This window comes from Phyllobates terribilis, unplaced genomic scaffold, assembly GCF_046119375.1.
Source record: "Phyllobates terribilis strain yellow unplaced genomic scaffold, ASM4611937v1 Scaffold_1__5_contigs__length_1240528914, whole genome shotgun sequence".
In the NCBI taxonomy this organism is placed as follows: Eukaryota; Metazoa; Chordata; class Amphibia; order Anura; family Dendrobatidae; genus Phyllobates; species Phyllobates terribilis.
This window is the reverse complement of record NW_027362761.1, coordinates 416655954-416728042: the sequence shown is the minus strand read 5'-3', so window position 1 is coordinate 416728042 and position 72089 is coordinate 416655954. Positions and strand designations below refer to the sequence as shown.

General features: G+C 44.2%; 1 protein-coding gene across 1 annotated transcript; it reads right to left on the bottom strand.

The window, feature by feature from the left end:
• Positions 1–14071: 14071 nt before the first annotated feature.
• On the bottom strand, positions 14072–69546 carry TICAM2 (TIR domain containing adaptor molecule 2). The gene is made up of 2 exons (XM_073677100.1): positions 69404–69546; positions 14072–16058 (listed from the first exon to the last, which is right to left on the bottom strand). Exon 2 carries the CDS (start codon positions 16030–16032, stop codon positions 15403–15405), a length of 630 nt encoding a protein of 209 aa, XP_073533201.1. The 5' UTR covers positions 16033–16058; positions 69404–69546; the 3' UTR covers positions 14072–15402.
• Between the last annotated feature and the right edge of the window lie 2543 nt (positions 69547–72089).

The window sequence follows — 72089 nt, the reverse complement described above, 5'->3', positions numbered from 1 at the left end:
GGCCCAGATCCAAAACTTGATAAATATGTGTAGGAGATCAGAATCCACCGAAACCTCCAGTTGTATGAAGATTCACACACATGCTTGACCACCTCCTCAACTTCTCAACTCGCCATCTCCATAAACACTGGTACCAGGAAAAGCTGGCCTTCCCAAGTAAGTAGTGCAGGTTCTGCAGTGTTCATTATCTCTACAATAGGTAGTGCTTTAGATTCTCTGCAAGCTATGCACACATTTTCACACGTAACTGAGGTATGTAACTATACTATAATTATGACTTATTAAAGGATGCATATTTAGTAGCACACACTTAATTTAACTAGTTTATTGTATATGGCTCCTGGCTCCACCTTTCTTGTTAGTCATTCAATATTGCAAAATAAGCTACTTTGCGTGTGTTACGTATGTTTGTGACTTAATTCTTAAGTAATAGGGTGGAACATGATTAATGTAATAGACTACAAAAGAAACATGTAACAAATCCAGCTTGGCTACATACCGTATACTGTATATACACATATGTGTTTCTGAATACAAATAAATAAATATTTATTATATATAGTGTTTTTTTGACTTTTCAAAGATATGTGATAAAGGACTTTGTGCATGACCTGTAAAATGCAGAAGTGTTAAGGTTGCTATAAGGCCAGTCCAGATACTTTTGAAGAGGGAAGCTGTACAATATTTTTAGCAGTCCAGAAATAGTCCTAGGCTCCAGCTTGGGCTGGGTATACCTAGTGCAAGCGTGGTGAGCAAAGCAGAAAAACAAAACACTAACTGCCAAGCAACCAGATGAACATGAGCTGAACGTTTGGAGCAGTGACAAACACAGCAGATTAACCAGGATAGATATTGCCAAGACTCTACAGACATGGCAGGTTACATTTTCTATAATGAACAAATGAATGTAATGACACTGCTCCTATTAAGTTTGTCTATTCCGCCTTCTCAGGATACTCCTACTTACCACTCATAAAGAAAGCTACATGCCATCAACACACAGCATTGTGTAGACACTACAGTAATTATTATCATTTTCACTAATTTCTTCCTTCCCTGTCCTGAACTGGCTGCTAAACATTACAATGAAACACAAAATTGCCCTCAATGAAGTAGCAACATGGGTGTGCCGAACATCTAGGAGAAAATTAAATACATCAGCAGATTTCTTCCACTGTAAGTTCATGATTAAATCTAGTCAGTCATGTTGTTAACTAGCCACATTAACTCCCTGACTGTCCTGTTCCAGTCTCTGCACTGTTTGCCCATTTACTTTAAAATTACAATTTAAAGCTATCAGTCTTAGGCTAAGTGCCCACAATGCAGAAATGCTCCGGATTTTTCCTGAGCGTTTCTGCATCTCCCTGGCAGAAAAAACGTATGCTTATTTTATATGCGTTTTTTTCAGCCAGGGACAAGCGTTTGTGAAGCGTTTTGCACATGCGATTTCCATGCGGGATGTCAAGCGCTTTTCCAAGCGATTTTAGCATCACTTGGAAAAGTGCTTGACAACTTGGTTACACTATATAAATCCATGCAACCAGCATGGATTTATATAGTGTGACCAAGTTAATAGTTAAAAAAAAAGAATAAAATGATAAAAAAAAACATTATACTCACCTTCTGATGGCACCCCGGTTTACTTCTCCGGTCTCCCCGGTGGTGTAAAAGGACCTTCCATGACGTCATTTAGTCATGTGGTAGGTCACGCGACCGCCAATGTCAGAGGTTGCCTGATCAGTCACATGACTAAATGACGTCATGTAAGCTCCTTTTACACCACCGTGAGCCACCGGGGAGCCTGGACGCACTGTACAGGAGACCGGGGGCCAACAGAAGGTGAGTATAATGTTTTTTTTTATTTTAAATTCTTTTTTTTTTTACAGGTACTATGGTACCCAGGTCTGGATGAGAGTCTCCTCTTCTCCAGACCCGAGTACCATCCGCACAGTGAATCACTTAATATCCGCATGTGCACATCTAGTCATGCGGATATTAAGCGATTCAATGCAAGTCAATGGCGGCAATTACGCTGCGTGTCCGCAAAATTAATGGACATGCTGCGGATTTTTCCGCAATGATAATCTGCAGCGGAAATTTGCACAGCATGTGCACAGCACATGTGGATTATCATTGGGGAACACTGCAGACCTTCTACCAAGCGTTTTTTAAGCGATTTTGCAGCTGAATTGCCGCTGCGGAAATGCTTAAAAAACGCATAGTGGGCACACAGCCTTACAAAGCTTTTCACATTGCTACATATCTTCTCCTTCATTGCTGTCTACTACCCTACTTGAGTCTTTGTTTTTCCCGTGATCTAAATCTAATATCCTCCACAAACCTGACCTTTCACTCTCAACTTCAGGAATTTTCTTGTGTGTCACCAATTCTTTGGAATCTGGACAATCAGATTGAGTCCCAGAATACAGTTTTATGTGTGGCCTAAAACACATTTTGATCCTAGGATAGGTCATCAATATCAGATCGGTGAGTGACTCACACTTGGCACCCTGACTCATCAGCTGTTTTCAGCTCTGTAAGCAATGAACATAGCTGGAACAGCACAGCTCCATTCATTGTGTAGAAGCAGTGCTCCCTACAGTACCTGTACTACACAGTGAACGAAGTTGCACTGAAGCTGATAGGTGCAGGTGCTAGGTGTTAGAACCTCACCGATCTGATGTTGATAACCTATTCTACATACTATTATTATACATACATATTGTACATACAGGTCTTCAAACCCTTTAATTATTTTAGATTGGCTAGTCAAAGACCAGTTGACAATCAGTGGTATGACTTGAAGACTACTGTACACCAACCCATGTAACATGAAGAAGTTGGAGCTGTTTTGCCTGGTAAAATGGGCAAAAATCCAAGTGTCTAGACATGCAAAGCTAATTCCAGACAGCCAACAAAAGATTTGCATCTGTATTTGCAGTAAAAGATGTCTCCGCAAAGTATTGACTTTCCTGCAAGTGATAAGAAAACCATCAAGTCAATCTCCCAACCCCCCCAGAGTGGTGGAGTGCTGAAAAAAGGAACAAAAAAGTATTGCATTATTTTGACAGAGGAAGTTTCAGCATTTATAATCAGTGTTTTTTTTAACCTATGTTGGATAAAAAGGGGTTTCTTTTCTTGAACAGTGAAGAAGGAAGGAAAAGTGCAGACGTGCATTTATTAAGCATGGTGTGTGCAAATACAAGTGGCTAATTTAATGGCACCTTTAAAACTTTACATAAAGTGACCAGAGATCCATCACTGATTATGGGTGGTCAGGACCTACTTACTGATGGTGTACATACAGTACAGACCAAAAGTTTGGACACACCTTCTCATCTAAAGATTTTTCTGTATTTTCATGACTTTGAAAATTGTACATTCACACTGAAGGCATCAAAACTATGAATTAACACACGTGGAATTATATAGTTAACAAAAAAGTGTGAAACAACTGAAAATATGTCTTATATTCCAGGTTCTTCAAAGTAGCCACCTTTTGCTTTGATGACTGCTTTGCACACTCTTGGCATTCTCTTGATGAGCTTCAAGAGGTAGTCACCGAAAATGGTTTTCACTTCACAGGTTTGCCCTGTCAGGTTTAATAAGTGGGATTTCTTGCCTTATAAATGGGGTAGGGACCATCAGTTGTGTTGTGCAGAAGTCAGGTGGATACACAGCTGATAGTCCTACTGAATAGACTGTTAGCTGCTTTTTTCTTGCCATAATACAAATTCTAAGTAAAGAAAAACGAGTGGCCATCATTACTTTAAGAAGTGAAGGTCAGTCAGTCCGAAAAATTGGGCATACTTTGAAAGTGTCCCCAAGTGCAGTTGCAAAAACCATCAAGTGCTACAAAGAAACTGGCTTACATGAGGACCGCCCTAGGAAAGGAAGACCAAGAGTCACCTCTGCTTCTGAGGATAAGTTTATCCGAGTCACCAGCCTCAGAAATCGCAGGTTAACAGCAGCTCAGATTAGAGACCAGGTCAATGCCACACAGAGTTCTAGCAGCAGACACATCTCTACAACAACTGTTAAGAGGAGACTTTGTGCAGCAGGACTTCATGGTAAAATAGCTGCTAGGGAACCACTGCTAAAGGGAGGCAACAAGCAGAAGAGACATGTTTGGGCTAAATAACACAAGGAATGGACATTAGACCAGTGGAAATCTGTGCTTTGGTCTGATGAGTCCAAATCTGAGATCTTTGGTTTCAACCACCGTGTCTTTGTGCGACGCAGAAAAGGTGAACGGATAGACCTGGTTCCTACCGTGAAGCATGGAGGAGGAGGTGTGATGGTGTGGGGGTGCTTTGCTGGTGACACTGTTAGGGATTTATTCAAAATTGAAGGCATACTGAGCCAGCATGGCTACCACAGCATCTTGCAGCAGCATGCTATTCCATCCGGTTTGCGTTTAGTTGGACCATAATTTATTTTTCAACAGGACAATGACCCCAAACACACTTCCCGGCTGTGTAAGGGCTATTTGACCAAGATTGAGAGTGATGGGGTGCTACGCCAGATGACTTGGCCTCCACAGTCACCAGACCTGAACCCAATCGAGATGGTTTGGGGTGAGCTGGACCGCAGAGTGAAGGCAAAAGGGCCAACAAGTGCTAAGCATCTCTGGGAACTCCTTCAAGATTGTTGGAAGACCATTTCCGGTGACTACCTCTTGAAGCTCATCAAGAGAATGCCAAAAGTGTGCAAAGCAGTCATCAAAGCAAAAGGTGGCAACTTTGAAGAACCTAGAATATAAGACATATTTTCAGTTGTTTCACACTTTTTTGTTAACTATATAATTCCACGTGTGTTAATTCATAGTTTTGATGCCTTCAGTGTGAATGTACAATTTTCATAGTCATGAAAAGTGTGAATGTACAATTTTCATAGTCATGAAAATACAGAAAAATCTTTAAATGAGGTGTGTCCAAACTTTTGGTCTGTACTGTATATATAATATATATATATATATATATATATATATATATATATATATATATATATACAGTACAGACCAAAAGTTTGGACACACCTTCTCATTTAAAGATTTTTCTGTTTTTTCATGACTATGAAAATTGTACATTCACACTGAAGGCATCAAAACTATGAATTAATACATGTGGAATTATATACTTAACAAAAAAGTGTGAAATAACTGAACATATGTCTTATATTCTAGGTTCTTCAAAGTAGCCACCTTTTGCTTTGATGACTGCTTTGCACACTCTTGGCATTCTCTTGATAAGCTTCAAGTGGTAGTCACCGGAAATGGTCTTCCAACAATCTTGAAGGAGTTCCAGAGATGCTTAGCACTTGTTGGTCCTTTTGCCTTCACTCTGCGGTCCAGCTCACCCCAAACCATCTCGATTGGGTCAGGGCTGGTGACTGTGGAGGCCAGGCCATCTGGCGTAGCACCCCATCACTCCCCCTCTTGGTCAAATAGCCCTTACACAGCCTGGAGGTGTGTTTGGGGTCATTGTCCTGTTGAAAAATAAATGATGGTCCAACTAAACACAAACCGGATGGAATAGCATGCCGCTGCAAGATGCTGTGGTAGCCATGCTGGTTCAGTATGCCTTCAATTTTGAATAAATTGCCAACAGTGTCACCAGCAAAGCACCCCCACACCATCACACCTCCTCCTCCATGCTTCACGGTGGGAACCAGGCATGTAGACTCCATCCGTTCACCTTTTCTGCGTCGCACAAAGACACGGTGGTTGGAACCAAAGATCTCAAATTTGGACTCATCAGACCAAAGCACAGATTTCCACAGGTCTAATGTCCATTCCTTGTGTTCTTTAGCCCAAACAAGTCTCTTCTGCTTGTTGCCTGTCCTTACCAGTGATTTCCTAGCAGCTATTTTACCATGAAGGCCTGCTGCACAAAGTCTTCTGTTAACAGTTGTTGAAGAGATGTGTCTGCTGCTAGATCTCTGTGTGGCATTGACCTGGTCTCTAATCTGAGCTGCTGTTAACCTGCGATTTCTGAGGCTGGTGACTTGGATAAACTTATCCTCAGAAGCAGAGGTGATTCTTGGTCTTCCTTTCCTGGGGCGGTCCTCATGTGAGCCAGTTTCTTTGTAGCGCTTGATGGTTTTTGCAACTGCACTTGGGGACACTTTCAAAGTTTTCCCAATTTTTCGCACTGACTGACCTTCATTTCTTAAAGTAATGATGGCCACTCGTTTTTCTTTACTTAGCTGCTTTTTTCTTGCCATAATACAAATTCTAACAGTCTATTCAGTAGGACTATCAGCTGTGTATCCACCTGACTTCTGCACAACACAACTGATGGTCCCAACCCCATTTATAAGGCAAGAAATCCCACTTATTAAACCTGACAGGGCACAACCGTGAAGTGAAAACCATTTCCGGTGACTACCTCTTGAAGCTCATCAAGAGAATGCCAAGAGTGTGCACAGCAGTCATCAAAGCAAAAGGTGGCTACTTTGAAGAACCTAGAATATAAGACATATTTTCAGTTGTTTCACACTTTTTTGTTAAGTATATAATTCCACATGTGTTAATTCATAGTTTTGATGCCTTCAGTGTGAATGTACAATTTTCATAGTCATGAAAATACTGAAAAATCTTTAAATGAGAAGGTGTGTCCAAACTTTTGGTCTGTACTGTATATATATATATAGTACAATGCCGAAGATTTCACTTCTTACATTACATGAGCGATATCTATTGTAAATTCTACAAAAGCTCAGAAACCGGCAAATCGCTCCATACAGGATACTGGTCCCTATGTAACGCTCCATACAGGATACTGTCCCCAATATAACGCTCCATACAGAATACTGGCCCCCATATAATGCTCCATGCAGGCTGTTTCCCCCACATAATGCCCCACGCTGGCGGTTCCTCCCTTATAATACCCCATGCAGGCTGCCCCCCCCTTATAATGCCCCATGCAGGATGTCACCCCCCCCTTATAATGTCCCATGCAGGATGTCACCCTTCCTTATAATGCCCCTTGCAGGATGTCACCCTCCCTTTTAATGCCTCATGCATGATGTCACACCCCCCCTCCCTTATAATGCCCCATGCAGGATGTCACCCCCCCTTATAATGCCCCATGCAGGATGTCACCCCCCCCTTATAATGCCCCATGCAGGATGTCACTCCTCCCTCATATAATGACCCATGCAGGATGTCACTCCCCCCCCGCCCCTTTTAATGCCCCATGCAGGATGTCACACACACACACCCTCCCTTATAATGCACCATGCAGGATGTCACTTACACAACCCCCCACCATATAATGCCCCGTGCCTCCATACATTAAAAAAAAATAAATAAAAAAAAATACTCACCTCACTCCTCCTCACCTGCTGCCGCTGCTCTGGACTCCAGTGTCGCCGGCGTCTTCCCGCTCTGCGCTGTGATGGCTCAGGAGAGAGCATGGTGTTGAGACTTCACCGCGCCCTCTGACCTGAGACGTCACAGTGCAGCAGCCGCGGAAGACACCGGAGCTGCTGCGGGGGCACGCGGAGAGGTAAGTATTGTTTCGCTGGCTGCCGGAGCCCTGAGCAAGCGGGGGGGAGTGGGCGCTGACACCGCTCTCCTCCACTCACGGGTCCCATAGCGCGGCGGGGTGCCTGACGGCGACGGGGCCCCCCCGCCTGCTCAGGGCCCCGGCACTTGCCCGGGTGCTGACGCCGGCCCTAGCTACTGCCGTCTGCAGTATCTTCCTAGCAAGGTTTGCATCTGCTGAGGCAAAAGTGTGTACCCTGTAAAACGTAGAAAAACTATGCACCAATGTCAGAGTAGCTGCTTTACAAAGCTGCAAAGCCAATGCCTTAGGATGAAACGGCCAGGAAGCCGCACCGCCTGACTAGAGTGCGCCCTTCCCCTAAATGAGGCCACACTGGCCTTAGCTTTATAAGCCTGGGTTATAGCTGTCTTGACCCAGCGGGCAATGGTCGCTTTAGAAGAGGGCCCTGTGGCATAACAAATAAGGAATCAGAATGCCTAAATGAGGCAGTGGCTGATAAATATTACCTTACGGCTCTAACAACATCCAACCTGTGCAAAGCCTCCTTAATAGGATGAGATGGTGCCGTACGAAAGAAAGGTAAAACAATATTTTCATTAAGGTGAAAACTCGAAACCACCTTCAGGACAAAAGACGGAACTGGCCTCTACACTACTTTATCCTGAGGACGAGTAAGATAAGGGATGTGACAAGACAGAGCCACAAGCGCCAAGACCCTCCTAATGGAAGTGATGGCTATAAGGAAAGCTACAGTGCTGCTGTCACTCTGGGTGAGGGGAGAACCCAGCGTATAATGACAGGAAAAGGGAAGGGTGTCCTACAAGTAGGGAAAGGGGGATTAGAGACCCCTAAACAGCTCAAACAACAAACCCTGACTCACCTATGGACCCAGGGCCGGTTTTAGACAAAGTGGGGCCCTAGGCAAAAGTTTAAAGTGGGGCCCCAAATGCTGACCTATCGCACCATCACACAGAAACATTTCGGTTGTATTTACATGCGCCGAGTTCAGGCCGTTAAACGAGCGCAATCGACAATATTGAAGATGTTTGACGCTTGTTTCCCAGCCTCTTTACACCGGCTGAGGAAGAATGATGGGGACAGAACGATCACTAATAGATCAAACTGTCCCCATACACACAGTATCATGTTTTCAGCAGCATAACTGCAGTTTTCACCAGGCAATGTGCTGCTGAGAACAACGATTTGTGTTCTGGTATAAACAATCTAATCACTCGATGAATAGGCAGCATTGTGCTTGTTTAGTATAATGCACCCCATAGTCCTCCATATAATATAAAACACTCCTCATAGTCCTCCATACAGTATAATGCACCCCCCCATAGTCCTCCATACAGTATAATGCACCCACCATAGTCCTCCATACAGAATAATGGGCCCACATAGTCCTCCATATAGTAAAAAGGTGCCACAGTCCTCCAAACAGAATAATGCACTACCCATAGTCCTCCATACAGTATAATGCAGCCCCCATATAGTACATACAGTATAATACACAGCCTTTAGTCCTTGATAGAGTATAGTGCAGCCCCCATAGAGTATAATGCAGATCCATATAATAAAATGTAGCCCCATATAGTATAATGCATGCCCATATAATATAATGTAGCCCCCATATAGTATATTGCAGCCCCCCATCTAGTATAATGCATGCACATATAATGCAGCCCCCATATAGTATAATGCATGCACATATAATGCAGCCCCCATATAGTATAATGCATGCCCATATAATATAATGTAGCCCCCATATAGAATATTGCAGCCCCCCATCTAGTATAATGCATGCCCATATAATATAATGTAGTCCCCATATAGTATAATGAAGCCCCATATGCCCCACAGATATTATAATTCAGGCCCACAGTCCTGCAGTATTGTGGTCACTATTTACTCACTGATGTAAAAAATAAATAAATACTTACCTCTCCTCGTTCCTCTGGTCTCTGCAGTGCATCTCAGCAGCTCCTCTGCCCGGCGCGCGATGAGATGACTTTATCGCGCCGCTGCATCAGTGGCAGAGAGGGAATGAGGGGTGAGGGATCATCACATGACGCTCTCTCTTCCATAAATGCTTTCAACTGTACCGGCATCTACCGATGCAGTTGAATACGCGATGCAGGGGAGGGGGGCGGCGCGTGCTGGCATCGGCCCCCGCTGACTCGTGGGCCCCGTAGCTGCCGCGTGGTGTTTTGCTATTAGCGGCACACTACTAGCTGGGGGCCCCTGTGAAAGTGGGGGCCCTAGGCAGATGCTGACCAAAAAGCTAGGCCCTAGGTAGGGAGTGCAAGGGGTGAGTACTAGTCAGCCCCACTGCAAACTAAAGTACACACAAGGGAAACAAACAAGGGAATACACTTCGCTTAAAGATGAAACCGGGGAAAATAAGGCAACACTCCACAAGGGAATGCCAAGAAAATTCTAGCCGACTACTAGAATTCCAAGCCTGAAGAGATATGAACACTCTATCACCAGCAACTCTCTGGAGAAACTGAGTGTATTTAAGGATACAGCAACCGTGTGGTCGTGTGGTAATTAACATCTGAAGGTGAGGATTCCCGCTGGGTCCTAGAGAGAGGGATCATGAAAGGATCAGGAAGATGTTGGTAAGGCCAAACTTAGCGACCTTCTACAGCCATACCCCGTATGACTGTCTGTCAAACCTGACACACCCTTGCCAGCGGCTCACCATTATTGTCACCCCTTCTCTTTTTTCATAGACTGTACAATATCTTCAGAAATACATGGTAATGTACCAAAGTTATATCCCCAGGATTTTTTAATTAGTGGTCCAAAGTAAAACAACAATAAAACATTGTTTTCCAACTTCCATGTTGCAATTTCAAAGAAAACAGAATAAACAGCATGTGCAGCATTGAGGCATTGAGCGATGACTGAAGCCAAGCCTCTATGACTGAAAGCCAGGCTGCCAGGAGGAATAAAGTTTACTTCCTCCTGGCAGAGGGGCTCTGAGTATGTCATGACTTTGTTTGGGGATTCTATCCGGTGATCTGTTGCAGTGTGGTCGGTTACCCTATCTGCTGAGCTATTGCCTTTTTTTCCCTGTCCAAATGCTGATGCTTTCTATTGTCTTTGTTTTCCCTCCTTGGCTTGCTCCTCTCCAGGTGTTTTCTTATTTTTCAATTTTGGTTGGCCCTATCACATTCTAGGTGGGGTTTTATATATTCATCCTTCACTGCACTTCCTTGCTGGCTATACTGTTAGGTGGATTTGTGCCAGTCCTTCAGTTACAGGATTTTCCCTGCTAGGCAAGCACTGTTTGTATTCCTGCTGAGTGTCTGTTGGTCTACCTTCCCAGCACCTTTTCCTTTGACCATAGTTAGGGTTCTGAGAGGTTATTTTTGATTAATTTATTTTTAGTTCTCCTTAAATTTTCCTCTCTCTCCTTTATAAACATGCTTTAAGTTTTCTCACCCTGGGTCTTAGTGTCCATCCGCACACTTTCCTCTCCCTTTGTTAGCAGTGTGTACCTCCCCTCTGGTTCCACAGGAGGTATGAGAAACCCCTCAACTGCCTTTTAGGGAGTCAGTTCCGAGGTAGTGTTTTTAGTTGTGCGGCTAGGGATTGTCTAGTCTGTACAGGGACCAGTAGGGTGGTAGTGCGGCTTCTCTCTCTAATAGGTCTTCTTTATTCCTGTTACATGTATGTGAGCGCGTCACGTTCATAACACAGTGCAGGCGTCGTGCAGGTTCAGAATGCTATTAACCTGCAGATTAACCCCATATCTACTGGTTAATAGCATTTTTTTTACATGACAGGTACCCTTTAATCAGTTCAATAGCAGGCCATTTACCCCTGTTCCTGACCGGGCACATTTTTTGCAGTTTAAAGAGCTTTAAAAAAAATTCTTGTTCAGACGCTCAAATAATTTTTCCTTCTTTTTTTCCTGATCAGTGGGACGTAATGTTTGTTATTGTCACACTCTTTATTTTCTCACTGATATTGCCAAAAAAAATAATGAAAACATGTCTGTTTTTCACATTTTTTTTATTACCACAAAAGACCACTAAAATACATATTAAATTAAATACATTTCCATAACAAATATTTTTATTTTATTGGGCACATTTTCTTTCCAACAGGGGTCAGGATTAGTAATAGCGATTTGAATTGGCAGCGGATTTTTAATTTTTTTTTAATTCCCATAAGGTCATAAGAAAACTTTTTGGAGGGCATTTCAACATTTAAAATACTTTTTTTAATTTTGCCTGATTTCCCCTGTAACTGGGGTGGGTATATTAGCCCCAGCTACAGGAAGTATTCAGGCTTCTGGCTGAATAACAAAGCTGACTGGGTCTACTAGGACCCAGCAGCTTTTGCTCCCTCCCAACACCCACAGATTACATAACCACATGGCATGAAGGAGAAAGTACAGCTAGCGCTTCGTATTACTGTAAGCACAGAATACCAGCCTGGATGTTTATCAGCAATAGGCTGTCCAAAAGTAGTTAAACAGTAACCTTCGTTTTAATTTTTACTTCATAAAGAACTTAGAGACAGGTAGTTTCTAAGTGCCTGCCTGTTGTGCCCAGTGCCGATATATCTGCCAGCTCAGAGTGGTCACAGTCTGCTTCTGCCAATGATTTTGCTGCTTCGAGTGACGTCGCATCAACAGAGCAGTTGCTTCTCTTCCCCTCTGCTCTGTTTACAGGCCATGACTGTCCATGCGATGCTGATTGACAGCCGGCTGCACAACTTCAACAGTCACGCCCTGTCAACAAAGCGGCCCAGAAGAAGAGCTGCTCTGTTGATGGGAAGCAGCAGAATGGCCGGCAAGAGTGGTCTGTGATTGCTCTGAGTAGGTGCTGGACAGAAGAGGCAGATAGTCGCTACCTGCCTGTCAGTTCTTATCCACGTAAGAAAAAAATTAAAATAGCTCTGGATATCCCCTTTAAAGCATCTACCTTAAATGTGGGGTAATTTTGTTACATGTCATGTTAAGCACTTATATAGCAGTGATCGTTCCAATCCCCAATCTTTAGTTTATAAGCATTTTGCATTAAACATTAATACCCAAGCTAGTTATCTCAATGTGGATGAAGGGATGAGGTCCAGGGAGATTGAGAGTTATTTTAATGATGTTAAAATGTAAACTAATAAAATTTATTATAGTACTTTAATTCTGAATACTACCATGTTGGCCTAATTTCAGACCCCTTTCTCTTGGTCCTGGTACCTCCACTTCTGTGTTTGTTCCAGCACAGGCAGTAAGCTTCCTCCCTTTCTGTGTTGATGACAGACTTAAAGGGACTGTCTGCCAGGCTTTGTTCATTAGCTGTAACAGAGAAGGGGGTTGGCTGAACTACTAAGCTGAGCCTGGCAGCAAGCCCGCATTAAGCACGTCACCAATGCAGAAAGAGGGGTGAAGCTCTCTGCCTGGGTTGGAACTAACACAGAAGTGGAGATTCCAGGTCTAAGAGAGGGGATCTGAAATTAGGCCAATGGGGAAATATTTAAAATCGAAGTACAATAATAATTTTTATTATTTTACATTTTTTGGACCAACTAAATAACTTTTTATTTCTTAGGACAGCCCTTTTATTTTAATGAACATTGTAGACTGCTTTAAGTGCCATGTTGCTTAAAAAAAAGAGTTTAGTTTTAAAGGGAGTGTCCAACTTTTGGGACAATTTTTTTACTTAACTGCATGTATTGTGGGCATAAATTAATTTTTGCAGTTGAGTTTCATTAAAAATGTTTCAGCTTTTTTTCTATATCATCTGTGTTGCACCGTCTATTGCTGCAGAATTAAAGTAGAATGTGCCGGGAAACAAAGAGCCTGGAAATGCCGAACAGTGCAACATATTTAAGTCTCAATTGCAAAAATGATTTTTAGCCCCAAATATAAGAATTTAAGTAAAAAAAAATGTCCCCAAACATGGACAGTTCTTTTAAAGGGAATGTTTCACTCCCTGGGACGTATATAACCTACTAATATGGGCATACAGGTGATAGAAATGTTAAGCTAGTCCTACCTGTATGCCTCATATTAGCGGTCTTGTTGTTCAGAAATCTTATTTTATTTCTTTATGCTAATGATTTCTTCCAGGCACCGGGGCGTAGGGGGCCTGGAAGAAATCAATGCCTCCTGTCTTCATTATAATACCAAACCCCTCCCATGCACTGCACAGTGCCCTATGACGTGCAGTTGTAGTGCTGGAATCCCGCACCTGCGCACTCTACTCCATCCACAATCCTTATCTTTTCCTCCCTTCTATGGGCAGTGTATGCAGGGATCTTATGCGCAGGGGCTGATGACTCACTGCGACTTCCGCTTTAGTGACTTCTGGCGTGAGCGACGATAAGGTGCTCTACCCACTTCCTCTCTGCACAGTCATCGCTAGGAACCATGTGTATATATGTTTAAATACGTGTGTGTGTATGTGTATATATATATATATATATATATATATATATATATAATACACATACACACGTATTTAATTATTTATACATATATACACATGGTTCCTAGCTATGACTATGCAGGGAGGAAGTAGGTAGAGCACCTTATCGTCGCTCACGCCAGAAGTCACTAAAGCGGAAGTCGCAGTGAGTCATCAGCCCCTGCGAATAAGATCCCTGCATATATCTCTGTATACATGTATACAATTCTCAATGATTTTGTGAGGACCACTTGGTCAGCAAAAATTCAGAACATGTGGACAGCCCCATAGACTGTATTAGGTACGAGTTCTGTGAAAAAATTGGACTGCATTTACATGCCATTTGTTGTGCTGTCAATTTTTCAATTTTTCTTGGCCTGTTTGTTATGAGAATGTTGTGAAATTTCCATCAGTTTTTTTTTTTTTTATCGGAGAAAAATCGATGAAATTCTGATGGTAAAATCTGACACTGACCAAACTCTGGCACACTAAAAAAATCCCCACTGGTGCGAGAAAATCGCTTGCGTCTCAAGGAGCACTAAGGCATGAGTGCCCACGATGCGTTTTTTAAGCTTTTCCGCAGCGGCAGAAACGCTTAAAAAACGCATGGTAGAAGGCCTGCCATGATCCCCAATGATAATTCGCATGTGCTGTGCACATGCTGCGGAAATTTCCGCTGTGGAAAAAAACGCAGCACTACCAATTATTTTGCGGAAGTGCTGCGTTTTCGCCATTGACTTGCATTAGATCACATGGATTACACATCACTGTATATGCAGATGCGCATTCCATGCGTTCCAATGTGCGGATGGTACCCAGGTCTAGGGGAGAGGAGACTCTCCTCCGGTCCCGGGTACCATAGAAAACTGTAAAAAAAAAAAGAAGAATAAAATAAAAAATAAATATATACTTGCCTTCTGGCGGCCCCCGCTGCACTCCTCCTTGCTTGCCGGCAGTTTGCGATGGACTGAAGGACCTGAGCTGACGTCATGGTCATGTGACGGGTCACGCGATGCTGATGTTGGCAGGTCCTTCAGTGTACCGCTGCCGGCAGCCGGGACGGTGAAGCAAGACTGCAGGGGCCATCAGAGGGTAAGTATATATTTATTTTTTTATTTTTTTACATTCTCTCGGGTCACACTATATAAATCCATGGCGTTTGCATGGATTTATATAGTGTGACCAAGTTGACAAGCACTTTCCAAGTGATGCTAAAATCGCTTGGAAAGCGCATGACAACCCGCATGCGGAAATGCAAGTGATGAACGCTTCACATCTGCATGTCCCTGGCAGGAAAACACATGTACAATCCGCATACGTTTTTTCTGCCAGGGAGATGCAGAATGTGCCCATGATGCATTTCTGCATCGTGGGCACATAGCCTAAGGCTAACTTGTAGAACACTGTTGCAATATTCTCATCATATTGAACTATTGAGTCTGATACTATTCACAGGCTTAGATGTTTCATATCTTCCTCTCAGCCTTCCATATGTCATATTGTTTCTTGTATAGGCTATCCTGGAAGGTTTTCTCTACTTGCTTTGGGAATTCAGGGTTCCCTTCTTCTAATGCATTAATGAGTTTCAGTGCAAATGGTGTCTTCTCTCTTGGAAGGTAATTGTTTCTCGGTCTCACAGGAATCACAGAATTATATTTATGGTGCATGTGAATAGAGTTGATTAACGTTGCATGAGACTGAAATTCACACCAGGTTTCTCTCAGGAAGTTTCCAGTTAGTAATAAAATAGTCCAAGCGGATCCATTCACTGCATTGTCAAGGTTTGTGAGAATTTGTTGTCCTGCAGGCATTTCTGCAAATATGATTCCCGGTTTGATGTTATATTTGTCTTGTAGAATGTTCTTCAATCGTATTGCCTCTAATTCATCAGTCTCGGCATGTAAGATGACAAACTTATAAAATATATCCCCATCTCTTGCCTTATTGATCTCATAGGTGGAAGCTGACTTCTCCTTTTGACAGCTCTTACTAAGTGAATTTGAGGGATTACATTCTTCTGTGACGATTCGCTTTTCCTCATTCTCAGTATCTGACCTCTGATTTCCACATTTACTTTTTCCTGCTGTGGCGTACATTTTTAGTTTCAATATCAAGTGGAGTTCTGAATGAAAAACAAAAATTACAGTATTGACAAATTTGTTTTAGTATTAAATAGATAACAACTTCTTATATATTGGAAAGTATTTATTTATTTAACAGGGTTTTCCAGTTTCAGAAAACTCCTGTCCCCAGGTGCAGTTTGTTTATGCTTTTGTTACTCTCCCCAGGTCCAACACTGAGTCTCTGCCACTGTTGCCAGTGTCAGTTATGGTCTGCAGGGCTGACATGTCATTTGTGCTGCAGGCAATCACTGACGTCAGCGGCTACTGCTGTCTACTCAGGCAGAGCCACTGAGCTCACTTATTGGCTGCTGCTCTGGCAGTGTGACATTAGCCCAGCAGACAAACTTTTATAGTATCGGCAGAGACTCAGCGCTGGACCCAGGGAAGTCAGTTAGCTAAAAAAAATTTTTAAAACAAACTATGCCAGTGGACAGGGGTTTTTTGAAATCGGAAAATTCTTCAATTAGCATTAGATAATCAAAAAAAGATTTTGACCTACAGAAGTTTTTAACGATCTGATTTATTCTAGAAACAGCACCTTGTATGTCTGTGTCTGGAATTGCAACTCAATGCTATTCAAGTGAAAGGTGCTGAAATGTAATACTAAGGATGGCTCATGGATAGATGTGGCAATGTTTATGGAAAAACAACCAATCCATTTTACTGATCCTGGAAACCCGTTTTATGGGTTATCCAACCAGTAAAAAGTTGTTTTTGTTTTTTATTTGGAATGTTCTAAAATAAGAAAATAAAAATTGCTCACCTTTTTTTAACCCCCTTGCCCTGATTCTGCCTTTTAAGTCTCCTGCCTGTCTCTATTTCTGTTTTTGAGGAAATCTATCAAGTCTTTAGACCCCAAAATTTTTGAGGATTGGTATCTTAAAGGACTTGTCCACTACTTAGACAACTCCATCTTAAATGCCAGAATTCCCTCAAATAAAATAAGAAAAGCTTATACTCCCCTTCCACACTGGCTCAGTTCCAGCAATGTCTGTGCTGGGACTTCTGACGCGTGTGTGACATCGTTGTGTCATGTGAGCACTGCAGCCAATCAGAGGCCACTGATCGTCTGCTGCTCATCAATATTCCATAAGTGCGTATGTCTGCTCTGATAAGATAGTAAAGGCAGAAGCCAGTTACTGGTCCCTCCTCAGTCCTCCACCTATATTTATTTCTATTTAAGCCAAGAACATGTAACTGCAGTGACCAGCTACAGCCAGTCATTGGATGCAAAAGTCGTACTTCCCAGCAGCAGAAAATAGAGGCTGATGGGGCTGCAGAAGCTTTGGAACCAGATTAAGATGGAATCAGTGAGGCGAGGATGGATATTTTTGTTATTTTAGAACATTCTAACATTCTAAGTTGTAAATTTAATTTCTACTGGGTGGATAACCCTTTTAAAACACAACTCGCCCAACAATGTCTCTTTCCTTTGATCTCTGATGTAACCTTTTAAAGATACAGTCCTGCTCATCATTATTCGCACCCATGAAGTTTAAGTACATAATGTGGAATCTCCTGTGTGAGGCAGTGACCGGGATCATATACAAGGGATGTTATATATCCCCAGGATGTGTACAGAGACATATTAAATCCATTGGAGTGCATTGCAGTCACAAACTCACCTGCGGCTGCAATGCAGGAATGAAGGTGAGCACTGACCTGGTCAGGCTATCTGGCTAAGGCAGATTAAGTAAAACCTGGCAGGGCCTTCATTTCTTGGGGGAGGCTACAGGAGGCAGTGGGGCGGCCTCCTCCCTCCAACCTGGGTTTTCCAGTGGCTCTTGCCACAGGTCCTTTGAAAGCCCTGCATTAAGGATTAGTGTTGTTCAGTATTGCGACCTGCTAGGAACATAGCAGGAAAGTTTGGCGGGCCTGTAAACAGCTGAACCCATGACTGGGAAGGCTCTGCACCCGTCAGGCTCTGAGCGGCCCAGCGCGGCCGTTGCCCACAGCAACCGTTGTTTAAGGACTCACGTTAACCCGGCTGCGAACCGGAGCACTTTGCTGTTTACCCGTGAGTTGCTGAATAAAGCTGTTTATGTTGAACTTGCTGGGGTCACTGCCTCAGTTACTGCATGGTGTGAACACCGCCGCCTTACAGCTTGGTGGAGAATGCAGGCAGTGTGACTGAGGCATACCCCCACCGGCAGCTGCCTGACCACAATCTGGCCTGCCACCTTTCAGCCCCACCCCATGGACAAAAATGAAGGAGCTGTTAAAGCAGCTGGTACTCACCCAGCAGCAGCAGCTGCAGTCTCAGCGGCAACAGCAGGAGCGGGATCAGCAGCATAATCAGCAGCAGCTATTGTACCAGAAGCAGCAAAAAACAAATGAACTGTTGCTGCAACAGATTGCTGCCCTGCGGGAGACACCGACGGCACCAGCCCCGGAACGTCGAGAGGCCCGGGACAAGGTTCGCTCAGCGTTGAGGAAGATGGGACCGGAGGACGATGTGGAAGCCTTCCTGACCATTTATGAGCACACAGCAGAGCGGGAAAACCTACCAGCCGGCCAGTGGGCAGAAGTGGTGGCTCCGTTTCTGGTTGGCGATGCCCAAAAGGCCTACTTCGACCTCAGTCGGGAGGATGCCCAGGACTACCAGAGGATCAAATGTGAGATCCTTGCACGACTGGGGGTCAATACATACAGTACAGACCAAAAGTTTGGACACACCTTCTCATTTAAAGATTTTTCTATATTTTCATGACTATGAAAATTGTACATTCACACTGAAGGCATCAAAACTATGAATTAACACATGTGGAATTATATACTTAACAAAAAAGTGTGAAACAACTGAAAATATGTCTTATATTCTAGATTCTTCAAAGTAGCCACCTTTTGCTTTGATGACTGCTTTGCACACTCTTGGCATTCTCTTGATGAGCTTCATGTTACAACTCTCCTGTTAGGTTTTTTTTAGTTTGCTGGTCACATGACCAGTTTTGCCTATTTAATCCGGCTCCGCCCTCCTGGCATTGCTGGACTTCATTTGTATTTACCACTGTTGAGCTAGCTTGGTGCTCTGTTGCCGTTCTCTGTTAGTTTTGCTAGGTCTTCTGACCTCTTTACTTTTTGTTGTGTGTTTGTCTTTGACTGCTACGATTTCTGCTAGGAGGTGTCCAACTTTTCCCAGTCCCTAGTTCTTGTAGGGATTCCTCCCTCACATCTATAGGTCTTCGTACAGATTAGCCGAGGACTTTAGCGGGTCTGATCGCAGGATCAGGTTCCCCGTTACATCGTAGGGATCTAGTTTAGTTCTATTGTAGGGACAGATCTCCTGTCTTTCCTTAGTCTCTGTAGCAGATCATAACAGTAAGTCCAGCCTTAAAAAAAAAAAAAAAAAAATTTCTCTAAGGAAAGACCTCCAGTTTTCCATCATGGTCTCGGTGCAAGATTTGGCTCAACGCTTGCAGGGACTCTCTCTGGAGGTGGCCAAGCTCCAACAACACGTGAGTAGCTGTTCTGGAGCGCATTTTGTGGAACCAAAGGTACGTCTGCCTGATCTATTTTTTGGCGAACAACAAGATTTTTTTTCTTTTAAAAATGCTTGTCTATTATATTTTCGTTTGAGACCCGGATCCTCTGGTGATGAATCACAGCGCATAGGGTTCATAATGTCACTTTTGCGCAAAGATCCTCAGGGATGGGCCTTCTCTCTCCAACCTAGTGATCCGTGCTTTAGATCAGTGGATAGTTTTTTTTCTGCTTTGGGTTTATTGTACGATGATCCTGATCGTGTCTCATCTGCTGAGTCTGAATTAAGACGTTTGAGGCAGGGATCAGGTAATGTGGAAAAATATTGTTCTCACTTCCGTCGGTGGTCTGCCCAGGTGGGGTGGAACGATTCAGCTTTGAAAAGCTTGTTTCTTGCAGGACTAGGTGAAAGGGTTAAGGATTTACTGATTGCTTATCCCACACCTGGAAACTTGCAGGAGGCAATGCAATTAGCTATACCGGTGGACAGGAGACTGCGTGCAAGGGTTAATGAGAGCAAATCCTCTGCTATGTCAGCTTCGAGTCCTGAGAGGTTCAGTGCTGACAATGGTGAGCCGATGGAAATTGGGGCAATGACACCCCGCTCTCAGGAAAAAGACCGCCGACTTTCTGAAGGCTTGTGTTTCTATTGCGGAAATTCTGGTCATTTTATTAAGAGCTGTGTGCTTCGTTTGAAGAAAGAAAAAAAAATGGTCAGTCATGCCCGTATTGCCTGTTTAAATTCTAAGGGAGTATTCCTATCTGCCACTACTGCTGCTCAGGATGAATTAATTGAATTTCAGGTATTTGTGGATTGTGGATCTACTCTGAATGTGATTGATGGGGGATTCTTGGAAAAACTTAGATTAGAACCTAAAACTTTGTCATCCCCTATTGCTGTGGTTTCTGTCGATGGCTCTCCCTTGAAGAGTGTTACTCACAAGGTCTGTGAATTTCCCCTCACTATTAATGGTATTCATCAAGAGAATTTGGATTTGGTCGTATTGGATAATTTGCCTTCTCCAGTAATATTGGGGTTACCCTGGTTAAAATTGCACAATCCTGTACTGGATTGGTCTACCAATGAAATTAAGTCCTGGAGCCCTAAGTGTTATGACAAGTGTTGTAACGGGCGCATTGCTGCTGTGGATAGAGGGGAATTGCCTGTACCTATTCAGGATTTTTGGAGAGTTTTTTCTGAGGAGGAGTCGCAGGTTTTGCCTCCCCATAGAGACTATGATTGTACCATTGAATTTGTCCCTGGAGCGACTCTTCCTAAGAGTCGTTTATTTAATCTTACTATTCCTGAGAGAAAGGCTTTGGAGGAATACATACAGACAAGCTTGGCTGCTGGTCACATTAGGCCTTCCAAGTCTCCTGTGGCTGTTGGATTTTTTTTCGTAAAAAAAAAAGATGGCGGTTTACGTCCTTGTCTGGACTTTCGTGAGATTAATAAAATTACTGTACGCAATCCTTACCCACTGCCATTGATTCCTGATTTATTTAACCAGTTAGTGGGGGCCAAGTGGTTCTCTAAAATTGATCTCCGGGGGGCATACAATTTGTTGCGCATGAAGGAGGGTGATGAATGAAAGACTGCTTTTAACACTCCTGTGGGTCATTTTGAGAATCTGGTTATGCCTTTTGGTCTCACCAATGCTCCAGCATTTTTTCAGAATCTTATTAACGATATCCTTAGACCTTTAATCGGCAAAAATGTGGTTGTGTATTTGGATGACATTTTGATTTATTCGCCTGATCTGGAGTCTCATTGGCGGAGCGTACGTGAGGTATTACAGTTATTAATGGACAATTTGCTTTTTGCTAAGCTGGAGAAATGTGAGTTCGCTGTACAGAGAATTAGTTTTTTGGGCTACATTATCTCCAGTGAAGGTTTTGAGATAGACCCGGTTAAAGTTCAAGCTGTGCAGGAATGGCCTAGGCCTATTGGTTTGAAATCGATACAGAGGTTTTTGGGTTTCGCCAATTATTACAGAAAATTCATAAAAAAATTTTCTATTATTGTCAAACCGCTGACCGATCTCACCAGGAAAGGTGCTAATGCGGTTCAGTGGACTTCTGAGGCCATTGAAGCTTTTGTGTTTTTAAAGGAGAGGTTCACCTCTGCTCCCATCCTTATGCAGCCTGTTGTGACTAAGCCGTTTTTGGTTGAATCATAGAATGGTAGAGTTGGAAGGGACCTCCTGGGTCATCTGGTCCAACCCCCTGCTCAAAGCAGGATTCACTAGATCATCTCAGACAGATGTCTGTCCAGCCTCTGTTTGAAGACGTCCATTGAAGGGGAACTCACCACCTCTCGTGGCAGCCTGTTCCACTCATTAATCACCCTAACTGTCAAAAAGTTTATTCTAATATCTAATCTGTGTCTCCTCCCATTTAGTTTCATCCCATTGCTTCTAGTCTTTCCTTGTGCAAATGAGAATAAAGATGATCCTTCTACAATGTGACAGCCCTTGACATATTTGTAGACAGCTATTAAGTCTCCTCTCAGTCTTCTTTTTTGCAAGCTAAACATTCCCAAATCCTGCAACCGTTCCTCATAGGACATGGTTTGCAGACCAGTCACCATTCTGGTCACTCTTCTCTGAACTTGCTCCAGTTTGTCTATGTCTTTTTTAAAATGTGGTGCCCAAAACTACACAGTATTCCAGATGAGGTCTGACCAAAGAGGAGTAAAGACCGATAATGACTTCACGTGATCTAGACTGTATGCTTCTGTTAATACATCCCAGAATTGTATTTGCCTTTTTTGCTGCTGCATCACACTGTTGACTCATGTTCAGTCTATGATCTATTAGTATACCTAAGTCTTTTTCACATGTACTGTTGCTTAGCTCTATTCCTCCCATTCTGTATATGCTTTTTTCATTTTTATTGCCCAGATGTAGTACTTTGCATTTTTCCCTGTTAAAAAACATTCTGTTGGTTGCTGCCCACTGCTCCAGTTTATTTAGGTCTTTTTGAATCCTCTCTCTCTCTTCTCTAGTATTAGCTATCCCTCCTAGCTTTGTGTCATCAGCAAATTTAATCAGTTTACCCTCAATTCCTTCATCTAAATCATTGATAAAGATGTTGAACAATACAGGTCCCAGGACGGAGCCATGTGGTACCCCACTTGAGACATTCATCCAGCTGGATGTGAAGCCATTTACAACCACCCTTTGAGTCCGATCACTAAGCCAGTTATGAATCCACCTAACAGTTGCCTGGTCCATTGCATACTTGGTCATTTTTTCAATAAGGATGGTGTGAGATACTTTGTCAAATGCTTTGCTGAAGTCAAGATATACTATATCTACAGCATTTCCCTGATCCACCCAGTCAGTGATTCTGTCATAGAAGGAAATTAAGTTAGTCTAACATGAATTGTTAGTTACAAACCCATGCTGACTCTGGTTAATCACTTCATTCTTATCCATGTACTTACATACATGTTGTTTAATAATTTGTTCAAAGATCTTTCCTGGTATAGAAGTCAGACTCACCGGCCTATAGTTCCCTGGGTCCACCTTCTTCCCCTTTTTGAAGATAGGAACAACATTTGCTCTTCTCCAGTCTTCTGGGACTTCTCCTGTTCTCCAAGAATTTTCAAAGATTATGGAGAGTGGTTCTAAAATTTCTTCTACGATCTCCTTCAGTACTCTGGGGTGTAATTCATCTGGACCTGGAGACTTGAACTCATTTATGTTAGCTAAATATTCCCTCACAATCTTTCTGTTTACAGATAACTTGGATTCCTCTATTCCTTTAAAAGGACAGTGAAGATCAGTTGATGTTACATTTTCTTTCTGAGAGAAAACAGATGCAAAATAGGAATTAAAAAGTTCGGCCTTCTCAACATCCTCTCTTACCATTTCTCCATTTTCATCCTGTAAAAATCCTATAGCATCTTTGACTTTTCTTTTACTTTTGACATACCCCCAAAATCCTTTTTTATTGCTTTTGACATCTCTTGCAAGCCTTAATTCATTGTCCGCTTTAGCTAACCTGTTACGTGCCCTGCAGGATCTGCAGACTGCATTATAATCTTCTTTAGATATGCCTCCCTCTTTCCATTTAATAAACATTTCTTTCTTTCTTTTTAGCATGTGTTTAAGTTTTGTGTTCATCCATCCTGGTTTCCTTAAATGCTTCCCATTCTTCCTACTTTTCGGGATTGTTAACGATTGTGCTTTGAGAATCTCATTTTTAAAAATTTCCCATCCTTCCTGGACATTTTTGTCCTTAAGGACATCCAGCCATTGGATCCCTCCTATTCTCTTTCTGAGTCTCTTAAAATCTGCCTTTCTAAAATCTAACCTTGAAGTCTGAGTCTTCACATGTCTTCCTCCTCTAGTTATCCAAAATTCTATAATAGCATGATCGCTGCCTCCTAGGGTCCCAGCCACCTTTACCTCCTCAACCATTTCCTCCCTGTTTATAAGGATTAGATCCAAAGTAGCAGATCCCCTTGTTTTCTCCCCTACCTTTTGGAAGATAAAGTTGTCAGCAAGAGAGGATAAGAATTTGCTTGACCTGTTAGTTTTACTTGAGAGAGATTCCCAACAAATGTCTGGATAGTTGAAATCTCCCATGACCACTACGTCATATTTTTTGGAGAACTTGGTCATTTGATACATAAAGAGTTCATCCATATCTTCAGCTTGCCCAGGTGGCCTGTAGTAAATGCCTACAATGGTGTCCTTTCCGTTGTTCTCTCCTTGTATTCTTACCCAAACAGTTTCCACAGAACTCCCAGTCTCTGAAGCTTCAATCTCTGTGCAGATATACGCTTTTCTAACATACAATGCAACACCTCCTCCTCGTTTATCAAGTCTGTTTCTTGCAAATAAGTTGTATCCTTTTAGCCTTTTATTCCAATCATGTGTATCGTCCCACCAAGTTTCAGTGATTCCAATGACATCATATTCCTTTTCCTGCATTAGTAGTTCCAATTCTCCTTGTTTGTTGCCCATGCTTTGTGCATTTGTATAAAAACATTTTAGTTTGTGATTGGTTTCTCTTCCTCCCATATTTTTATTATTTAAATTGTTTTGTCTTTGTTCTTCCTTTCCACTTCCAGTAGCAGAGATCTCAATAGTATTTGTCAGCTGTATGGCTTTTTCTGGCCTTTTGCTTCCCTTCCCACATTGTTCTAGTTTAAAGCTCTTCTGATGAGTGTAGCAAGGCGACTTCCAAATACATGTTTTCCAGTCTTCGTAAGGTGCACCCCATCTCTAGCAAGTAGTCCATCGTATAGGTAATTCATTCCCTGATCCAGAAATCCAAATCCTTGTTGACGGCACCATCGACGTAGCCAGTTGTTCACCTGTAGAATCTTATTCCACCTCATTGTTCCATGGCCATCCACTGGGAGGATGGATGAGAAGACCACCTGCGCTCCCAATTCTTTCACTTTCTTGCCTAAGTCTTCAAAGTCACTGCAGATGGTTTCCAGGTCCTTTCTTGCGGTGTCATTTGTCCCCACATGTATTAGCAGGAATGGGTAGTGATCTGTAGGTCTGAAGAGTCTTGATATCCTGTCAGACACATCTTTAATTTTTGCTCCTGGAAGACAGCACATTTCTCTTGAGGTTATGTCTGGTCTGCAGATAGCGGCCTCTGTTCCTCTTAACAGGGAATCCCCCATGACCATAACTCTCCGTTTTTTCTTCACAACATTCTTCTTTCTCCATCCAGGAGGATTCTGAGGGCTTACAAGGTTATTCATTGCTGGCAAAGTCTTATTTTGCTGTATTTCTTCATGGTTCTCCTGCGTGAGAGCCTGGTACTGGTTCCTGAGCAGTATGGGTGCTGACTGCCTCTCGATCCTCCTGCTTCTGTGGGTCACATGCTTCCATTCCTCTGTTTCGTCAGGTGCAGTTCGAATTTCTTCTCTTTCTGAATCATGAAGAGATAATTCTGCTCTGTCTAAGAACTCTTCACCTTCCTTAATGATTTTCAAGGTATTTACCCTCTCTTCTAGATTTCGCAACTTTTCCTCCAACAGGGACACAAGCTTGCATTTCTGGCATGTGAAGTTTGGCTTTTCCACTGGCAAGTCTGTGAACATGTAGCAGGATATGCAGCTCACCAAATGGCTCCTGGACTCTTCCATGTTCTTATTGTTAATGTTCTGAAAACAGTGAAAAAAGCTTAAAAAAAAAGCTTCAAAATGCGCGCGCCGGAAGGCGCGCGGTTTACCGATGTCCTCTTTTCAGCTCCAACAGCCAAAATCCAGTGTTCTTTGAGCTCGCGGAGACTCTTCACTTACCCCAAAATGCAGTGGGAATATGCAAATTATCTCCTCAGGACTCCTCCCCTGGTTTACCGATGTCCTCTTTTCAGCTCCAACAGCCAAAATCCAGTGTTCTTTGAGCTCGCGGAGACTCTTCACTTACCCCAAAATGCAGTGGGAATATGCAAATTATCTCCTCAGGACTCCTCCCCTGGTTTACCGATGTCCTCTTTTCAGCTCCAACAGCCAAAATCCAGTGTTCTTTGAGCTCGCGGAGACTCTTCACTTACCCCAAAATGCAGTGGAAATATGCAAATTATCTCCTCAGGACTCCTCCCCTGGTTTACCGATGTCCTCTTTTCAGCTCCAACAGCCAAAATCCAGTGTTCTTTGAGCTCGCGGAGACTCTTCACTTACCCCAAAATGCAGTGGGAATATGCAAATTATCTCCTCAGGACTCCTCCCCTGGTTTACCGATGTCCTCTTTTCAGCTCCAACAGCCAAAATCCAGTGTTCTTTGAGCTCGCGGAGACTCTTCACTTACCCCAAAATGCAGTGGGAATATGCAAATTATCTCCTCAGGACTCCTCCCCTGGTTTACCGATGTCCTCTTTTCAGCTCCAACAGCCAAAATCCAGTGTTCTTTGAGCTCGCGGAGACTCTTCACTTACCCCAAAATGCAGTGGAAATATGCAAATTATCTCCTCAGGACTCCTCCCCTGGTTTACCGATGTCCTCTTTTCAGCTCCAACAGCCAAAATCCAGTGTTCTTTGAGCTCGCGGAGACTCTTCACTTACCCCAAAATGCAGTGGGAATATGCAAATTATCTCCTCAGGACTCCTCCCCTGGTTTACCGATGTCCTCTTTTCAGCTCCAACAGCCAAAATCCAGTGTTCTTTGAGCTCGCGGAGACTCTTCACTTACCCCAAAATGCAGTGAGAATATGCAAATTATCTCCTCAGGACTCCTCCCCTGGTTTACCGATGTCCTCTTTTCAGCTCCAACAGCCAAAATCCAGTGTTCTTTGAGCTCGCGGAGACTCTTCACTTACCCCAAAATGCAGTGGGAATATGCAAATTATCTCCTCAGGACTCCTCCCCTGGTTTACCGATGTCCTCTTTTCAGCTCCAACAGCCAAAATCCAGTGTTCTTTGAGCTCGCGGAGACTCTTCACTTACCCCAAAATGCAGTGGGAATATGCAAATTATCTCCTCAGGACTCCTCCCCTGGTTTACCGATGTCCTCTTTTCAGCTCCAACAGCCAAAATCCAGTGTTCTTTGAGCTCGCGGAGACTCTTCACTTACCCCAAAATGCAGTGAGAATATGCAAATTATCTCCTCAGGACTCCTCCCCTGGTTTACCGATGTCCTCTTTTCAGCTCCAACAGCCAAAATCCAGTGTTCTTTGAGCTCGCGGAGACTCTTCACTTACCCCAAAATGCAGTGGGAATATGCAAATTATCTCCTCAGGACTCCTCCCCTGGTTTACCGATGTCCTCTTTTCAGCTCCAACAGCCAAAATCCAGTGTTCTTTGAGCTCGCGGAGACTCTTCACTTACCCCAAAATGCAGTGGGAATATGCAAATTATCTCCTCAGGACTCCTCCCCTGGTTTACCGATGTCCTCTTTTCAGCTCCAACAGCCAAAATCCAGTGTTCTTTGAGCTCGCGGAGACTCTTCACTTACCCCAAAATGCAGTGGGAATATGCAAATTATCTCCTCAGGACTCCTCCCCTGGTTTACCGATGTCCTCTTTTCAGCTCCAACAGCCAAAATCCAGTGTTCTTTGAGCTCGCGGAGACTCTTCACTTACCCCAAAATGCAGTGGGAATATGCAAATTATCTCCTCAGGACTCCTCCCCTGGTTTACCGATGTCCTCTTTTCAGCTCCAACAGCCAAAATCCAGTGTTCTTTGAGCTCGCGGAGACTCTTCACTTACCCCAAAATGCAGTGGGAATATGCAAATTATCTCCTCAGGACTCCTCCCCTGGTTTACCGATGTCCTCTTTTCAGCTCCAACAGCCAAAATCCAGTGTTCTTTGAGCTCGCGGAGACTCTTCACTTACCCCAAAATGCAGTGGGAATATGCAAATTATCTCCTCAGGACTCCTCCCCTGGTTTACCGATGTCCTCTTTTCAGCTCCAACAGCCAAAATCCAGTGTTCTTTGAGCTCGCGGAGACTCTTCACTTACCCCAAAATGCAGTGAGAATATGCAAATTATCTCCTCAGGACTCCTCCCCCGGTTTACCGATGTCCTCTTTTCAGCTCCAACAGCCAAAATCCAGTGTTCTTTGAGCTCGCGGAGACTCTTCACTTACTCCAAAATGCAGTGGGAATATGCAAATTATCTCCTCAGGACTCCTCCCCTGGTTTGAGGTTGATGCTTCTTCGGTGGGGGTTGGTGCGGTGTTGTCTCAGGAAAACAAGGATGGAGTACATCCCTGTGCCTTTTTTTCAAAAAATTTTTCCGAGACTGAACTTAATTACGATATTGGTAATCGGGAATTGCTGGCGATTAAACTCGCATTTGAACACTGGCGTCACCTCTTGGAAGGTGCTGATTTTCCCATTCAGGTTTTCACTGATCATAAAAATCTGATCTATCTTGATGCTGCCAAGCGCTTGAATGCCCGTCAGGCTAGGTGGGCACTTTTTTTCTCGCGGTTTAATTTTTCCGTTACTTACATCCCGGGTACCAAGAATGTTAAAGCGGATGCTTTGTCTCGCAGCTTTTCTCCCATGGTCGGTGTTGAGGAGGAAGAGGAGACCATTTTATAAGAAGGTGTTGTGATTGCTGCTTTGGACTCCGTTTTGGAGGATGAGATTCTTAAAGCACAGGAGAATGCCCCATCTAACACTCCCCATGGGAGGTTGTTTGTGCCTAGGACCTTTAGGAGAGATTTGTTTGTTGAGTGTCATGAGTCTCCGTTGGCAGGTCATCCAGGAATTTCTGAGACCAAGAGACTTGTGGGTCGCAGTTTTTGGTGGCCTGGATGGCAGAAGGAAGTCATTAAGTGGGTGCGCCAATGTACTGTGTGTGCTAGATCCAAGTCTTCGCATGCTCCTGCTGCGGGGTTGCTTTGCCCTCTGGAGGTTCCTAGTGCACCTTGGACACATCTGGCTATGGACTTTATTACTGACCTTCCTCCCTCTGAAGGTTTCACGGTCATCTGGGTGGTCGTGGACCGTTTTAGCAAGATGTGTCACTTGGTTCCCTTCATCAAACTGCCTTGCGCTAAGACACTCGCTAAGGCCTTTGTCAAGGAGATTGTCAGACTACATGGTGTTCCTACTGACATTGTTTCTGATAGGGGACCTCAGTTCGTGGCTCGTTTTTGGCGTGCCTTTTGTGACAGGTTGGGAGTCCATTTGTCGTTTTCATCCGGATATCATCCCGAGTCTAATGGCCAGACAGAAAGGAAGAACCAGGATGTTGAGCAGTTCTTGCGTTGTTTTGTGGCAGACAATCAAGAGGGGTGGTCTGAGTTTCTGCCACTTGCTGAATTTCCTCTTAACAACCATACATCCTCTTCTGCTGGGTGTTCGCCTTTTTTTTGTTGTTCTGGGAGACATCCGTCTTTTGGGTCATTCTCCAAATTGGTTTCGGCTGTGCCTGAGGAGGAGAGTTTTTCCGGTGATTTGGAGAGAGTTTGGACGGATGTGCGTGGTAATCTTCAGGAGGCTAACAAAAAATCTAAGAGGTACTTTGATAGGAAACGGCAAGAGGTTTTGTTTGCTATTGGTGACATGGTTTGGTTGTCCTCTAAGAATCTGCGATTGAGGATTCCTTCTAAAAAATTGGGTCCCAAGTTCGTAGGGCCCTTTAAGGTGCTTCAGATAGTTAACCAATCTGCTGTTAGGCTGGAGGTTCCTACGTCCTGGAGGATTAATCCGGTGTTTCATGTTTCTCTGTTGAAAAAAGCTGATGTGTCGGATGGTGACGCCTCTGCCACTGTTCCTCCGGTGGTGGAGGACGGGGAATATGAAATTTCCCGCATCCTAAATTCTAGACGGTATAGAGGGAGTTTGCAGTATCTCGTCGCTTGGAAGGGTTTCGGACCTGAGGATAACTCATGGGTGAGGGCGGATGAGGTTTCTGCTTCCAGACTTGTTCGAGCGTTTCACAGGAGGTTTCCTGGTAAGCCTGGGCCTAGGGGATCCGGAGGATCCTCTTAGAAGAGGGGGTACTGTTACAACTCTCCTGTTAGGTTTTTTTTAGTTTGCTGGTCACATGACCAGTTTTGCCTATTTAATCCGGCTCCGCCCTCCTGGCATTGCTGGACTTCATTTGTATTTACCACTGTTGAGCTAGCTTGGTGCTCTGTTGCCGTTCTCTGTTAGTTTTGCTAGGTCTTCTGACCTCTTTACTTTTTGTTGTGTGTTTGTCTTTGACTGCTACGATTTCTGCTAGGAGGTGTCCAACTTTTCCCAGTCCCTAGTTCTTGTAGGGATTCCTCCCTCACATCTATAGGTCTTCGTACAGACTAGCCGAGGACTTTAGCGGGTCTGATCGCAGGATCAGGTTCCCCGTTACATCGTAGGGATCTAGTTTAGTTCTATTGTAGGGACAGATCTCCTGTCTTTCCTTAGTCTCTGTAGCAGATCATAACACTTCAAGAGGCAGTTACCGGAAATGGTTTTCACTTCACAGGTGTGCCCTGTCAGGTTTAATAAGTGGGATGTCTTTCCTTATAAATGGGGTTGGGACCATCAGTTGTGTTGTGCAGAAGTCTGGTGGATGCACAGCTGATAGTCCTACTGAATAGACTGTTAGAATTTGTATTATGGCAAGAAAAAAGCAGCTAAGTAAAGAAAAACGAGTAGCCATCATTACTTTAAGAAATGAAGGTCAGTCAGTCCGAAAAATTGGGAAAACTTTGAAAGTGTCCCCAAGTGCAGTTGCAAAAACCATCAAGCGCTAAAAAGAATCTGGCTCACATGAGGACCGCCCCAGGAAAGGAAGACCAAGAGTCACCTCTGCTTCTGAGGATAAGTTTATCCGAGTCACCAGCCTCAGAAATCGCAGGTTAAAAGCAGCTCAGATTAGAGACCAGGTCAATGCCACACAGAGTTCTAGCAGCAGACACATCTCTTCAACAACTGTTAAGAGGAGACTTTGTGCAGCAGGCCTTCATGGTAAAATAGCTGCTAGGAAACCACTGCTAAGGACAGGCAACAAGCAGAAGAGACTTGTTTGGGCTAAAGAATACAAGGAATGGACATTAGACCAGTGGAAATCTGTGCTTTAATCTGATGAGTCCAAATTTGAGATCTTTGGTTCCAACCACCGTGTCTTTGTGCAACACAGAAAAGGTGAACGGATGGACTCTACATGCCTGGTTCCCACCGTGAAGCATGGAGGAGGAGGTGTGATGGTGTGGGGGTGTTTTGCTGGTGACACTGTTGGGGATTTATTCAAAATTGAAGGCATACTGAACCAGCATGGCTACCACAGCATCTTGCAGCAGCATGCTATTCCATCCGGTTTGCGTTTAGTTGGACCATCATTTATTTTTCAACAGGACAATGACCCCAAACACACCTCCAGGCTGTGTAAGGGCTATTTGACCAAGAAGGAGAGTGATGGCGTGCTACGCCAGATGACCTGGCCTCCACATTCACCAGACCTGAACCCAATCGAGATGGTTTGGGGTGAGCTGGACCGCAGAGTGAAGGCAAAAGGGCCAACAAGTGCTAAGCATCTCTGGGAACTCCTTCAAGTTTGTTGGAAGACCATTTCCGGTGACTACCTCTTGAAGCTCATCAAGAGAATGCCAAGAGTGTTCAAAGCAGTCATCAAAGCAAAAGGTGGCTACTTTGAAGAACCTAGAATATAAGACATATTTTCAGTTGTTTCACACTTTTTTGTTAAGTATATAATTCCACATGTGTTAATTCACAGTTTTGATGCCTTCAGTGAGAATGTAAAATTTTCTTAGTCAAGAAAATACAGAAAAATCTTAAAATGAGAAGGTGTGTCCAAACTTTTGGTCTGTACTGTACGTGAGGGCTCAGCGCGTACTTTCATGGGCCTATGTGGAGACCCGACCCGCCCGGTCTCAGGCTTATGACATTTTGCAGCTGGTAAAGAGGTGGCTCCAGACCGAGTCTTTGACTCCAGCGCAGATAGTGGAGAGGGTGGTGGTCGACTGGCTGGTGAGGACTCTGCCGGCCGCTATCCAACTTTGGGTGGGGCAAGGGGACCCCGGCATCCTCGACCAGGTGGTCAGCCTGATCGAGCGCTACTCGGCCACTCAGGACTTCGTCCGAGACTCTACCCCCTCGCGGTTGTCACGCCAATCCCTGCCAACCCCGGAACCGGGAAAGGGGTCGTGTCCCTCTGCTAAGGACAGTCAGCCCCGTACCCATGCTGAAGGGGTACCCCAGAGTGAGAGTGGCAGGAGACCGGCTACCTCTCAAATGGTCATAAGACCTAACAGTACCTCCACCATTAGGTGCTGGCAGTGTCAGGGTCCGGGACATGTGGTTGCTAACTGCCCCCTGACTACAGAGCCCATGGACTGCGGGTATAACCGCCGGGTCTCAATGTATGCCCAGACGTTCTGCACGGCGAGCGCCGACCCCCCCCCCCACCCGGACATTGAACACCAACTGTGCCATGTACTGGTTAATGGGTACCCCGCGGAGGCCCTCCTAGACTCGGGGAGCCTAGTGACTTTGGTACATGGGTCGCTGGTGGCAGGAGACAACCCCAATGGATGGACAGTCTGGGTTCTGTGTATCCATGGGGACCTCCGAGAGTACCCAACCGCAGAGGTAGTTTTGTCCATGCCATGTGGCGACATAAAACATGTGGTGGGGGTGGTAAAAACTCTTCCATATGGGACGGTGTTGGGAAGAGACTAGCTCCTGTTCTGTACTCTGTGGAAAAACAAAATCCACTCTCCCCTGGTAAAATTTGTTACAGGCGCTGTACCCGATGAACCCGAGTCAGGGGTACTTGCCGTAGGGGTGTTCAACCTAGGGACAGAGTGTGACCCTGATAGGTCTCCCCTAGAGGTGCTGGCAGGAGAGGTCGAGGAGACCCCATCAATCCCTGAGCTGGAAGTGTCCCGGGGCACGTTTGGGACAGCTCAGCTACAGGTTCCCACTCTGACTCGGGCGCAGGAAAGGGTGTTGGTAAATGGCGTAGCTCAACAGCCCGGTGCAGATACTGTATTTTCACGACTGGTAGTCAACAGTGAGTTGCTCTATAGGGTAGACAAAATCAGGGACGAGGTCGTGGCACAGTTAGTGGTACCTCAGTCGTACCGACGGGCGGTTCTGGAGTTGGCACACACTCACCTGCTGGGTGGACACTTAGGGGTTAAAAAGACGCAAGAGCGTATCTTGCAGCGCTTCTTTTAGCCGGGGATTTACGCGAAGGTCCAAAAGTACTGTGAATACTGCCCCGAATGTCAGTTGACCACACCCACCGCAAGTTTCCGTTGACCATTGGTACCCCTGCCAGTGATAGAGGTACCTTTTGAACGGATTGCAATGGACTTGATAGGGCCCATTGTAAAATCTGCTCGTGGCCACCAACATATACTGGTGGTCGTTGACTATGCCACCCGGTACCCGGAGGCTAAACCGCTACGCCACACTTCGGCGAAACTGATTGCACGGGAGCTGTTTGCCATGTTCTGTCACTTTGGACTTCCTAAGGAGATCCTGATGGATCAAGGGACCCCTTTTATGTCCAAGGTGACAAGGAAACTGTGCAAACTGCTAAAAATAAAACAATTGCGCACCTTGGTGTACCACCCTCAAACCGAAAAGCTAGTAGAACGGTTCAATAAAACCCTCAAGTCCATGTTAAAAAAGGTGGTTTCTAAGGATGGAAGGGATTGGGACATGTTGCTACCCTATTTGATGTTCGCCTTCCGTGAGGTACCCCAGGCTTCCACAGGGTTCTCTCCCTTTGAGTTATTGTACGGCAGACACCCTAGGAGTCTGTTGGACGTAGCCAAAGAAGTGGAAACAAGAGCCGACTCCACATAGGAGTATAATTGAACACGTGGCTAGTATGCAGGACCAGATTTCGGCGGTCATGCCCATCGTAAAAGAACATCTGTTAGATGCCCAGGCAGCCAAGAGGCGCACATATAATAAAAGAGCCACGATCAGGTCTTTTAACAAGGGTGATCGGATGTTAGTACTGGTACCCACAGCCGAGAGTAAGTTCATGGCAAAGTGGCAAGGGCCATATGACGTTCGAGAAAAGGTGGGGGAGGTAAATTACCGGGTGTATCAGCCCGGAAGGAGGAAACCTGAGCAGCTTTACCATGTAAACCTGCTAAAACCTTGGAAAGATCGAGAGTGTTTAGTTACAGACGTCACTCCGGGCATGCCGCCAGAGAGTTCTTCAGCCAGGGATGCGTCCGGGGGAGAGGTCAGGATAAGTGATGCTCTCACTAAACAGCAGCGACAGGAGGCTCGCTCTCTGGTGCAGCAGAATACCGACGTGTTCTCAGAGCTACCTGGTAGGACTACAGTTCTCCAACATGACACTGTCACCGAACCTTGGGTACGGGTGTGAATGAGACCATACCGGGTACCCGAAGCCCGGAGGCAAGCCATCACGGCTGAGGTAAAACAAATGCTCCAGTTAGGCGTCATTGAGGAATCACGGAGTGAGTGGGCTAGCCCTATCGTACTGATTCCGAAACCAGACGGATCGTTACACTTCTGTAACGATTTCCGGAAATTAAATGAAGTGTCGAAGTTTGACCTTTATCCAATGCCCAGGGTAGATGAGCTGATTTAGAGACTGGGGCAGGCCCAGTACTTTACCACGCTTGATCTCACCAAGGGTTACTGGCAGGTACCTCTCACGAAATCGGCAAAGGAAAAGACCGCCTTCATAACTCCGGAGGGTCTATATCATTATGTGGTCTTACCTTTTAGGTTACATGAGGCCCCGGCTACATTCCAGAGGTTGATGGACATAGTGCTCAAGCCTCATCAGGAGTACGCGTCCACATATCTAGATGACATTATCATCTTTAGCACCAACTGGCATACGCATCTATCCCAAGTACAAGCGGTGCTGGATTCTCTCAGAGCCGTGGGGTTAATGGCAACCCCCAAAAAAATGTGCAATAGAGCTAGAGGAAGCCCGATATTTGGGGTTTGTGATTGGCTGAGGAATTATCAAGCCCCAAATCAATAAAGTTGAGGCCATAAAAAACTGGCCTAAACCGTCAAGTACAAAGCAGGTGAGTGCGCTTCTTGGCATCCTTGGGTATTACCGCCGGTTTATACCTAATTTTGCTGGGAGAACGGCGGCCTGGACCGATCTCTTGAAAGGAAAAAAATCGGTAATGGTTCGGTGGAACCCTCAGGCAGAAGCCTTTCAGTCCATGAAGTTGGCCCTGTGTGGACACCCTGTCTTCATCAGCCCCAACTTCGAGGAAACCTTCATTGTACAGACAGATGCCTCAGAGGTAGGCCTTGGGGCGGTATTGTAACAAAAAGTGATTGGTGAAGAGCACCCTGTCACCTACTTGAGTACAAAACTTGTCCCGGCAGAGAAAAACTATAATGTGGTAGAGAAAGAGTGTTAGGCTATTAAGCAGGCCTTGGAATCGCTACGTTACTATATACTCGGGCGTCAGTTCCGCTTGGTGACAGACCACTCACCCTTGGTATGGGTGAAGTATGCCAAGGAGAGGAATGCGCGAGTCACCAGATGGTTCCTGTCACTGCAAAATTTCAGTTTCTCTGTAGAACATCGCCCTGGGAAGTCGCCGGCAAACGCGGATGCCCTGTCCCGGGCACCCTGTATGGTGTCAAATGTTCAACCCCACAAGTTAGAACAGAGGGGGGGGGATATGTGAGGCAGTGACCGGGATCGTATACAAGGGACGTTATATATCCCCCAGAATGTGTACAGAGACCTATTAAGTCCATTGGAGTGCATTGCAGTCTCAAACTCACCTGCGGCTGCAATGCAGGAATGAAGGTGAGCATTGACCTGGTCAGGCTATCTGGCTAAAGCAGATTAGTAAAACCCGGCAGGGCCTTCATTTCTTGGAGGAGGCTACAGGAAGGCAGTGGGGCGGCCTCCTCCCTCCAACCCGGGTTTTCCAGTGGCTCTTGCCACAGGTCCTTTAAAAACTCTGCACTAAGGATTAGTGTTGTTCAGTATTGGGACCTTCTAGAAACATAGCAGGAAAGTTTGGCGGGCCTGTAAGCAGCTGAACCCATGACTGAGAAGACTCTAGACCCCTCAGGCTCTGAGCGGCCCGGAACGGCCGTTGCCCACGGCAACCGTTGTTTAAGGACTCACGTTAACTTGGCTGTGAACCGGAGGACTTTGCTGTTTACCCGTGAGTTGCTAAATAAAGCTGTTTATGTTGGACTTGCTTGTGTCACTGCCTCAGTTACTGCACGGTGTGAACACCGCCGCCTTACACCGGAAAAAAAAAGGAATTAAGTGAAACCGTTTTTTGAATAGAGCACTCGTATTAAATACAAAAGAGCAAATGAGAAACAATAATTTAAAACAAAAAACAATAGGAGGGAAAAATAGAACACCTAAAGCTTGTGTGTCACTGGTAATGGCACCCTTTACATTAATTTAGTATGGAAACACATTTTGACTCGCCTGTGGTAAATCACAAAAGAGATTCTCCTGTGATTGTCGGTGCCCATGTGACATAAATTAGCCAATGAATGATGACTTCAGTGTTTTAAAAAGCCACATGGTAGGCCATGTTCCTTTGTCACAATGGTGAAGACAATGGAGCTGTCTGAGGACATCGGAACTGCTATTAGCAAACAAAAGAATTCCCAAGGGTATAAGGCAATCTCCAAAGACCTTGGTATCCCAGTTTCAACAGTATGCAATGTTATTAATGTCGCAGAGTACATCTTCTTACAGTCACCACTGTACTTACGAGAGCTTCAATCAGCAAGATATCTTGAGTAAACAGTATTTACTTCATACTGGATAAAAATGAGATACAATTCAGTGTCACACAGTCCGTGTGCTGCTGACATAACACATTCAGGAAAGAATAAAAAACACAGGAAGTAAAAACAACCAACAATTGAGAGCTTTCCTCCCCCATTACAGCAAGCATATAACTTTACTGTAACATACCTGGCGGCGTCCTTGCATAGTAGTTCATCTCCCACTGTGCAAGAGCGCGCACTTGATTTTCAGTCCAGACTATCACTTTGGCTTCTTTCCATATGGTCTGCTTTGCTCTCCTCTGTCTGCTTAGGGCGACGCCCGCTGAACTTACAGTTTCTTGTAGCTGCTGCAGACACACCCCTAATGCGTCCTCAGCCTATTGCTGTCTGTCACCTGGTATTTAACCCAGCTCCTCCCTGGAATCCATGCCTGAGCATCTTGTTCTGTCAGTTGGCTTCTAGTCACTGATGTGCCAGGTCCTGTCTATGTTTCCTGCCTTGCGGTATCAGTTCCCGTGTCTGAACTGTGTCCTGTCTGTGTACTCTAGCCAGCTGTCTTTCTGCCTTTCCTGGAGGCTGTATTTCCAGGCCCGTGTGTACACGCTCTTAGCCTGTTCCTTCTGCCCTCTAGGGGCCGCATACCTAGATCTGTTGTCTGTGTCTTTTCCCAGTGTCTGTTCCTGCCCTAACTATCTTCCAGCCTGTTTCCCGTCTTTCTCTACACCCATATCTTCCCTTTTTCTGCAGAGTCTGAACTTGTACCTACTCCTGCTCTTTGTCTCTGTACTTCAGTTTGTGAGTTTGTGGTCCACTCGCTACTTTACTGCAAGTACCCTGTGGGTATCTGGTTCTGCCTTTCCCTTCCTGTCTGTTCCGTGTGAACAGAGCCCTGTCCCCTCTGCCCTGCCTTGCTCGCCGCTCCGGCGGTTTCTGCCTGCTCTGCCTTTACTCACCGCTCCAGGCGGTCTCGCTCTCCTCTGACCCTTTGCTCACTGCTTCGGCAGTCTCGCTCTGCTCTGACCCTTTGCTCGCTGCTCTGGCAGTCTCGCTCTGCTCTGACCCTTTGCTCGCTGCTCTGGCAGTCTCGCTCTGCTCTGACCCTTTGCTCGCTGCTTCGGCAGTCTCGCCCTGCTCTGACCCTTTGCTCGCTGCTCCGGCAGACTCGCTCTGCTCTGACCCTTTGCTCGCTGCTCCGGCAGTCTCGCTCTGCTCTGACCCTTTGCTCGCTGCTCCGGCAGTCTCGCTCTGCTCTGACCCTTTGCTCGCTGCTCTGGCAGTCTCGCTCTGCTCTGACCATTTGCTCGCTGCTCCGTCAGTCTTGCTCTGCTCTGACCCTTTGCTCGCTGCTCCAGGCGGCCTCGTCCTGCTCTACTCTCGCTCACTGCTCCAGGCGGTCTCGTCTTGCTCTGCTCTTGCTCGCCGCTCTGGGCGGCCTCACTCTGCTGTGTTTTTCCACAGCATCTGCGGTTCTGTTCCTGAGTCCCAGTCTGTACTGGGTCCTATCCACTCTGTGCTCCAACCTGTCGTACCTGCCAGTACCTCCCTGCCTGCATACCAGTCGTGCTTACTAACATCCACCTGCCTGCATACCGGCTGTACCTGCCTGTACCTCCCTGTTTGCATACCAGTCGTGCTTGCCAGCATCCACCCGTCGGCATACCTGCCGTGTCTGCCTGTACCCACCACTCTGTGTGCCAGCCTAACCTGCCTGTTCCTGTATTCCCCGGTGTGGATCAACAGCCGTGTCCGGGGTCTGACCTGGAGTAGCACCTGGTCCCTCTGCTCGGTCCCTCCTTGGTGCACTGGCGTCGTATGCCGTCGTGCGACCTTGGTCGGATCGGGTGGATACTTAGTTACGCCCCTCCAGGCACTCACTCTCCGGTACGGTCCAGTGGAATCACTACATATACACGCACACGCCAGTCAGTCCGGGCGTGTGCATTACATTTACACACTATCGCCATCTGCTGTCTGGTTAGTATAAAGTCCTCCTTTCACTTATAATAAGTCCTGATCTGTTGCATATGCCAACACCCTTTCTCAACAGTAAGGACTTATTCAATCAAACCCAACTTTTTTATTAGTCTCTGGTGTTTATCAGCATTCAACGCCTTCGTGAAGATGTCTGCTGTCATTTCTTCAGTAGGACAATACTCTAACTTCAAGACTCCTTGTTCCTGATGATCTCTCAAGAAATGATATTTCACATCAATATGCTTGGTTCTTGGATTGACTCTTTCCATCTGCGCAAGAACAAGACATCCTTGATTGTCCTCTTTCAGTTTTGTTGGTTCCAACTGTGGTTGTCCTAATTCTGTCAACAATTGTCTTAACCACAGTACTTCTTGACTTGCATGTGCTGCGGCAACATATTCTGCTTCTGTTGAAGACAGTGTCACAATTGACTGTTTTTTACTTGTCCAACTTATTGGTCCACCTGAGAGAAAAAAAATATGTCCACTGGTAGATCTTCTGTCAGTTGGATCTCCAGCCGAATCTGCATCAACATATCCTGTTAAAATGCAATAATCACTTGTGGGTAATTTCAGCTTAACATTGCTAGTTCTTTTCAAATAACGCATTATTCTCTTCACAGCATTCCAATCAGCTTTATTTGGTTTTGATACCTTTCTGCTCAGGATTCCTACTGCAGCTGCGATGTCTGGTCTGGTAACGGTCGCTAGATACAGTAGTTTTCCTATTGCTGTTCTGTATTCTTCATTATTTGGTAGAATATTTTTTTCACTGTTCATCTCTTTGAGATAATTAGTTTCCATTGGAGACTTTACTGTTTTTGCATCCTTTAATCCAAATTTTTCTGTTATGTCTTGAATCATGTGATTTTGATTCAGTAGGAAACTTCCGTCTTCTTCTCTTTCTACCTGTATTCCTGGTACTGTTTTACATTTCCCAAGTCTTTGATTTCGAAATGTTGCTTCAGGATTTTTAGAATGTTTTCTTTATCCCTTTCTTGTTTAAAACAAATCAAAATGTTGTCTACATATATGAGTACATAAATCCATCTATTAATCAGCCTTTTTGTGTACAAGCATGGATCAGCTTTGCTTCTTTGAAATTTTTCATTTGTAAGTACTTCCGTGATTTTGTCATTCCACACTTTAGCTGCTTGCTTTAAACCATATATGCTTTTCTGTAGTTTGCAAACTTTGTTTGGATTTCTTTCATCTTTGAATCCTGGAGGTTTTTCCATGTAAATGTCTTCTGTTAAATCTCCATTCACAAAAGCTGTCTTTACATCCAGATGTCTCAGTTCCATCTGTTTCATTGCTGCAACTGTAAGTAAAGTTCTTATTGTAGTGTGTTTGACAACTGGAGCAAATGTCTCATCATAGTTTTCTCCATATTTTTGACAATACCCTTTAGCTACGAGTCTTGCTCGGTACCTTTCAGCTGTGCCATCTGTTTGGTATTTTACTTTAAAAATCCATTTACATCCTATGGCTTTTCTTCCTTCTGGTAAATCTGTTAGTGTCCATGTATCTGAATCATGCATGGATTTCATTTCTGTTTCTGTTGCTTCTATCCATTTATTAGCTTCTTCTTCAGGAAGTTTAGATATGTCTTCCCAAGAGGTAGGCTCATCGATTTTTCTTATGCTTGTCTTGTATGAGAGATGTTTTGGTGGTTTTCCTTTGTTCTCTCTCATTGAACGTCTTGGTTCTGTGTCGGTTTGTAGTTGTGATTCTTCACTTTCAGTATTTTGTTCTTCATTAATTTCTACTTCTTTCTCATCAGATATTTCTTCAGTTATATCACTATTGTTTTTCTCATTTTTGGTTTCAACTGAAATCATAATGTCTTCACTTAAATCTTCAATGAATGTCACACTGTTACTCACCGTAACTCTGTCTGTTTTGGGATCTAGGATTCTATATCCTTTGCAATTTTCACTATATCCAACGAATATTCCTTCCATGGATCTGTTTTGAAGTTTGGAACGTTTTTCTGTTGGAATGAATATAAAAACTTTACATTCAAAAACTTTTAAATGATTGACACTTGGTTTCATACCTTGCCACAGTTCATATGGAGTTTTCGTCAGTTTTCTGGAAAAAAGTCGGTTCTGTAAATATGTAGCTGTCATTGCTGCCTCACCCCATATTTCTCTGGTAGTTTGGAATCCGTCAGCATACATCTTATCATTTCTGTTAGAGTTCTGTTTTTCCTTTCTGCTACTCCATTTTGTTCAGGTGTGAATGGAACAGTTTTCTGGTGTTTTATTCCATTTTGTCTTAAGTATTCTTCTATACTGTGACCTGTAAATTCACCTCCATTATCACTTCTGATGACAATTGGCTTCCTTTGAAATTTGTTACTTGATCTTGTTACGTAGTCTACAAGTTTTATCAAAAACTTCACTTTTGTTCTTAATTAAGTATGTGACTGTGTATCTTGAGTAGTCGTTTATAAAAGTCAACATGTATCTATTGCCTCCTGATGTAGTCACTTTCATCGGTCCACATATGTCAGTATGCACCAAATCAAGTGGTCTTTCGCTTTTCATCTCACTTTCTTTTGGAATAGATATCCTTGTGGCTTTGGATTTTATACAACATTCACACCTTACGGTAATTGAGCTATCTGATATCTTTAAATCTTTTGTCAATTCTTTTCTCTGTAGTTCCCTTATACTGTCAGGGTGTCTATGTCCTAGACATCTATGCCACATTTGAATACAGTTTTTGTGATCATGTGTACATACCTTCATCTGTTCCTTTGGTGTGTCAAAATGATATAATTGTTCAACTGCCTTGACTTTGGTTATCACCATATTTCCTGCAATAATTGCACACTCATTGTGTTTGAATTTTACTGTAAGTCCTTTTGCTGTTAAAAGTTTCACAGATAATAATCCACCTTCCAATTTTGGAACATACAACATATCCTGTACAAGTATCTTTGAATCTTGTCCGAACTTGTTTGAACAATTTAGCATACCTTGTCTGATACCTTCTGCTGTTATTTTGCTTCCATCTGCAAGATAAATGGCTTCTTTCTTATCTAAATCAAGATCAGTAAAGAAATTCTTGTCACTTGTCATATGACTCGTTGCTCCTGAATCAATAAACCAACCAAGTGATGATTTCTTGTCTGTTACTTTAAATGTGCCATTCCAATTATTCTCACATGAATCGGAAACTGTGTTTTTTACTTTCTGTGTATGCTTTTTATGTTGTAATTTTTGTTGTTCTGCTTTCCATATGGTACAGTCTTTCTTTAAATTACCTTTTTTCTTACATCTGAAGCATTCTCTTGTCTCTTTATTATAGGGTTTTTTACATTTTGTAGCTTTAAGAGCGTTTTCACTGTCCTTTTCAGTAGAAGAATCATTTCTTTGTTCTTTTCTTCTCTGATATTCATCTATTAGTCTTGTTTTCACAGAATCTAATGTAATGTCAGTTTCTGGTCTCGTCTCAAGGGCATTTATCAAGGCTGTATACGAATCTGGTAAACTACACAATAATATAGCTGCTACATGACTATCTTTAATGTCTTCACCAATAGATCTTAGCTGTGATATCACTTCTATCATTGAGAATATGTGCTTCTGCATGTCATCATTTGCACTCAATCTCATACTGTAAAGCTTTCTTAATAAAAATAACTTGTGATTCAAGCTAGGTCTTTCATACAGTTTTCTTAATTCTTCCCACATTCCTTTAGCGGTTTCTTCACTTCTTATATGTATTAATTGAGCATCATCCACTAATAAGCTAATGGTGGCTCTCGCTTGTCTATTCTTCTTATCCCATGTCTGATTATCTTGATCTGGTCTTTCTGTAACAATTACTTCCCATAAATCACCCTTAGATAACAACATCTCTACTTTGAATTTCCATAACTGATAATTTTCACTATTCAGTTTAGCTACTGTGAATTTCAGTTCTGTGTTACTCATCATCTTTAAATAGTCTTACTTGTTTAGAGAGTTGTACTGAAGATATTCTCCTGTTTTTTCTTCTTGCTGATAGTTCCTGTATGTCCTGCCTGTGCTGAATTTGTTAGAACTCTCCTGTTAGGTTTTTTCTAGTTTGCTGGTCACATGACCATTTTTGCCTATTTAATCCGGCTCCGCCCTCCTGGCCTTGCTGGACTTCATTGTATTTACTACTCTTGAGCTAGCTTGGTGCTCTGTTACCGTTCTCTGTTAGTTGTGCTAGGTCTTCGGACCTCTATGTTCTTTGTTGTGTGTTTGTCTTTGACTGCTACAATTTCTGCTAGGAGGTGTCCAACTTTATCCCAGTCCCTAGTTCTTGTAGGGATCCCACCCTTGCATCTATAGGTCTTCGTACAGACTAGCCGAGGACTTTAGCGGGTCTGATCGCAGGATCAGGGATCCAGTTTATTTCTATTGTAGGGACAGATCTCCTGTCTTTCCTTAGTGCTTGTAGCAGATCATAACAGTAAGTCCAGCCCAAAAAAATTTCTCTAAGGAAAGACCTCCAGTTTCCATCATGGTCTCGGTTCAAGATTTGGCTCAACGCTTGCAGGGACTCTCTCTGGAGGTGACCGAGCTCCAACAACACGTGAGTAGCTGTTCTGGAGCACATTTGGTAGAGCCAAAGGTACGTCTGCCTGATCTATTTTTTGGTGAACAACAAGATTTTTTTTCTTTTAAAAATGCTTGTTTATTGTATTTTCGTCTAAGACCCGGATCCTCTGGTGATGAATCACAGCACATAGGGTTCATAATGTCACTTTTGCGCAAGGATCCTCAGGGATGGGCTTTCTCTCTCCAACCTAGTGATCCGTGCTTTAGATCAGTGGATAGTTTTTTTTCTGCTTTGGGTTTGTTGTACGATGATCCTGATCGTGTCTCATCTGCTGAGTCTGAATTGAGACGTTTGAGGCAGGGATCAGGTAATGTGGAAAAGTATTGTTCTCACTTCCGTCGGTGGTCTGCCCAGGTGGGGTGGAACGATTCAGCTTTGAAAAGTTTGTTTCTTGCGGGGCTAGGTGAAAGGGTTAAAGATTTGCTGATTGCTTATCCCACACCTGGAAACTTGCAGGAGGCTATGCAATTAGCTATACGGGTGGACAAGAGACTGCGTGCAAGGGTTAATGAGAGCAAATCCTCTGCTATGTCAGCTCCGAGTCTTGAGAGGGTCTGTGCTGACAAAGGAGAGCCGATGGAGATTGGGGCGATGACACCCCGCTCTCAGGAAAAAGACCGCAGGCTTTCTGAAGGTTTGTGCTTCTATTGCGAAAATTCTGGTCATTTTATTAAGAACTGTGTGCTTTGTATGAACAAAGAAAAAAATGGTCAGTTATGCACGTATAGCCTGTTTAAATACAAAGGGAGTATTCCTATCTGCTACTACCGCTGCTCAGGAAGAATAAATTGAATTTCGGGTATTTGTGGATTGTGGTTCTACTCTGAATGTGATTGATGGGGGATTCTTGGAAAAACTTACATTAAAACCTAAACCTTTGTCATCCCCTATTGCTGTGGTTTCTGTTGATGGCTCTCCCTTGAAGAGTGTTACTCACAAGGTCTGTGAGTTTCCCCTCACTATTAATGGTGTTCATCAAGAGAATTTGGATTTGTTAGTATTGAATAATTTGCCTTCTCCAGTAATATTGGGGTTGCCCTGGTTAAAATTGCATAATCCTGTACTGGATTGGTCTACCAATGAAATTAAGTCCTGGAGCCCTAAATGTTATGACAAGTGTTGTAACGGACGTATTGCTGCGGTGGAAAAAGGGGAATTACCTGTACATATTCAGGATTTTTGGAGAGTTTTTTCTGAGGAGGAGTCACAAATTTTGCCTCCCCATAGAGACTATGATTGTACCATTGAATTTGTCCCTGGAGCGACTCTTCCTAAAAGTCGTTTATTTAATCTTACTATTCCTGAGAGAAAGGCTTTGGAGGAATACATACAGACAAGCTTGGCCGCCGGTCACATTAGGCCTTCCAAGTCTCCTGTGGCTGTTGGATTTTTTTTTGTTAAAAAAAAAGATGGCGGTTTACGTCCTTGTCTGGACTTTCGTGAGATTAATAAAATTACTGTACGCAATCCTTACCCACTGCCATTGATTCCTGATTTGTTTAACCAGTTAGTGGGGGCCAAGTGGTTCTCTAAAATTGATCTCCGGGGGGCATACAATTTGTTGCGCATGAAGGAGGGTGATGAATGGAAGACTGCTTTTAACACTCCTGTGGGTCATTTTGAGAATCTGGTTATGCCTTTTGGTCTTACCAATGCTCCAGCATTTTTTCAGAATCTTATTAATGACATCCTTAGACCTTTGATCGGCAAAAATGTGGTTGTGTATTTGGATGACATTCTGATTTATTCGCCTGATCTGGAGTCTCATTGGCGGAGCGTACGTGAGGTTTTACAGTTATTAATGGACAATTCGCTTTTTGCTAAGCTAGAGAAATGTGAGTTCGCTGTACAGAGAATTAGTTTTTTGGGTTACATTATCTCAAGTGAAGGTTTTGAGATGGACCCGGTTAAAGTTCAAGCTGTGCAGGAATGGCCTAGGCCTATTGGTTTGAAATCGATACAGAGGTTTTTGGGTTTCGCCAATTATTACAGAAAATTCATAAAAAAAATTTCTATTATTGTCAAACCGCTGACCGATCTCACTAGGAAAGGTGCTAATGCGGTTCAGTGGACTTCTGAGGCCATTGAAGCTTTTGTGTTTCTAAAGGAGAGGTTCACCTCTGCTCCCATCCTTATGCAGCCTGATGTGACTAAGCCGTTTTTGGTTGAGGTTGATGCTTCTTCTGTGGGGGTTGGTGCGGTGTTGTCTCAGGAAAGCAAGGATGGAGTACATCCCTGTGCCTTTTTTTCAAAAAAATTTTCTGAGACTGAACTTAATTACGATATTGGTAATCGGGAATTACTGGCTATTAAACTCGCATTTGAACACTGGCGTCATCTCTTGGAAGGTGCTGAATTTCCCATTCAGGTTTTCACTGATCATAAAAATCTGATCTATCTTGATGCTGCCAAGCGCTTGAATGCCCGTCAGGCTAGGTGGGCACTTTTTTTCTCGCGGTTTAATTTTTCCGTTACTTACATCCCGGGTACCAAGAATGTTAAAGCGGATGCTTTGTCTCGCAGCTTTTCTCCCATGGTCAGTGCTGAGGAGGAGGAGGAGAGCATTTTACAAGTAGGTGTTGTGATTGCTGCTTTGGACTCCGTTTTGGAGGATGAGATTCTTAAAGCTCAGGAGAATGCCCCATCTAACACTCCCCATGAGTCTCGGTTGGCAGGTCATCCAGGAATTTCTGAGACCAAGAGACTAGTGGGTCGCAGTTTTTGGTGGCCTGGATGGCAGAAGGAAGTCATTAAGTGGGTGCGTCAATGTACCGTGTGTGCTAGATCTAAGTCTTCGCATGCTCCTGCTGCGGGGTTGCTTTGCCCTCTGGAGGTTCCTAGTGCACCTTGGACACATCTGGCTATGGACTTTATTACTGACCTTCCCCCCTCTGAAGGTTTCACGGTCATCTGGGTGGTCGTGGACCGTTTTAGCAAGATGTGTCACTTAGTTCCCTTCATCAAACTGCCTTGCGCTAAGACACTCGCTAAGGCCTTTGTCAAGGAAATTGTCAGACTACATGGCATTCCTACTGACATTGTTTCTGATAGGGGACCTCAGTTCGTGGCTCGTTTTTGGCGTGCCTTTTGTGACAGGTTGGGAGTTCATTTGTCGTTTTCATTCGGATATCATCCTGAGTCTAATGGCCAGACAGAAAGAAAGAACCAGGATGTTGAGCAGTTCTTTCGTTGCTTTGTGGCAGACAATCAAGAGGGGTGGTCTGAGTTTCTGCCACTTGCTGAATTTGCTCTTAACAACCATACATCCTCTTCTGCTGGGTGTTCGCCTTTTTTTTGTTGTACTGGGAGACATCCGTCTTTTGGGTCATTCTCCAAATTGGTATCGGCTGTGCCGGAGGAGGAGAGTTTTTCCGGTGATTTGGAGAGAGTTTGGACGGATGTGCGTGATAATCTTCAGGAGGCTAACAAAAAATCTAAGAGGTACTTTGATAGGAAACGGCAAGAGGTTTCATTTGCTATTGGTGACATGGTTTGGTTGTCCTCTAAGAATCTGCGATTGAGGATTCCTTCGAAAAAATTGGGTCCCAAGTTTGTAGGGCCCTTTAAGGTGCTTCAGATAGTTAACCAATCTGCTGTTAGGTTGGAGGTTCCTACCTCCTGGAAGATTAATCCGGTGTTTCATGTTTCTCTGTTGAAAAAAAGCTGATGTGTCGGTTGGTGACGCCTCTGCCACTGTTCCTCCGGTGGTGGAGGACGGGGAATATGAAATTTCCCGCATCCTAAATTCTAGACGGTATAGAGGGAGTTTGCAGTATCTCGTCGCTTGGAATTGTTTCGGACCCGAGGATAACTCATTGGTGAGGGCGGATGATGTTTCTGCTTTCAGACTTGTCAGAGCGTTTCACAGGAGGTTTCCTGAAAAGCCCAGTCCTAGGGGATCCGGAGGATCCTCTTAGAAGAGGGGGTACTGTTAGAACTCTCCTGTTAGGTTTTTTCTAGTTTGCTGGTCACATGACCATTTTTGCCTATTTAATCTGGCTCCGCCCTCCTAGCCTTGCTGGACTTCATTGTATTTACTACTCTTGAGCTAGCTTGGTGCTCTGTTACCGTTCTCTGTTAGTTGTGCTAGGTCTTCGGACCTCTATGTTCTTTGTTGTGTGTTTGTCTTTGACTGCTACAATTTCTGCTAGGAGGTGTCCAACTTTATCCCAGTCCCTAGTTCTTGTAGGGATCCCACCCTTGCATCTATAGGTCTTCGTACAGACTAGCCGAGGACTTTAGCGGGTCTGATCGCAGGATCAGGTCCCCCATTACATCGTAGGGATCCAGTTTAGTTCTATTGTAGGGACAGATCTCCTGTCTTTCCTTAGTGCTTGTAGCAGATCATAACAGAATTCTCTGTAATTATATCCAGCTCCTGGGATCATGAATTTCTTTGTCACTCTGTATCTGGATTTATTTCCTTCTGTTTACAGAGCTTATCTGTGTGCTCCGTTATCTGGGGTTATAAACCAGGATCCTCTTGTAGTGCGGGCCTGTAGTGTCTAGGCTTTAGTGTCTGGGTTCCGGCCTGGGCCCATAACCTGTCGCAGAGTGCATCTTCTTACAGTCACCACTGTACTTACAAGAGCTTCAATCAGCAAGATATCTTGAGTAAACAGTATTTACTTCATACTGGATAAACATGAGATACAATTCAGTGTCACACAGTCCGTGTGCTGCTGACATAACACATTCATGAAAGAATAAAAAACACAGGAAGTAAAAACAACCAACAATTGAGAGCTTTCCTCCCCCAGTACAGCAAGCATATAACTTTACACACTATCGCCATCTGCTGTCTGGTTAGTATAAAGTCCTCCTTTCACTTATAATAAGTCCTGATCTGTTGCATATGCCAACAATTAAGAAGTTTGCCAAGCATGGAACTGTCAAGAACCTCCCTGGATGTGGGGGAAAGAGGATACAATAGATGTCTTTGAAGGTTGGTGCAAATGGTGGAAAAAACACCACATCAAACATCCAAAAACCTGAAGGCCAACCTGGAACACTCTGGGGTCATGGTTTCAACAAGTACCATATGCCGCACACTAAACCAAGGAGAGCTTTATGGGCGAAGGCCAAGGAAGAAACCATTGCTGAAGAAAAGATATAAAAAAGAACTACTGATCTTTGCCAACAAGTACCATGACAAACCAAAATCCTTCTCGGAAAATGTTCTGTGGACAGATGAAACAAAAATAGAGATTTTTGGCAATGCAAAGCAACAGTTTGTTTACAGACTGCGCAATGAAGTTTATAAGGAAAATAACACCTTACCAACAGTTAAGCATGGTGGAGGATCCATAATTCTGTGGGGTTGCTTTGCTGAGTCTGGTACTGGAGGCCTTGACCGTATCACAGGAATCATGAAAACAGAAAATTAGCAGGAGATTTTAGAGCGAAATGTCCTACCAAGTGTAAGAAAACTTAGTTTGAGTCAAAGATCATGGGTCCTCCAGCAAGACAATGACTCAAAGCGCACATCCAAAAGTTCACAGGAATGGTTGAAAAAAAAATGGACTGTTTTAAAATAGCCAGCAATGAGTCCTTACTTCAATCCCATTGAAAATCTTTGGGGTGAGCTGAAGTCTGCCATTGGGAAAAAGAACCCTGCAAACATACAAGAGCTTGAACAAACTGCAAAGGAAGAGTGGGAGAAAATTCCAGCTGAGAAGTGCAAGAAGCTTACAGATGGTTACAAGAAACGTTTGGAAGCTGTCATCCAGGGGCGGAACTACCGCCCGTGCAGCCGGTTCATTGAACGGGGGCCCCGAGGGAGAGGGGGCCCCTCCAGCCTCCAGCAGGGCCGCCATCAGGGCATGACTGCCCTGACTCCAGTATGGGGCCCGGCCGGTAGGGGCCGCCTCGGAGCCCCCCCCTCTTGTGCGTCTCTCTCCTCATGGGGCCCCCGGCCCCATGCTAAGCGCCGGGACATCTCAGCGCTGCGCTGCTCTGCTGCGGCAGCGCCTTTATGATTCCCCTGACTTCGGGTCATGTGACCGCGCCGTCACATGACCGGAAGTCAGGAGAACCTGGTGTCAGCGATTTGGACGAGCGCCAGGATTCTGCAGGGATCGCATGGGGGTAAGTATAACAAGTTTTTTTTTTTTTTTTAAATACAATTAACTAGGAGTGGGGGGGAAATGGGAGATGCACATGGGGGGGGGGATGGGAGATGCACATGGGGGGGGGATGGGAGATGCACATGGGGGGGGAATGGGAGATGCACATGGGGGGGGAATGGGAGATGCACATGGGGGGGAAATGGGGGATGCACATGGGGGGGAATGGGAGATGCACATGGGGGGGAGGGGGATGAGAGAGGTGCACATGGGGGGGGAATGGGAGATGCACATGGGGGGGAGGGGGTTGAGAGAGGTGCACATGTGGGGGAGGGGGATGAGAGAGGTGCACATGTGGGGGAGGGGGATGAGAGAGGTGCACATGTGGGGAGGGGCATGAGAGAGGTGCACATGTGGGGGAGGGAGATGAGAGAGGTGCACATGGGGGGGATGAGAGAGGTGCACATGGGGGGGTGGTGAGAGCTGCACATGTGGGGGGATGAGAGATGCACATGGGGTGGGATGAGAGAGGGGCACATGTGGGGGAGGGGGATGAGAGATGTGCACATGGGGGGATGAGAGCTGCACATGGGGGAATTGGGAGAAAATGAGCTGCACATGGGGGAATTGGGAGTACGGGGATAATGAGCTGCACATAATGAATGTGGGGTGGGGGAGAGTAAATGATAAATGATGATGGGGTGGGGGAGAGCACGGACATGATATAATGAATTGGGGCAGGGGGTGCATGTAAATAATGAATGCGGGGAGCAGGAAGTATAGAGTAGGGGCGTTGCGGATGCAGGAGTGTAACTGGTAACAAATTGGTGGAAAGAGTAGAGGTTCTAATTAAATTATATATTAAGTGCCTATTTACAGTTAATGGGGGCACCGTGGTGGATTACAATTTATATTTGGAATGGTGGGTTGCATAATAACTATATATTAATGGTGGGTGCACGTCTGTATTCAGCTGCGTAATGTAGAAGTTGGGGAATGTGCTCTAGATAACTGTGTTATTTTATGCAGAGACGAGTCCTGGCTGCAAGACGTGGTGGCGGTCTGTGCTGGATGAAGGAGAAAAGCGTAGCTGAAGGACTTCACCTAGAGACGTCACCAGTGAGTCAGTGTATTACATGTACACTTACACTATATACTATGTACCGGGCTCCTGTGTATAATGTCACTGGTGATCACTGTATTACCTGTACACTGACACTATATACAGAGCTCCTGTGTATAATGTCACTGGTGATCACTGTATTACCTGTACACTGACACTATATACAGAGCTCCTGTGTATAATGTCACTGGTGATCACTAGATTACCTGGACACTTAAATTATACATACCATGTATAGAGCTCCCGTGTATAATGACACTTATGGTAATATTAGTAATGTGGTGGTAATATGTGGTCTGGTCATGGTGTGGCAGTTTTTCTTCCTTCTGTGTGGTATTATTCGGTCACTATGTTGTGGTAATATGTGGTCTGGTCATGGTGTGGCGGTATTCCCTGTATGTGGTATTATTGGTCATTTAAAAAAAAATGTATATGACACATTCCCTTAAAGAAAACGAAATAAAAATATATCTAAAAAGAGTATTGGATATTTTAAGAAAATTTTAATAGGTTAGAGTAGGGCCCGGCCAGAAGAGTCTACCTTATCGTGGTGGCGGCTTTAAAAATCTTTTGGCCAAAACAAAAGCTGCTGGCTATGTGTGTGGCGCCGTCACATGGCCGAACGTCAGGAGAACCTGGTGGCAGCGACGTGGACGAGCGCCAGGATTCTGCAGGGATGGCATGGGGGTAAGTATAACAAGTTTTATTTTTTTTAAATACAATTAATTAACTAGGAGTGGGGGGAATCAGAGATGCACGGGGGGGAGGAGATGCACGGGCGGATGAGAGATGCACATGGGGGGGATGAGAGATGCACATGGGGGGGGATGAGGATGACAGTTAGGGTGATTAATGAGTGGAACAGGCTGCCACGAGAGGTGGTGAGTTCCCCTTCAATGGACGTCTTCAAACAGAGGCTGGACAGACATCTGTCTGAGATGATTTAGTGAATCCTGCTTTGAGCAGGGGGTTGGACCAGATGACCCAGGAGGTCCCCTCCAACTCTACCATTCTATGATTCTATGATTCTATGATTCACATGGGGGGGTGAGAGATGCACATGGGGGGGATGAGAGATGCACATGGGGGGGGGATGAGAGATGCACATGGGGGGGTTATGTTTACATAACTTTGTTGCCTTATGAAGGGCAGGGGGGGGCCCAAAAAATTTCTTGCACAGGGGCCCACTACAGTCTGTGTCCGCCCCTGCTGTCATCAATGCCAAAGGGTGTGCAGCCAAGTATTTATTAGGGTGCCTTTATTGCTGCACATGCTGTTCATTCTGTTTGTCCTTTGTTTTTCAAACAATGTTTTATTGTTGTATTACCTTGGACCACTAATTAAAAAAATCTGAGGATATAACTTTGGTACATTTCCATTTATTTCTGAAGATATTGTACAGTCAATGAAAAAAATGAAGGGGTGCCAATAATGGTGAGCAGCACTGTACAGCAATTTTTTTGCCTCCCAACATTCGAAAAACTATAAATATGCTACTTTTACATGACCATATAAGTACCTCTTGGATGCTTCACGTACAGAGTAGCTGGAAAAAAAATATCAGAGTACTTAACAAGAGAAAAATGTCAATTTGGATTTGTGAAAGTAATATATTAAAATTAGTGATGAGCGAGCATGCTCACCACTGCTCGGTACTCGCCCGAGCATCTCAGTACTCGAGATGCTCGGAACTCGCCGAGTACTTTCGAGATGCTCGGGCGGGAGCTCGGGTCCCCGTCCTGCATGTTTGGCGCTATTTAGAGCACCAATCATGCAGGGATTGTCTGCCACTCACTGTAATGTCACAGCCATGGTGGTTGTGGCATTACAGTGATTGCCAAAATCGATGGGAACAGTGCTCACAGTGAAACATGAAAAGCCGGCAATTCATCAGCGGCATACACCGGTACCCGACAATTTAGAACAGAAAGAGTAGAGCATCACACATAGTTTAGATAGACAGAAACATGTGAGTCAAATATTTAATAAGTACAGTGATAGTGTTGGTTACTGTACTTGTTATTTAGTGTTAAAATAAAGGATTTATTTAAAAAAAAGTAATAGTGTTTTCCTGCACCCGTCTCTTTAAAAAAGCCGGCTGGCAATTCTTCAGCGGCATACATCGTTACCCGACAATTTAGAACAGAAAGAATAGAGCATCACACATAGATTAGATAGATAGAAACATGTCAGTCACATATATAATAAGTAGAGTGACAGTGTTGGTTACTGTACTTATCATTTAGTGTTAAAATAAAGGATTTATTAAAAAAAAAAATTGGCGTAGGGTTCCCCGTAATTTTAGTCTCTAGCGGAGGTTAAGGAGACGGCTGGGGCTGATGTTTGAAGCCTGGGAAGGGGGTAATACCCACGGAGCTTCCCAGGCTACTAATATCAGCCCCCAGCTGAATAACTAGCCTTTACCAGCTATTAAAATGGGGGACCCCCCCAAAAAATGACGTGTCAGTGACGTGCATGAGGTGAGCTGAGTTCATTGGACATGAACTCGGCTCATCTGGATGCCGTCACAGCCAGACACTGAGGAGCGCAAGCATGCCTGCGCTTCTCAGTGTCTGCGGAATGGCAAGCTGGATGGCAGCTTTCGGCTGCGATCCAGCCTGTCATGTGAATGTAGCAGAGCTGGAGCCGTCTTGGGAACCATGGAAAGGTAAGGATGAGGTTGGTTTATTATTTTATTTTTAATGCAGGAGATCGCTGGCTTCAGCTGGAATGGGTGTGATGGCGAGTATGGTTTAATTTAGAACATTAAAGAATTGTGTGTTTATTTCAATTAAAGGACTTTATTCTGGGTGTTTGTGTTTTTTTTTTTTTAACTTTGACTATGGGGTTAGTAATGGGGGTGTCTTATAGACGCCTCTCCATTACTAACCTGGGCTTGATGTCAGCTGGCATTATAAGCTGACATCAACCCCAGCCCTATTACTCCACTGCCACCGCTACAGGGCAGTGGGAAGAGCGAGGCTAAGTGCCAGAATTGGCGCATCCTATGGATGCGCCATTTCTGGGGTGGCTGACGGCTGGTGTTTCTAGCCTGGGAGGGGGCCAATATTCATGGCACCCTTCCTGGGCTATTAATATCAGCCCCCAGCTGTCTGCCTAGCCTTTGCTAGCTATTAAAATAGGGGGGACCCCACTTCATTTTTTTTTTGGTCCCCCATTTTAATAGCTGGTAAAGGCTAGGTATTCAGCTGGGGGCTGATATTAGTAGCCTGGGAAGCTCCGTGGGTATTACCCCCTTCCCAGGCTTCAAACATCTGCCCCAGCCGTCTGCTTAACCTCCGCTAGAGACTAAAATTACGGGGAACCCAACGCCAATTTTTTTTAAAATAAATCCTTTATTTTAACACTAAATGACAAGTACAGTAACCAACACTGTCACTGTACTTATTATATATGTGACTGACATGTTTCTATTTATCTAATCTATGTGTGATGCTCTATTCTTTCTGTTCTAAATTGTCGGGTACCGGTGTATGCTGCTGATGAATTGCCGGCCAGCTTTTTTAAAGAGATGGGTGCATGAAAATCGGAGGGCACTAGTGTGTTCCAAGTGCCCTGCTATGTTTTTCATGCACCCTCCTATATACCCTGCCTGACTGTCTGCCTATATATTCTGCCTGCCTGACGTTTAATTGAGCACCGTTCCCATCGATTTGGGCAATTTTTGACCTTCTGCAGACCGCCGGAGGGGACCGCCAGAAAAATGCTCGAGTTTCCCATAGACTTACATTGGGCTCGTTGCTCGGGTCGAGCACCCGAGTATTCCAATGTGCTCGACCCGAGCTTCGAGCACCCGAGCATTTTAGTGCTCGCTCATCACTAATTAAAATCATTGATTTTTCTTGCCTCACATACATGCTTGACTTGACTTCACTGAAGATTATATATTACATTCAGTCGCAGGGTAAGGACCAGGCACATAATTTTTAAACAAAATGATAAGTGTAAAAATGAATTCCCAGAAATCTTTTTGAAATGTACTCTCAAAATACTGTATACTGATATTGCTGAATTTTGTGAATTAGTTTCTAGTTTATAATTTTCCATACTATTATGAAAGGGTTTATGAATTCGATAAATAAATCCAATATCACTGGACACCTGGTAGCCTCTCCTGTGAGTTGATAAATTAGTGAGTAGATGACACGAACAACAAACTTTTATTGTGTTCTTCCTCGTTAGCAAAGAGGTGCTACCTCAAAGGTGAAGATAATTGTTCCTAAGGTAGAAGGTTTGTCTTTAGCATTACATGGCAAAGGAAATGCAATATTTATATGCTATACCTACCTGATATTAACACCATTCATGGATCTATCTGGATTGAGCAGCAGGATTGTCGACTTTGAAATGAATGTGATATCAACCTTAACTAAGAATATAACAAACTCATGTTTGGTGTATATAGGATGGTGAACGTATGCTCCGAAATATGGGGGTCATATTACTTGAACAGGAGGTTGGGAAAATATGATAATTCTAATTTATAATGTCCTACTTCCATCTGTACTTCCATCTCTTCATGCAGACAATTAGCCTTCCTCTTCTCGCCTGACCAGGAGGAGAGATGAGGGATGTGGATGAGACCCTTTATAATATCTCTTCCAGAAAAACTCAATCCGTCCCTAGGAGAAGCAACGTGTATTGCAGTTCTATTAAAATTTACAGTTGCATCTCCTCTGTAAAGAAGCACTCACATCTAATTGTAAGAGGTTTTGTCATGATTCGTCCTCTCAGTGTGACTTGGACGCTGTGAGTGACAGCTCTGTCATCTAATCAAGTGCAGGGGCGTGCTGTCTGTATTTTGATAGATAGCTCAGCCATCCAATCTGAGAGAAGGAGTTGCTGAGCTTCCTTAAGGTGTTCCCTGTTCTAAGTGATTACCCAGCGACTTAGCTAAGCTGTCAGTCCCAGATCTTTTGCCAATCTTAATATTTGCTCGGTGGGGTTTGTGTGCCTTGTAGTCCTGTGCTCTGTTCGTTGATCTATTGCTGCCTGACCTTGGACCTAGTTCTGACCATCCATTTGCCTAGCCCCTTTTCTCTGATCTGCTATCGTGCTTGTATCCTGACCTCTGCCCGTGACCCGACTACACCTTTGTCTTTCCCCCTTTAGTTTTCGACTTGCTCTCTTGGTATCTGACCCAGAAACATTTGACTACCCTGCCTCACGGCTTTTCCATGAGTAGTGACTAGTGTTACAGGATTATTTATCCCTTTTTTATGCCATGCTGTTTGCTTTTATGTATGGCTTTTTGTTATTTAACCTTTTTGTAACATTGTAAGCACTGTACTAATTTTGGATATCAAGTCTAAAATGTAATTAGTTTGTTCTTGCAGTTTGAAATGTACCCACAACCTCTATCAAAATGGTGAGTGGTGGCAGAAAGAAGAGAGGTGTGGATGTGTGAACTGGCTGTGGGGTGTGCTTAGCTCATTGTCAACCTATTGCGATAGGTGAGTGGATGAGTGACTATAAGAAGTGGAGTCTCCCTTTACAGTCACATCCGAGTCACATGCGCAGCGGGTGGGCGGTGTTTGTTACACAAGCCTATTTAGAATAATTAAAGTTGTGATTCATCACACCAGTCTTGATGAGGGAGGGTGGTGGAGGCAGAAATGCCCTGAGCAGTCAAGTTCCGCCATTGTGGTGAAGCTGGCCAAAACTGGTGTGAAAACACCTAAAGTCAAAAAATTTTTGCATTGCACAAAATAATTGACTTTTCAAAGTCTTTTGCACCAGTTTTCTGGTATAATTGCATTGATAAATCGGGGCCTATGTACTTACCATAGCATTGTTGTTGTTTTCAATGCATTGATGTGTTTGGATATATTATTTGGCTTCACTTGCTAGGTAAAAAAAAATACATTCAAGCCATAGCAAGTTAGCAAGTGATTTGATTTCTTTGTAAAGGTATAATTGTGATGAGGCATCCTGCAGATGTGAACAGGAGTCGCTAACATATTTGACTTGGGGCTAAATCAATGAGAGTTCTTCACTCTTAACCCTAGTAGGAATATCTAAACTTTCCGCAGGGAATGTTCACGTTGCTACTTGCAGAGTAGTATCTATTACCAACAGCTAGCATGGAACTGAACGTAAGACTTTAAATTGTGCTACGAATATGGCAAGCAGAAATTTTTAAGCAGGGCAAGTATTTAACAAGAGCATATGGATTTTGTTGCTTGATCCCAAAGTGATGGTTGGTAGTTGGGGTGTTCCCTTATAAAGCCAGATCCACTGGCCCTTTAAGAAGTAGTAATTTGTGCAGGCATGTGATCTCAGAGTAGCACGTTGTAGCAGAATAGCAGTGACCTGGTGAAAAAAAAGGGACTTAAGCAGTGTGATATTTTTAGGGAGAATCTGGCTAATGGTGTTTTGGGACCGCAGGGCTGGTGTTAGGTCCCTTAGCAATTTCCAAGTTTGACCCCCTCACCTATCTCTAAAGTGGCCCTTTGCAAAACCCTATTGTACTGCAAATTCAGTGGGATGTTTAGTCCATGGGCAGTCTGCCTTCAAAAACAAGAAACTGCAGTGATAATGCCAGTTCTGCATTATTCGTAAATTTCTGTGCTTAGAAAAGTAGAAGGACTTATGAAAAAGGTACAAGGTGATATCATGATAACATGACAGGACCTCCACCCTACGCAAGTCTGGAGGAACTGAAGAGGAGAAAACCGACTGCTGAGCTCTCTATACTGTCCCTGTGAATGTAGTAGACTGTGTTTATATAGTATGAACTGTGTGTATAAAACAAAGATTTTGTGTATATAGATTGAGTATATATAGTTTAGATTTTGTGTATAATACAGTATAGACTGTGTGTATATATTATAGATTGTATGTATAGTATAGGCTGTGCTGCCATTATTCCTTGTGTATAGTACAGACTGTATTTAGCATGGATTTAGTGTATATTTTATGGACTGTATATACCATATATAGTATAGATGGTGTGTGTATATATGATAGACTGTAAATAACAAATTGTATACAGCAGGGGTCTCAAACTCGTCTGGGTATATGGGCCACACATAGAAAAAAATTTAATTTGATGGGACACATTCATTACAGGATGAGATGACATTTTTAGTAATACCTTTTTTTTTTCTATGCACCTTTTTCTGCATTTTTTTTAACATTTTTGGCGTGTTATTTATTTAATTGTTTTAAATGGAATTAATTGTATGGGTTATGGTATAGCTTGGGTTAATATGCATGCCGCGATAACAAATGTGCACTTTTTTTTGTTTACTTTAGATTGTACATAAAACAGCATTTTTAGTGGCTAAATATTTTTCAGACTTTTATTTTGATTTTTTTTTTTTGGCCCCATACAATAATATTATCTTACGATTAGCACTACCTAGTAATTCGGGCCATCATCTTGTAGTAATGTTTCCCATCCTGGTCCCCATCTTGTAGTTATGTCCCTATCCTATAGTAATGTCCTCTAGCCTGGTCCCTATATTGCGGTAATGTCCCTCATCCTGGATCCCTCTTTGGCAATGCGGGCGCATGGGCCGCTGACCATGTGCTGTGCTGGTATAGATACATAATGACATCTTGTTCTTGTGGTGCGGAACAACGCAGCAGTTCGAGTTATTCATGAGTGGATTGAATATTAACGACTATAATATTCACCTTACTTACAAATACCATCCTAAAAAAATCGACTTCCTGGATGTCGCTCAGGAGGTGGACCAACAGGCCTGCATCCAGACCGATATATTCAGGAAGTCAACTCAGTAAATTCTTTGATACATGCGCAATCTGCTCATGATCGGTCCACCATTAGGGCCGTCCCGGTCGGACAGTTCCTAAGAGTGAGGCGGATGTGCTCCTCGGACCACAAGTTCGAGGTACAAGCAACAGAGCTGAAGGCTAAGTTTGAGGAGAGAGGGTACAGCCGAAGGAACATCAAATCGGGCTATAGTAGGGGTAGAACTATTCTTCAAAACCAACTATTGTACCCAAATAAACAGGAAAAAAGAGGCTGAGGACCATAAAATTAGGTTCATCTCTACTTTCAATCATGAGTGGACCAATATGAGGGCTATCCTCAGTAAACATTGGTCCATTCTCAGCACCGAACCCTCTTTTGGTCCCATCCTTGGTGATGTGCCTTCTACAGGTGCATCTCACTAAATTAGAATATCATCAAAAAGTCAGTATCATCTCAGTAAATTAGAATACTTTATAACAGCTTGAAAAAATGATTTTAAAATCCGAAATATTGGCCTACTGAAATGTATGTTCAATAAATGCACTCAATACTTGGTCAGGGCTCCTTTTGCATCAATTACTGCATCAATGCGGCGTGGCATGGAGGCGATCAGCCTGTGGCACTGCTGAGGTATTATGGAAGTCCAGGTTGCTTTGATTGCAGCCTTCAGCTCATCTGCATTGTTGGGTCTGGTGTCTCATCTTCCTCTTGACAATACCCCATAGACTCTCTATGGGGTTAAGGTCAGGCGAGTTTGCTGGCCAATCAAGCACAGTGATACTGTTGTTTTTAAACCAGGTATTGGTACTTTTGGCAGTGTGGACAGATGCCAAGTCCTGCTGGAAAATGAAATTTCCATCTCCAAAAAGCTTGTCGGCAGAGGGAAGCATGAAGTGCTCTAAAATTTCCCGATAGACGGCTGCGCTGACTTTGGTCTTGATAAAACACAGTGGACCTACACCAGCAGATGACATGGCTCCCCAAACCATCACTGATTTTGGAGACTTCACACTAGACCTCAAGCAGCTTGGATTGTGTGCCTCTTCACTCTTCCTCCAGACTCTGGGACCTTGATTTCCAAATGAAAATTGGAGCTCTGGGACCTTGTGGAGTGTGTCATTGACTGCCTTCTGGACATCTGTAAAGTCAGCAGTCTTCCCCATGATTGTGGAGCCTACTGAAACAGACTAAGGGACATTTTTAAATGCTTAGGAAGCCTTTGCAAGTGTTTTTTGTTAATTATTTTAATTTACTGAGATAATGACTCTTGTGTTTTCATTGGCTGTAAACCATAATCATCAACATTAACAGAAATAAACACTTGAAATAGATCACTCTGTTTATAATAACTCTATATAATATGAGTATCACTTTTTGTATTAAAGAACTGAAATAAATTTGCTTTTTGATGATATTCTAATTTTGTGAGATGCACATGTATGACCCCAATAAGATCGAAAAACTGGAAGGACCTTTTGGTCAAAAGCCATTACGTTCCAGCAAAAACTAACTTCTTTGAACTAGGTCAGCTGGTTGTTGGGTGTTTTCCCTGCAGTCGCTGTCTTGCCTGCGCCAATGTCCTGCGCTGCAATACTTTTCATACATCAGACGGTGAGAGACAATTCCGTATCGATTATCGGATCTCGTGTGGAAGCACTAATGTCATCTATTACTCCACATGTAGCTGTAAGCTCATATATGTGCGCCTCACATCTAGAGAACTTAGAGTGAGAGTTCGAGAGCACGTGCGGGACATTGGCGCAGCCAAGACGGCGGCCGACTCCTCTTAATTAAAAATGATTCCCCGGCATTGCGGGGCACACCATGATTGTGACCCTAAGACACTCATGGTGAGAGGTATTGACACGATACATATTGGCATTAGGGGAGGCAACGATAGGAAACTTTTGGCCCCACGGGAGGCCAAATGGATCGTCACACTTAATACAATGGCTCCCAATTGATTAAATGAATCTCTAAGCTTCTGCTCCTTTCTGTAATTAGTGATTTTCCTCTTTCCCATTAATACTAACTGTTTACGGTGAGATCTAATTTTGTGACCTGTCTAAATTTACATCCATATTTTAATCCAGTTTTTATAGGTGTTTTTGATCTTGTGTGTTCTATTGATTTTATCTGTTTTTCTTTTGCATGAATCTAGTCTTTCACCGTTGACGCTGTTTTCTGATTGATGGTATACCTGGTATATTGTGACTAGTGATGAGTGAGCATGCTCGTTACTCGAGATTTACAAGCATGCTCGGTTGTTTTCCAAGTATCTTCGGGTGCTTCAAAGGTCACAATTAGTGATGAGCGAGCATGCTTTGTTAACTCTTTCGGCGAGCGTGCTCGCCGAGTATCTTCGGCGTGCTTGGGTGTTATGTTTGAGTCACTCCGTGTGCATGATTTGCAACTGTTTGACAGCTTTAATACATGTGAGGAATGCCTATTTGTCACATGTATTAAAGCTGTCAAACAGTCGAAAAAAATCATGCACACGGAGTTACTCAAACATAACACCTGAGCACGCCGAAGATACTCAGCGAGCACGCTCGCCGAAAGAGTTAACAGAACATGCTTGCTCATCACTAATTGTGACCTTTGAAGAACCAGCTCCTATGACAGCCAGGAAAGTGTTCTCATCTAACCAGCGGCTGCCAAGCATTCACTATCTGGAATCTATACATCTCAAAAGTCTGCATCTAACAAATGCTGGTGTTCCTATACCTATGTAATTGTACTTTTGCAATGTATTGCCTTTATATCCTGTCACTATACCGTATATATACTAGGCCGCTCTTTGTTATTCCATCCCCGTTGTGGTGCGCTTGCACGCTTCATCTCCTGTGATCGCCTGACGCTACCCGGCATCTAGATGTTCGCAGCGCCTGTTCGGGAGCTTCGGCATTCATCTCGCGCTCTTGCACATTTCTATCTGTCCTGTTTTTAAATGTTATCATTATATGTGATTGTCTTCATTGTATTTAATAAAATGTCCTATTGATCATTTATACCATGTACTCCTTTCTCCTCCTTTTTTTTTACTGGTCCACATATTGCAGCAATGTCCCCCAGCCTAGTCTCCATATAGCAGCCTGATCCCCATATAGCAGCCATGTCCCCCAGCCTGCTCCCCATATACAACCCCTGGCAAAAATTATGGAATCACCGGGCTCGGAGGATGTTCATTCAGTTGTTTTAATGTTGTTGAAAAAAAGCAGATCACAGACATGGCACAAAACTAAAGTAATTTCAAATGGCAACTTTATGGCTTTAAGAAACACTAAAAGAAATCAAGATAAAAAATGTGGTACTCAGTAAGGGTAATTTTTTTCAGACCAAGCAGAGGGAAAAAATTATGGAATCACTAAATTCTGAGGAAAAAATTCTGGAATCATGAAAAACAAGCACACAAAAGGACACTCCAATACATCACTAGTATTTTGTTGCACCACCTCTGGCTTTAATAACAGCTTGCAGTCTCTGAGGCATGGACTTAATGAGTGACAAACAGTACTCTTCATCAGTCTGGCTCCAACTTTATCGGATTGCTGTTGCCAGATCAGCTTTGCAGGTTGGAGCCTTGTCATGGACCATTTTCTTCAACTTCCACCAAAGATTTTCAATTGGATTGAGATCCGGACTATTTGCAGGCCATGACATTGACCTTATGTGTCTTCTTTCAAGGAATGTTTTCACAGTTTTTGCTCTCTGGCAGGATGCATTATCATCTTGAAAAATGATGTCATCATCCCCAAACATCCTTTCAATTGGTGGGATAAGAAAACTGTCCAAAATATCAATGTAAACTTGGGCATTTATTGAAGATATAATGACAGCCATCTCCCCAGTGCCTTTACCCATATCATCAATGACTGTGGAAATTTGCATGTTCTCTTCATGCAGTCATCTTTATAAATCTCATTGGAACGGCACCAAACAAAAGTTCCAGCATCATCACCTTGCCCATGCAGATTCGCGATTCATCACTGAATATGACTTTCATCCAGTCATCCACAGTTCCTTAGCCCATTGCAACCTTGTTTTTTTCTGTTTAGGTGTTAATGATGGCTTTTGTTTAGCTTTTCTGTATGTAAATCCCATTTCCTTTAGGCAGTTTCTTACAGTTCGATCACAGACATTGACTCCAGTTTCCTCCCATTCGTTCCTCATTTGTTTTGTTGTGCATTTCCTGTTTGGGAGACATATTGCTTTAAGTTTCCGGTCTTGATGCTTTGATGTCTTCCTTGGTCTACCAGTATGTTTGCCTTTAACAACCTTCCCATGTTGTTTGTATTTGGTCCAGATTTTAGACACAGCTGACTGTGAACAACCAACATCTTTTGCAACATTGCGTGATGATTTACCTTCTTTTAAGAGTTTGATAATCCTCTCCTTTGTTTCAATTGACATCTCTCGTGTTGGAGCCATGATTCATGTCTGTCAGTCCACTTGGTGCAACAGTTCTCCAAGGTGTGATCACTCCTTTTTAGATGCAGACTAACGAGCAGATCTAATTTGATGCAGGTGTTAGTTTTGGAAATTAAAATTTACAGGGTGATTTCCATAATTTTTTCCTTAGAATTGAGTGATTCCATAATTTTTTCCCTCTGCTTTGTCTGAAAAAAATTACCCTTACTGAGTACCACATTTTTTATCTTGATTTCTTTTAGTGTTTCTTAAAACCATAAAGTTACCATTTGAAATTACTTTAGTTTTGTGCCATGTCTGTGATCTGCTTTTTTTCAACAACATTAAGCAACTGAATGAACATCCTCCGAGCCCGGTGATTCCATAATTTTTGCCAGGGGTTGTACACACGTGGTCAAAATTGTTGGTACCCCTCGTTTAATGAAAGAAGAACCCACAATTGTCACAGAAATAACTTGAATCTGACAAAAGTAATAATAACTTTAAAATCTATGAAAATGAACAAATGAAAGTCAGACATTGCTTTTCAACCCTGCTTCCACAGAATTTAAAATAAAATTAAACTCCTGAAATAGGCCTGGACAGAAATGATGGTAACCCTGAAAATAATGTGACAAAAGGGACATGTTAAATCAAGTTGTGTCCACTATTTAGCATCACATGTGTCTACAATCTTGTAATCAGTCAGTGGGCCTGTATATAAGGCTACAGATACTCACTGTGCTGTTTGTTGACATGGTGTGTACCACACTCTACATGGACCCGAGGAAGTAAAGGAAAGAGTTGTCTCAGGAGATTAGAAAGAAAATTATAGACAAGCATGTTAAAGGTAAAGGTTATAAGACCATCTCCAAGCAGCTTGATGTTCCTGTGACTACAGTTGCACATATTATTCAGAAATTTAAGATCCATGGGACTGTAGCCAACCTCCCTGGACGTGGTTGTAGGAGGAAAATTGATGACAAATCAAAGAGATGGATAATACGAATGGTAACAAAAGAGCCCAGGATAACTTCTAAAGAGAGTAAAGGTGAACTTCAAGCTCAAGGAACATCAGTGTCAGATCGCACCATCCGTCGTTGTTTGATTCAAAGTGGACTTCATGGGAGACGATCAAGGAGAACACCATTGTTGAAAAAAGTCATAAAAAAGCCAGACTGGAATCTGCCAAACTACATGTTGACAAGCCACAAAGCTTCTGACAGAATGTCCTATGGACAGATGAGACAAAAATGGAAGTTTTTGGCAAGGCACATCAGCTCTATGTTAACAGACGGAAAAATGAAGCATTTCAAGAAAAGAACACTGTCCCTACTGTGAAACATGGAGGAGGCTCTGTTATGTTCTGGGGCTGCTTTGCTGCATCTGGCACAGAGTGTCTTGAATCTGAGCAGGGTCCAATGAAATCTCAAGACTATCAAGGGATGCTAGAGAGAAATGTGCTGCCCAGTGTCAGAAAGCTTGGTCTCAGTTGCAACAGGATAATGACCCAAAACACACAGCTAAAACACCCAAGAATGGCTAAGAGGAAAACATTGGACTATTCTGAAGTGGCCTTATATGAGCCCTGACCTAAATCCTATTGAGCATCTTTGGAAAGAGCTGAAACATGCCATCTGGAAAAGCCAACCTTCAAACATGAGACAACTGGAGCAGTTTGCTCATGAGGAGTGGGCCAAAATACCTGTTGAGAGGTGCAGAAGTCTCATTGACAGTTACAGGAATCATTTGATTGCCGAGATTGCCTCAAAAGGTTGTTCAACAAAATATTAAGTTAAGAGTACCATCATTTCTGTTCAGGCCTATTTCATGAGTTTAATTTTTTTTTAAATTCTGTGGAAGCAGGGATGAAAAGCAATGTCTGACTTTCATTTTCAGAGATAATTTATTATTACTTTTGACAGATTCAAGTTATTTCTGTGACCATTGTGGGTTTTTCTTTCATTAAACGAGGGGTACCAACAATTTTGACCACGTGTGTAGCAGCCATGTCCCCCAGCTTGGTCCCCATATAGCAGCCATGATCCCCCAGCCTGGTCCCCATGTAGCAGCCATGATCCCTCAGCCTGGTCCCCATATAGCAGCCATGTCCCCCAGCCTGGTCCCCATATAGCAGCCATGATCCCCCAGCCTGGTCCCCATATAGCAGCCATGATCCCCTAGCCTGGTCCCCATATAGCAGCCATGATCCCCTAGCCTGGTCCCCATATAGCAGCCATGATCCCCCAGCCTGGTTCCCATATAGCAGCTATGATCCACCAGCCTGGTCCTCATATTCCAGCCATGATCCACCAGCCTGGTTCCCATATAGCAGCCATGATCCACCAGCCTGGTCCCCATATAGCAGCCATGGTCCCCCAGCCTGGTCCCCATATAGCAACCATGTCCCCCAGCCTGGTCCCCATATAGCAGCCATGTTCCCCCAGCTTGGTCCACATATAGCAGCCATGATCCCCGAGCCTGGTCCCCATATAGCAGCCATGTCCCCCAGCATGGTCCCCATATAGCAGCCATGTCCCCCAGCCTGGTCCCCATATAGCAGCCATGATCCCCTTTGTGCCGCTCTTCACATTAGACATTAAAAAAAATCCTTCTCGCCTGTCCTCCACTCCCTTGGCGAACAGCGTCCTCTTCTTCCACACCCGGGACAGCACTGTGATGTCAGTGACATCATAAGCTGCTGGCACGCTGACGTCAGCTGTTGGCCTTTAATTGGCCGCTGGCTGCTATTGGTATTGCCACGATACATTTCAAATTAATGTGCGCTGAGGACACACATTCAATTGAAGAGAAGCGCTGATGTCGGCGGCCCCCTGGACCGGGCCACATCATTATCGGACCTCACGTGCATGCGAGCTGCATGAAAACAGCCTGGGGATCCGCATGCTGCCTGAGTGTTTGAGACCCCTGGTATACAGCATAGATTGTGTTTATATAGCACATTATCTATCCTATATACAATCTATGTTAGCAAAGCGCGTTGTTTGCTGGGTGATTGGACTGTTTTTGCTGGCATAAATATTATTGATATCTGTAGCATGTCACCCCTTTTAAACAGGTGATATGCAGCAGAAAATATGAGGCTGTCTATGGGGACAGAATGGGCGTATTCTTTCGGTCCACATTATTGTTCGTCAGCCTGTGTACACAGTCGAGTAAATGAGCGACTTGTATATATCCAGTTAGTGAATGTTTAACTGTCTGAAATCAGCAGTGTAAATGCACTCTAAATGTTTATTTGTGGTGGTTTTACCCAAGTCCACACTCTGTCAAAACCAGGTATGTAAAAGGAAACCTGACACGTAGGACAATGCTATTAACCTGCAGATATAGGGATAATCGACAGGTTAATAGTGTTAGGAAGGTGCCTGCCCACCGTACAGAAAAAGTGCTGCTACCCAGAGAAAATTAACTTTCTTCTTCCTGGAGCCGCCGACTTTCAGTGATAGAGGCGTGCAGGCAGGGGTGGATTAAGAGTAGCAAGGGCCCCGGGCAGTTTAGAAGGCGTGGCCCTCCCCCCCTTCCCACACACACACACCTGATGTATCACATGTCACATGATGCCCTGTGATAGATCATGTGAAATTAATTTGGCACAAAATTAATATATTAATTATAATTTTTTTTTAGGCTGTGTGCCCACTATGCTTTTTTTAAGCGTTTCCAAAGCGGCAATTTCGCTGCAGAAACGCTTAAAAAAAGGTCTGCCATGTTCCCCAATGATAATCCGCATGTGCTGTGCACATGCTGCGGAAATTTCCGCTGCGGATTATCATTGCGGGAAAATCCGCAGCACAACCATTTATTTTGCGGAAGCGCGGCTTTTTCGCTGCCATTGACTTGCATTGGAACGCATAATATCCACATCACTATATGTGCACATGCGGATATCATGCGGTTCAATGTGCGGATGGTACCAGGGTCTGGAGAAGAGGAGACTCTCTTCAAGACCGGGGTACCATAGTACCTGTAAAAAAAGAATAAAATAAAAAATAAATATTATACTTACCTTCTGATGGCCCCCGGTGTCTTTATCTGATGCGTCCTGGCTTGCCGGCTGCTCGCGGTAGACTAAAGGACCTGTGGTGACGTCATTTAGTCATGTGACTCATCACGTGACTGCTGACGTCGGCAGGCCATCAGAAGGTAAGTATATATTTATTTTGTATTTTTTACCATTCTTTTACGGTCACACTATATATATCCATGCCGTTTGCATTGATTTAAATAGTGTGACCAAGTTGTCAAGCACTTTCCAAGTGATGCTAAAATCGCTTGGAAAGCGCTTGACAACCCACATGTGAAGAACGCTTCACTTCAGCTTGTCCCTGGCAAGAAAAACGCATGTACAGTCCGCATGCGTTTTTTCTGCCAGGGAGATGCAGAAATGCTCAAAAAAAATCCGGAGCATTTCCGCATCGTGGGTACATAGCCTTACATTAATTGTATGAGTTAATATTGAGCACACGTAGCCATCTATACACAGCAGGAGTCCGCACGTAGCCATCTATACACAGCAGGAGGCCGCATGGTGCCATCTATACACAGCAGGATGCCGCACGTAGCCATCTATACACAGCGGGAGGCCGCACGTAGCCATCTATACACAGCGGGAGGCCACACGTAGCCATCTATACACAGCGGGAGGCCGCACGTAGCCATCTATACACAGCAGGAGGCCACACGGCGACATCTATACAGAGCAGGAGGCCACACGGCGACAACTATACAGAGCAGGAGGCCGCACGTAGCCATCTGTACACAGCAGGGGGCCGCACGGTGCCATCTATACACAGCAGGGAGCCGCACGGTGCCATCTATACACAGCAGGGGGCCGCACGATGCCATCTATACACAGCAGGGGGCCACACGGTGCCATCTATACACAGCAGGGGGCCACACGGTGCCATCTATACACAGCGGGAGGCCGTACGGTGTCATCTATACACAGCGGGAGGCGGCACGTAGCCATCTATACACAGCGGGAGGCCGCACGTAGCCATCTATACACAGCGGGAGGCCGCACGTAGCCATGTATACACAGCGGGAGGCCGCACGTAGCCATGTATACACAACGGGAGGCCGCACGTAGCCATCTATACACAGCGGGAGGCTGCACGTAGCCATCTATACACAGCTGGAGGCCGCACGGCGCCCCTCCAGAGACAGCGGGAGGCCGCACGCAGTCACGCACACACACAAACATATACAGACATATACATACACGCATAAACACATTTGAAACACAAAAATACATATAAACAGACATCACACAATGATATCTGCCTGCACACACACACACACACACACACACTCACTCACCATCCCCCGGCTCGGCTCCAGTCGTCCAGCTTCTCTCCGTTGTAGCAGTGCAGGCCGGGCGCGCACTGCGTGATGTCACACTAGCAGACACTGCCGATCACAGGTCCGTGTCTCCTAGCTGTGACGCGGCCGGGCCAGCAAACAGGGAAGTTAACAGGTGCAGTGCTGGCCCGGCCGAAGAAGAAGCAGCGGCGCACGGTCCGGGGGTCCCCCCGCCATTGTCTGCCGGTATGTGCCGCGGCGCCGCACATATTCTAATGAGGGCAATCTGGCCATGGACCCCCCGGAGCCCCGGGCCCTAGCTCAGACTGCCCTCATTATAATCCGCCTATGCGTCCAGGCGCCGTGCGGAGGAGTACTAGGAGCGGCGGCTGGAAGCACACCCCGGTCTCTGACTGATAGTCGGCTCTGCACTGATGTACTGCTGAGCCGGCTGTCAGTCTAAGTATCGAAGCGTGCTTACGGACGCTGCTTTATGACTATACCTCCATCTTTATGACTGAAAGTCGGCGGTTCCTAGGAAGAAAAAAGTTAATTTTCTCCCACGAGACACGCTTTCAGTACTGTGGCCAACCACTTTGCAAGTGCTATTAACCTGTAGATTAACCCTATATCTGCGACTTTAAAAGAATTGTCTGACGTGACAGGTTCCTTTTAGTAGAATGTATTTTCTACATCTTATTTCCTTACATTATCTCAAAGATTAATCACTTCATAATTTTTTGTCAACGAATAGTAATATTTCTTTCTAATGCATCTGAAGAAATGTCCTCCTTCACTGTAAGGAGATGATGTTTTCCTCTGACCTTCATGTAAACTGTTTTCCTCATAGTGAATACACTGGTTACGTAACAGCCTATGAATGTAAAGAATATTTACATGCATAATCTGTACTTTATATTCTAACTAGTACGTTCCATTGACTCATGCTACTGCATGATTAGCTGCGCCCTCTTGTAAACCTTACCTTTATGTAATTTGGAGATTGCATAATATGCTAGGAAAACACAGTTGATGTTTTTGGCAATTATAGAGGACATTCCCACAGTATCTATTTATCTATTATACAATAATCACAATTATAATATTCTACATTATGCACAATGTCCTACATAATTGTCAATGCAAATGCTGCAGAGCTGATCACAGACTACATTCTTTTTCACATTAAGCAGTACTGTAGAAGTTTGTTCTTTATGCTAAAAAGTAATCAAAAAATACATATACCTTTGTAGATTTAGAATGTCATAGCTCTATACTATATACAACGTCCCTGGTAATACACAGCCTATAAACAAATCTTCAAATAATGCAATATATATATAAATATGTAAAGAGGCCAAAACTAATTCTGCAAGTCCTTTCTGTCATATGTTATGTAATCCTGCCTCAATAAAAACTGCATATAATTATATCTCTGCTTGTCATTCTTCACTCACCTATACTTATGTTGCCGTCTGCAAAAAAGTAATTTAGCTTTCTGGTAGGTAAAGTTGTCTGTTTTACTCCTACACACAACACATTCTTAAGGAGCTGGAAGAACAGACTGCCCACATGTAAGGAAGTAGATGTAGAGAGATGTCATGTGACCACAAAGAGGAAATCCCATTATTACAATATAAAGTTAGCAATGTTATCAGAAGTCGTCTAAATACTTTCCATTGTTGTAGCTACTTTTCTGATTCCAGCATCTGTTTGACTCTGCTTTGCCACACATTGTCTCATTATAGTTCTCCAACACTTCTATGTGGGATAAACAATAGCTATAATTCTCAGGACTGTGACTTGACAATAACTCTGTTGAAAATTAATAGTTTCAGACTTCTCAATTTAATATAAAGGAAAAATAAGGTAAAAAAATCTATCTATCTATAGACATATATATATAAATCTAAATAAAAAATGTAAATGTTTGTTTGTTCAAATTCTTAAATCTCCGAAAGTTCTTCACTGATTGCTTTGAAATTTTGACACAACGTTGCATTCGAATACATGTATGTTTTTATATACCTACTATGTTTTTATATACCTACTATGTTTTTATATACCAGCTGTTGGACGTCAAAGCAACAGCAAGAGGGGGGGTGTTACGAGCTCAGTCCCAGGCTGACTCTCCCTGGCCACCTGGCATTTTCCCCCCTTAGTGACCTCTCATTCATGTGCTCTGCTCCTTTCATGTCCCCCGTGGGTGTTGGGGGGAAGGGGAATGACGAGACAGTCTGTTCGAGGCCGAAAGACGCTGCTGCTCATCACCACCTGCTGTGGCTTCTTCTCCGGCAGGTGAGTCTTATTTCCGACTGTGTAACAACAAGTGGAGGAGGGAGGGAAGGAGAGAGGGAGGCTGCACGGAGAGGCGCAGGCCATGGCCTCTGCTCTGGACGCTGAGCAGTGCCCGAGCCTCGCAGCAGTGGGCGGATAGCGAGCGACTGCAAATGCCACTGTGCCACTGGCGGGAGCGGCGCTGTGATCTGGCCGGTACCGGCCCGGGACATGTCAAGCGGATCACCCCCTCCTCCTCTGCCGCCGCCTGCCTTCATCTCTGCGCCCCCTCCTGTCACATTCCCTCTGTACTAGGGAATTGCATAACCAGCAATCCCTGACATGACCGGCTCCATTGTGACACCTGTGAGCAAGTACCGACCTCTTCAGTGACCTGTGCAGAGTACACATGGACAATTATGTGTTGCATGTTCTAGAGTCGGCAAACCAGACAATCTCTATATCTACACAGACAATGGAACAAAAAAAATATTGTATACCCACAAGCATTTTGAAATTTAATATTTTAGAAACGTGCCCTTTCTCTTTTCTTTCTTTTCCATTTAACCAGACTAAGCCACAGCAACGCGTGGCCGGGTACAGCTAGTAGACAATAAAAATACAGTCATGGCAGAAAGTGCACCCTTGAAATTGTTACAGAAAATGAATCATAGTTCCCAACCGTCCCGTTTTCCGCATGACTGTCCCGCTTTGAGGGCTCAGCTCTGTGTCCCCTCACGGCTCAGCTGTTCTCCTGGCTTCTATATATTCTGGCTGTGCAGGGTGGTGGGGGGTTGCGGCGATGGAGCGGCAGGCACAGGTAGTAGCCGGCAGCTGCAGCTACCACGGTTTGCCCGCTGCTAAAGTGAATTAATATTCACTCTTCTCCACGCCCATGCGAGTGGAGAGGAGTGAATATACATTCTCCTATATAGCGCTCTGTCAGCACGGCCTCCGACTCCTGCTTCGGCTCAGCGATCCTCTGTGCTCGCTATTAGAGAGAATGAGTATTCACTCTTACCCACTCCCATGGGCGTGGCTGCATGGAGAACAGTGAATATTCATTCTCTTTAGTAGCAGGCACAGAGGCTAGCTAAGCTGCGGCCAGGCTGACAGTGCTATTAAGGAGAATGACTATTCACTCATCTCCACACCCATAGTCCCAGCATGGAGAGAAGTGAATATCCCCGCAGCTCACATCAGGGTCTGAGGGCGCATGGCAGTAATGTCATGCGCTGCTCAGATGCTGAGGTGAGCTGCTGCTGGCAGAACAGGACACAGCGCTGGAGCAGAGGGAAGGAAGGTGAGTAGAAGTGTTTATATTTTTCATGGGTGCAGTGATGAGGGGGCCATGCATACCAGAATTGGGGATGAGGGGGCCATGCATACCAGCATTGGGGATGAGGGGGCCATGCATAACAGGATTGGGGATGAGGGGGCCATGCATACCAGGATTGGGGATGAGGGGGCCATGCATACCAGGATTTGAGATGAGGGGGCCATGCATACCAGGATTGGAGATGAGGGGGCCATGCATACCAGGATTGGGGATGAGGGGGCCATGCATACCAGGATTGGGGATGAGGGGGCCATGCATACCAGGATTGGGGATGAGGGGGCCATGCATACCAGGAATGGGATATGTGAACACGACCTTACAGACACAAAAAAGCAAGATGTCGTATAGTGAAGCTACATAAAGATGAGAAAGTTCTGGCGCCTCCGACTGTGAATGAAGGAACAAAAAATAATCCACAGGTCACAACTAGAGATGAGCACAGATGATATCATGCTGCCCTGGGTGATCAAAAGCCGCAGGGGATACCGTAACATTAGAGATTCGCGGCCTCCCGTACAGCAGCCAGG

What these genes read in the sequence shown, in the direction of transcription:
- TICAM2 (XM_073677100.1), bottom strand. Translation starts at nt 16,032, where the DNA reads ATGTACGCCACAGCAGGAAAAAGTAAATGTGGAAATCAGAGGTCAGAT.